This window comes from Pectinophora gossypiella, chromosome 21 (assembly GCF_024362695.1).
Source record: "Pectinophora gossypiella chromosome 21, ilPecGoss1.1, whole genome shotgun sequence".
In the NCBI taxonomy this organism is placed as follows: Eukaryota; Metazoa; Arthropoda; class Insecta; order Lepidoptera; family Gelechiidae; genus Pectinophora; species Pectinophora gossypiella.
The window spans coordinates 702393-774481 of NC_065424.1; the positions used below are offsets into that span (position 1 = coordinate 702393).

The following is a 72089-nucleotide window of genomic DNA, read 5'->3' on the forward strand; positions in this document are numbered from 1 at the left end:
CGTTAATGGGCTGATGATGATGATATAAGGCCATCGCATTAATTCGGTTTCAGTGGTTTCACACAACATGTGATTCATTAAAGATATTGATAAGTGCGTGAGTACTAAGCGCAGGAAACCAGAGATACGGTAAACCGGAACAACGCACGATAAACGTGGGAACATCCTTTATGGCCACCATTACGACACACCATACTAGGCACATTAACGCCTGTGAATCCTTATAGGGTAGGCAGAGCCGCGAAATAAAGGACTTGGTCAAAGATAGGGACTTTCCAAGATACGTTCAGCAAAGTACTTATAGATGGCTCTGTACAAAGTTGCCTTTTTTAACCTTCTAATTTCATGGAATAATGAAATAATTAAAAAAAAAAAAAATCATCTTCTAATTTTTTTATTTCTAATAATGTATCTTTGATTTAGGGTATAAATGATGACCCTTATTGTTACACCTCTGCAAACTCATCTTCCGGACATTATTATTCTGATCCGTTTCTGGCCTCCGTGGTCCAGTGGTTGAGCGCTAGGCTCACGGTCCCGAGGCCCCGGGTTCGAATCCCGGTGGGGACATATCACAAAAATCACTTTGTGATCCCTAGTTTGGATAGCACATTACAGGCTGATCACCTGATTGTCCGAAAGTAAATATCCGTGCTTCGGAAGGCACGTTAAGCCATTGGTATTCAGTTGGCATTTACTACGTAAGTAGGTATCTATTAGTCGTAAGACGAGACACGTCAGGGGCCTTTGGCGGCTCAATAATAACCCTGGGACTAAGGTTGATAAGCTCGGTCATCCACCTCACAACTTACGCGATATAAGAATATTGCGTAGTACCTATCTATTTTTGCTTTCCGTCAATTTAAATGCATTGCATTTTCCTTGATATTTATCAATGATTGATAATATAATTATTGTTTCCTGTTGCAAATTACACCGATGGGAAAATTGCCGATAAATGCAACGGTTAAACGTTTAGGTAATCTAACACTTTGAAACCATGTCACATTAACTTTTTGACAAATTAAACCGTAAGTCTTATTAAATATCAAATATGATAGTGCGACAAGGTATTAAAGTGAGTACATAATATTGCTCATGACTGTACATATGTATAGGTACTCATCGAGCCAGACTGATCACTCGAAAACCAAGTTGCAGCAACTGTTGTTGAGTTTTCCTCAATCAGCGCTTATCGCTATCATCGGTCGATTAATGCTTTCAAATATTTTTCCTCTCGGACGACGCCCTGAGCCGAGGTTCGCGCCCAACTGGTCACCCTCAGGCCTGTTGTCTTAAACGTTGTACCGGGTGAGAGCCTTCAGCGCTCCCCATTTGTCCGGCCAAGTAGTTAATGCCATCTGCGGCAGATCTACAATAAGTCACGTCAAAAAAAAAAGGTAGATCAGCATTTTATAATGAGGGACTCCAGGCTACGTTCCCCAATAATATTGACGTTGTTGTACAGCTGCGCGTGTACAACAACGTCAATATTGACGATAACATCATGGAACAGTCAACGTCGAACGTCAATCGTCTGTTATTATTGTAACGACTTATACGTACTTAGGTATATCAGTAAATATAGGTAAGTAGTAAACGGTACCGCCCCTTGCATACTATATTCCGTAAAGTTTCGTTCAATGCAAACTCCAGCTAATAATAAAGTAGGTACCTAGTCAAAGAAGTTGAACCATTTTTTTTTTTGGATTATATTAAGATATTTTTTAGGAATCGTTAAAAATTACACGTCTATAAATTGAAAAAGATTAATTTTAATAATTTAAAATATAGAACTGGTTGTTTCCAACAAAGATATTTAAACAAAATGCCTTTTATTTCAATTTTATTTAGATAAAGAATATAAAAAAGAAAAATGTAAATGGCATCTTAAATAATTTTTGAGTAATACAGCCAGTAAAACTTTAGAGGTAAATGATCTTTTTACTAAAATAATTTTTAGATAATATTGATCACTGCTGTTCATGTGGAATATTTATTGTTTAAACCTAAATTATTTGCTTATAGGAAACCTCATCCGTGGTAGATAGATTATATTTTTCAATTATGGTAGTAATTGAAACATCAATCCTTGCAACATTTACAGAGAAAACGTCAAATTGGCAGTTGCTCTGGCTTTTTGGCGGGAGGCGGGAACGGGACAGTTGCTTTCTTCATTGAATGATCTAAATAATTAATACGAAGTGGTGTTTTGTGGTTAATGATCGCATTAAGTTAGTCGGAAGACATTCGCGAGTGTTATTATATTGGAGTATTCAATAAACAAAGTGTATCTGCCTATTTTCGCTTCGTGTCAGGAAGCCGCTTCATAACTCAAAAGTTTATGCGGACTTTTGAGTTAATTCGTTTGGGGTTCGGAGTAGGAGTCTACTCCGAGGGTGGGGGCTTAGGTTTCATCATCATCACCTTTCATCATTTCATTAATCATCAAGAAAAAAAATACGTCAGACATGGCTGTATGGGCATAGTTCCCTTTGCCTTACCCTTCGGGGAAAACCAAACCAAAAAAAATGGCAGTTGCTCTTTTGGGAATAAAACAGGAGTTTGGGAATAAATAACACAGCCACTGTAAACCACAGTTAATACAAATAAATTTATTTCGGCAGCGGTGATATAAAATCAAATTATGTCGTTTGGAAACGCTGTCTATCACGTCACACGAAAACACTGAAACAACAAAATAAAAACTTTAATGAATCGTGTTCATCGTGTGTGTATTTTACCGATAATTACTTATTTTAGTGGATTAAACTCACCATGGAGGATGGAAATTCAATTATCTACGGCCTGGAACATCAGGTAATTATTGTAATGATAAATATTATCAAATTTCACGCTTTACATATGCCTTACCAGTTGGCATTTTTCTATTGTATTTTTAAGCATATTTCTTATTATATTAATTGCTAATGATTAGTTTAGATTATAGCTTGCATGTGAGCAATGAAATGATGTGAGGAGTAGAAAATTACCTTATATCACCAATTTTAGTCACTCACCTGTTTATGCTCCATCTATTATTGTGATATTTTTGGGAATTTGTTGTTGAAAAGTTTCATGCTCAACTTCCACTACTTCTGTAACACAATTTTGGATTGACGTAAATTACATCTTGATGTTTAATAAAGTGTTCTCTACTTGTGATGTGATTAAACTACTTTATACCAATATATAAATGTTATGTCACTCTACAGACAAGAGCTCTGTCACCCCAGTATGCCGAGAATGATGCCATCAGATTCCTGATAGGCACCCAGAGCTTGAAGCCGCAGTCCAACCAGATACATGTGGTGGAGTTGGAGGAAGATACCGGGGCTCTGCACACCAAGGTATGGACTATGTCAACTTATGGACTATTGACACTCAATGATACAACTGGCAATGAGCCTAATGTCAAAATCATTTTGATTTCATAATATCCTTTTGCAAGTAAAAGCAAGTTGTCAGAACACATGGTGTAGGTTAAGCAATTAGTTCGTCTAGTGATGGATGTACCTCCGACTACCCCAATTGGGATATGGTATGTATGTTTTACATACAACATATTAGCTTTCCTGATGACCTGTACAACACTAGTCATGAGACATTTTATAACCAAATCCATAATATTATGTCACCAGTGGGGAGGAGGGGTTTAAAAACCTTTTAAAAAGCTCAAGTGATTAATGTATGGTGTGTGTCTAATTTTAAGGATGAGCTGGTAACTTGATTGAAAAGTTATTGGTAAAAGTTAATACGGTTTACGTATATACGAGTACGCGTGCGTGCGTCTGTCGGTGCGTGCGTGCCTGCGTGCGTGCGTACGTGCGTGCCTGCGTGCGCGCGTGCGTCCGTCCGTGTGTGCGTGCGTGCGTGCGTGCGTGCGTCCGTCCGTCCGTCCGTCCGTGCGTGCGTGCGTGCGTGCATACGTCCGTGCATACGTCCGTGCATGCGTGCATGGGTGGGTGTGTATATGCGTGTGTGTATTCACGTGGGTTTCTATACTGCAGGTGTTCAAGCACGACGTGGGCGAGGTGTGGCACCTGCGCTGCTCCCCGCACGACCCCGCCGTGCTGATGACGACACACAACGCGTACGACGCCAACACCGCGCAGTGCTCCATGGGCGTCTCACTCTACAAACTGCCCACCACTGAGGTCTGCATATGTGGAGACATGCTTGTGAAGAATGCATACCATTTGTTTGCGGGGCGGAAAGTTACTTGTCTTCCTCTATTACTGTATAAAAATGGTCACTGACTGACTGACTCACTCATCACGAAAACTCAGAAACTACCGTCTTGGGAGTCTCAAATTTTGCGTGAAGCTTCCTTTTAAGACTGCTTTTAAGGATGCTCTTTTAAGATGGGATTTTGTGAAGAAACTCCTATAGTTGTAATTGTAGAGTTAACAGCTAGTTATATTGGCCCCGATTCCTGCAGACATATCCTTATTTTATTTTAAGTTATATCTGTCATTTTCTTATCCGCCGAAAAGGAAAGGGACTTTTTTTTTTGGTTTTTTTTTTTCAACGTGACTTATTGTAGATTTGCCGCAGATGGCATTAACTACTTGGCCCGACAAATGGGGAGCGCTGAAGGCTCTCACCCGGTACAACGTTTAAGACAACAGGCCTGAGGGTGCCCAGTTGGGGAAAGGGACGGATAGTTGACAACTGTTAAAATAGCAACCCGTTAGACGTGTGCAGTCAACATAATTCTGTTGCGTTATTGGCCGATATAAAAATACAACTACAGTTGTCTACAACAGGACTAAAGGCCCGAGGGTGCCCAGTTGGGCGCGAACCTCGGCTCAGAGCGTCTTCTGAATGGAAGAATATTTGAAAGTATTAATCGATACTAGTGGGTCAATAGCAAAAAAAAAAGCGCTGATTTAGGCATTATAGGCATCTTCCATCTTTCTATACACACTATTATTCCTTATTCTATGCCATTACAGGTAATACCAAAGGACCTGGATGATCTAAGCGCCATACAGGGAAGGCATCCTGAGGATATGGAACTGCTAACAACATTTACACCGGAGGTAAGAAATTATTAATAAAAACATGTCTGTGAAACTAAATGGTGTGAGCCAGTCTGTACAGTCTGTCTGTCTGTCAGTCAGTCTGTCAGTGTATTGAGTATGTACAGTCATGAGCAATATAATGTACCCATTTTAGGACTCTGTCGCACTAACATATTTGACATTTAGTAAAAAAGTTAATGTGACATGGTACCAAAGTGTATACCTACATATTAATGCTCGTGCGTGACCGTATGTTGACAACCAGTTTCTACAGTGGGTAGTTGGCAAAAACCGGTCTAAAAGATAGTGTAAAGATAAATTATAAAAAGCTAATGGTGCTAATTCCTGTAAATACCATCTAATTTTATTTTAAGTTATATCTGTCATTTTCTTATCCGCCGAAAAGGAAAGGGACGGGTAATCGACAAGCATAAAATTTATGGAACACACGTCAATTTTAAGCACAAATCTAAAACAACCGTCTAAAAATTTTACATCAGTCAATAACCCGACACAGTTAGTAGACAGCATGTCAAACGGATTGCATACCAGTGACGTACCTTTTTGATTCGCTCGGGTTATTCATTCATTTACTCCTCATTATTCCTAAAATTAAGAGCTGTGAATCATCCGTCTCTTTCCTTTTCGACGGATATGAAACTGACGGATATAACTTAAAATAAAATTAGGCGGTGTCTGCAGGAATCGGGGCCATTATAGAAATAAAACCTAGTCTAAGATGAAAAAAAATCGATTCTATTTTCATCTTGTTTTCGAATTTTAATTTTGAATTAAGTAAATTGTTACTTAAGGACGGGGGATGACTGCTTTTATTGATGACGTCACACAAGGATCTTTCCTCTCACGATGTATGTAAATTAGTCAAAAAGGGTTTTAATAATCTCCGTGCCTATTACTGACGTAAGCACCTTTTTAAAAAAAACATTCTAATGTGATTTTCTTTAGAAAACCTCAATTTCTCTCAAGTAAAAAATATAAAGTAAAATTAAATAAAAACAAAAAAAATATAAAATAAATAAAAATAATTAAACTATTATTTTTTTGTAAAAAATTAAAGAAAGTAGCTTGTTTATCGCGAGGTTTTGTTAACAAAAACACATCCAAATGTATTTTTTTTTTAAAAAGGTGCTTAAGTTATTTTTAATGTAAAGCCACGGAAGTAGTTTGCGGAAAAAAAAGTAATGCCGATGAAGTGTACAAGTAGAGTACTGAAGACTAGGCTGCATAGTCTTACGATCTTAGCTTCTCTATTAAATGGCTCAAATAAAAAAAGTAGACAAGCAAAGTACGTAACTGACATTTCTGTCCTCCCAGAAACCAGAGGAGGAAATCCGGTGCGCCGAGTGGCACCCGACGGACACGTCGCGCGTGTGCGTGGTGAGCGAGGCGGCGCTGGCCGTGCGCGACGTGCGGGCGGGGGCGGCGGGGGCGGCGCTGGCGCGGGCCGCGCCGCCCGCCCGCGCGCGGACCAAGCTGGCCGGCGGCAAGTGGAACCCGCACCAGGGGGGCGCGCAGGTGGGTTCATTTGCTTTTAGATACCCTGCTAGTGTAAACAATCTAAATATAGATTAACCCGAGCGAATCAAATAGGTATCCCGCTGGTATGCAACCCGTTTTTACGTGTGCTGTCAATTTAATTCCGTCGGGTTATTGGCCGATGTAATTTTTTTAGCGGGTTGTTTTAAATTCCTCATAAATGTCATGTTATGCCTGTCTTTTTCAACGAATAACAAAATGACAGGAATTAGATGGTGTATACTGGCAAAAGTAGCACGGAGAGGAATGCTACACCGACAAGAGCGTGGCTCTTAAATTAGTGATGATGTACAGGTATCAGTGTTATAATAACTATACAGGGTGTTAGTGACGTCGTAACGAATACTCAGGGGGATGAATCAGACCATGACTCTGAGTTGATATCAAGTGGAATATTCCATCGCAAAAGTCGATAACAATTAAAAAAACACCAAAATTTTCATGAATTTTCCGATAGGAATGTGTGTAAAGGGATTAGCACCATTGAATGAATATCTGGTTAATATTTCAGTTCGCAGTACTACAGGACATGCATATAAAGTGCTATGACACGCGGGCGGAGGGCAGCAAGCCTGCCTGGAGTATTGACAACGCGCACCGCCAGCTCGTCAGGGACCTCGACTTCAATCCTAACAGGTAAACATGGCTTCCATGATGGCGTTCATTCCTGTATATCACATCACTAATTTCGGTGTAGCATTATCCAATATCCATTCTTGTCTATGAAAGACCAATTCTTTCACTTCCTTATAAGACACAATGTTCGCCTTCTTCTTAATCCATGTAGCTCTTCTTGGTCTTCTCCTTCTTCACTACTTCCTCACCTTGTAGCACACCATCTAATTCTATCTATCTATTTTCTTGTTTGTGACTGCATCATTCAGAAACGATGATTCTGCCAACGTCAAGGTTCAAGAGAAAATACTTAATAGGTATATATATTTTGATCGGTTAAATTAAAATAACCGGTGGATAGCCCAATGGTAGAGATTGAACCTAGAAAATAACAACACAACACAATTTGTCAGTATAGGATTACAAAACACAGGGATTACACACAAAATCTAATTCAAAATATTCATTATTTTATACCTGTCATTTTCTTATTCGCCGAAAAGGAATGGAGCGGGCAATCGACAGGCATAAAATTTATGAAACACACGTCAATTTTAGGCACAAATCTAAAACAACCCTTTATCCCATCGGCCAATAACCCGACAGAATTAAGTTGACAGCACGCGTCAAACGGTTTGCATAGCGAGATACCTATTTGCTGCGCCCGGGTAATTCATTCATTCAGTCATTCTTTTTAAAATTAACAGCTGTCAATTATCCGTCCCTTTCCTTTTCGGTGGATAAGAAAATGACAGGTATAAAAGGAATCAGCCCCGTTATAAGATTATTATAATAACTAAACGGGGTGTTAGTGACACCTTAACGAAAACTTTGATTTAGACCAAGTGGAATTTTCCGTCGCAAAAGTATGGAACTGAAAATAATTAAAAAAAAAAACAGTAAAACTATTTATCGCTTTAAAGCTGCTGTAAAATAGCTATAAGAACTTGCAATAATAAATAAGTAAATACATTATCCGACGGGAAATTCCACTTGATATCAACTCGGAATCATTGTCTGAATCATCCCCCTCAGTATTCGTTACGATGTCACTAACACCCTGTATATTAATATGTGTTACAAATAGTTTCAACTGTTTCAATTCCACTTGATATCAACTCAGGATCATGGTCTAAATCATCCCCCTAAATCAAAATCTAAATCATATTAACTTGTGTTACAGACAGTTTCAACTGGCGAGCGTGGGTGACGACGCGGCGCTCAACATATGGGACTACAGGAACGGGAAGGAACCGATATTCACTAGAACAGATCATTCGCATTGGTGAGATTATTTCTTATTTCTGAACTATCTCCAATTAAAAAATCAAGTCAATTTGTCGCTCCGTTTTGCCACGAAAGACGGTAAACAAACAGACAGTCACACTCATACATTTGCTTTTTTTTGACGAGACTTTTTTTTATTTTATTTATTTGGGAAATTTACAGCGTCTTAATAGTATTACAAAAACTACCTAAAGTATATAAATTGGAAGGCCATTACAAACTTCCACATACAATTATAAATGTAAACAGTTTTAGCAAAGAACGGAAGATGCGCCGCATATCGATGCATCAGTATGCATAAATTATATGTTTATGTGTGTGTGGGTGCGTGCGTGCGCTCGTACGTGCGTGCGTGCGAACGTGTGTGTGTGTGTGCGTGCGTGCGTGCGAACGTGTGTGTGTGCGTGCGTGCGTGCGTGCGAACGTGTGCGTGTGTGAAAGCCCCAGCCTTCCGATTAGTTAAAAACTTATCGTAGATTTGCCGCAGATGGCATTAGGTACTTCGCCAGCAAATGGGGAGCGTTGAAAGCTCTCACCCGGTAACATACATTTTCTGATTTATAATATTACTATGGATATGTATTATTGCGTAGGGTATGGACGGTGCGCTACAACGCGTACCACGAGCAGCTGCTGCTGACAGGCAGCTCGGACGCACGCGCGCTGCTGACCGCCGCCGCCAGCGTGTGCGCAGACACAGACGACGCCGGGCCTCTGTGAGTAATCTGACTTCTTCAAAATTTCAATCTTTCAATATGAAAACGATTTGATCATGATAACCTTTAAATTTCACGATAGATTAGAAGATGGCGTGCTCCAATCGTACGAGCAGCACGAGGACTCCGTGTACTGCTGCGAGTGGAGCGCCGCCGAGCCGTGGACCTTCGCCAGCCTCAGCTACGACGCGCGCCTCGTTCTCTCGCGTGTGCCCAGACACTTCAAGTACAAGATACTCTTGTAGACCAAATAAGTTTGTTAAACAAATCTACCGTCGCTGGTTACCTGGAATCATCGTCAACATACAGTGAAAATATTTGGATGTGACTTTTGTTATCAAAACCATGGTATAAGAGGTATACAAAAGTGACAGCTAACATTTTAAGGTTAGCCCAGTTGATGAAGTTAATGTCAGCAGGGCATATATTCGCCTTTAGTGACCACGTGAGCACCCTTTCAATGAATCACTGACTGAAAACCTAAATTTCATTCATTCTATTAATTGACTAGGTACTTGAAAGCTTTCTTATAAGTATTTTAAAAAATACAGATGCTTGTTTTATACCTCTTAAAATATTTTATTTCCTGGAAAAAGCTTTGTATAGGAAAAAAAACATACTTTTCTTCAATTGTTTTAAGTTTCGCGCGGAAACGGTTGGTCACGTGACATTTCGCCGAGTGACGTCACTTTTCAATAAACAAAGAAACTGACAAACAGTATAGGCAACTTAAAACCTGACACATAGTTTTTATTTTGTGAAATGTGACGTCACACGAAGCTCAATCATGGCCGCCCGTGTTTTGGGTCTTGTAATACATAGATAAAAAACGAATTTTATTTTGTAAAAATAAAATATTTAAAAATGTTCTTAATAAAAAATAAATATTGGACAATTATCGTTAAATGATAAACTACAACTACATAATTTCTTATTTATTGTTACAACTGTCAAGTAGCCATCACTATTACTTGTCACAGAGTATGATAATGTGAAAGTGAACATATTTATCAGGAAAGTATTATTTATATGTATAATAATGTATATATCGAGAAAATAAAACCATTTTTATACATAAATACTTTTATTATACAACTAAAATCTCTCCGCTACCCTATTCGCAACATTTCTCAGATTTCCATAGACCTTCGAAGGTGGTGATCCCATAATGAGGTTACATATCGCTCGTCTTGCCAATGCTATGTTCTGATAACTCCCTAGAATATGTATCTTCGAGTCTGCGAGTACTATTCTTGTTTTAGTAACATTTTCTATTGTGAATTTCGTACGTCCAGCTTTGCCAGCCAACCGACCGATGGCTCGTCCCAAATGGTCACCCTGAAGTGTCTTGACATCTTTAATTTCGAATGACTCGACAAATAGATCGTCTAACCTGAGTAGAGCTAGTGCATCTTCAACTTCAAAACCGTAGATGAATGCCTGAGGACAAAGAAAATTATATTACAATATTGTGCGTAAGTATCCTTTCCTTTACTGAAAAGTTAGTTTTTTTTTAAATAATATAGGCTCATGATTGCCAACAATCCCACCTGATGGTAAGTGCCAATGTGGTCTAGGGTGGATCATGCTTACCTAGCAAATGCCTATTCACTCCAGCTTTGAAGGCTCTCCGATTATAACGAGATTTAACCATAAGAGACCCTAGTTCTAACTCTAGTTCTATTCTAATAGACCAGCAGAAATGGAGATGGACCGGACATATGCTAAGATCCAAAGTGGAGAAGTGGAGCCAGACAATTACCCAGTGGTATCCAAGAGACGGTGCCAGAAAAAGGGGTAGACCGAAAAGGAGATGGGACGATGAGATCAAGATGACTGCGGGCCCTTTCTGGACAAGAGCGGCGCGTGATCGCCATCATTGGAAAGGATTGGAGGAGGCCTTTGCCATGAGGCACTCCGAAATAAGAGATTTAATATAAAGTGAACTGTAAATAACCGGACAATGTTTCGGAAGCAAGGCATAAGAGATACTTTTAACCATTGAAAATTGGTTTGACCTGAAGACATACGTATCTACAGTAGATATTCTAACATGTGTATGACACCCATGGGCGAAATTTTCTTATAATATCATACAAAAAACTGAATTATTACCTTGACAAAATCAGCAGCTTTTTGCAAATTAGCAACATCTTTCGTTTCTGGACCGACTCTGATTTCTACATTCCTGGATTTAGTATTAAATCTCACTTGCAGCATTAAGTGCTCGACGATTGGTGTGAAAATCTTCAACCAGTTCTCTTTTAGAGGTGTATATCTGTAAATAAAATAATTAACTGTAATAGTTTTAAATAACAATATTAATTAACACATCTTAAAGGTGTCAAAACAGAAAAATAATTAAAAATAACATCCTACTGCGGGTCACAGGAATCCTTTGTCAATAACTTAAGTGATATTTTTGCCATGGTATTTTATGTTTGGAAGTTACATTTTAAAATTGATAATTCAATCAAGAGAAGATTTATCTATATTCTTCATTTCATACTGTTTGTAACAAGCCATAAATCCAGACAAAAAAAAATCAATGGTTAAATATAGGAACGCAATAAAATAATGTTTATTTTGAAACAAATAGGTTAAGTTTTGAGGTTATTTACCTGTGAGCTGGTACAGGCACTTTTCTCATATTCTCTTTGCTCTCATTAGGTTCCTTGCCTTTCTTCGATCTTTTCGCTTTAGGCCTAGTATGTTTTGCTGTTCCTTGTATGCCATTATGCTCTTCCACCTCCATCCCTTCACCAGACTCCGACACGGCTCTTCGTTTCACATTTTTCAGCTTTATGGTCTTCTTGGCGGGTAGAAAGTCATCAACACTGATATTTTCGGTCTCCATCTTTTAATTTCTTTCACCACTGTCCGCGAATAATAGTAAATTCTCGAAGAAATCTAAGATTTTTGTTGCAAAACAGTCCTCACATGGTTTACATGCGGACCACAGATTAAAAAGAAAAATAATTGTCACTTTGACAGTGGTAGTATTTTCATTTTCTCAAATGAGAAGGCAATGGAACACACAGCCATGCAACCTGAGTGGCAAAGTGTTCCTTGATTATTTAACTGTTAATGTCGATTGCGAATAAAGTAATAAATAAGTCCAGGCTCAAAATATTTTTCCGTCCCCTATATTTTATTTTAAAATTGATCGATTTGCATTTATTACTTAAAACAATTTTTTTTTTTAACTTTTTTATCCCTTTGGGGAAAGGCAAAGGCAAAGCCGTGCAGCCGTACTTAAAACAAACTTAAAATTAGAACGTCACTATATGGACGCGTTCATATAAAATACATTTGATTAAATCGTTTATTAAAATTATTTTTTATACAATAATAATAGTTTGAGATGTTTTATTTACTTGCATTATCTTCATTTATCATCGAAATTGTTGTTATTTTATATATGTAGGTACGATTTTAATATTCTAAATAATAATATAAAACATCGAATTCACGAACGCATCGATACCAGATGGTTATGTCACAATTTCTGAAGACGAATTTTTATTATTTTGATTTGATTTGAGGTAAGAAATCTTGTTTATCCTCATAATTCTGATCCCGTCTTCAATTTTGAATTTATCCTTGACTCTATTTTACAGGTACCGGGTATCAAAAGGTACCTCAGGTCAAAATGTCGACCCTTATTAGAACAGCTATTGTGAAGGCGATCAGCCCAGCTCAGGGAAGCAAAGTAGCAGCATGCGGCTTGGTCCAGAACCGTACCATCATGGGTCGCGCCCTGCGGGAGTCGCTGCCGCCGCCAAAAACCAAACCGAAGCCTTTCGACTATGTTAACCATGACTACATCTGGATCAAAAGTTTGTTTGACCGCACAACGCACAGGTTAGATGAAAACTCTAAAGTGGTCGTAGTAGAAGGTCCGGTAGCAAGTGACAAAACATGCTTCGCTAAAAGCCTGGCTGACGACCTGGGTATGAAGCACTTCCCTGAGGCTACCATGGACATACACTACTGCAGACCGAACGGTGTCGATCTGCGAGAATTTAACGACCAAGTGCCTGAAGACACGAGGACTTTCGACCACATTGACTTCAACATGTGCCCCACTCATCGTCTGGCCGCCAACTTTCAAATCATGATGTACATTGCCCGTTACAGTCAGTACATTGATGCTTTGACTCATCTGTTGAACACCGGACAGGGTGTTGTGCTGGAAAGGTCTCCTTATTCAGACTTCGTGTTCTTGGAAGCTATGTACCATCAGAAGTACATCTCGAAGGGAGCCCGCTCCGTGTACTATGAGCTCAGGAATAACTCCATTGAAGAACTCATGAGGCCTCATCTTGTTATTTACCTTGATGTCCCAGTTGAGAGGGTAAGTTCACTAATATATTCAGAAATTTATTGACTACAAAGTTTACTAATATAGTAACACTGGTCATTTTTGCACAAAATACTTTATATCAGCCTTTTATTCAGAGAATAATAAAATTAAAAATAAAAAGAAATGGCTTTCAAACAATTCTTTTATGACCAACCAGCCAGGAATGTAGTATGTGGAAGTTTTCTTATTTTCAATCTTTTTTCCAGGATTGTTTGTACACCATTTTTATAATCTTTTTATGAATATTTTTAATTGCAACTGATACAAGTAAAGCCATCCTTTGCCTGAAGGCTATGCAAAAGCACCTATGATGATTTTGAAATTGTTGTTAAAAAACTAGAATAAATTAAAAAAAAAAACAGATAAAACTTGTAGTACTCATATAATCCCTGAAAAAGAAATTGCCCATATTTAACCAATTTGTTCCAAGATTGACTTCATATTCATAGTAAGATTCAAAAAACTTGTAACCAAAATTCAGCCTCCTTTTGTCTATAGGCCATTCAAGCCATCCAATGCCGCAACTACCCACATGAGGTCCAAGGCAAGGCTCTCACTACGGAGTTTCTCTGCGAGATTGAGAAGCAGTACAAGGACAAGTATCTCCGTGATATCGCCACGCACGCCGAACTTCTCGTGTACGATTGGAGCGGCGGCGGTGAGGTCGAAGTGGTTAGTACCAAGTTCAACATAAGTATTCAAACCTCTATGAATCATACAGTTGATGGAGCTAAAAGGATCAGTAGCCAAACCATGACACACGCATATCGCGCGCGACTCGATAAACCAAGAACAAGTTTATTAATTCGCGCGATAAGCGTGCAGCATGCGACATTTACAGAAGACAACTTGCATCCACTTGTGGATTAAGTTCTTAGATAAATATGAACAGAACTACATCAGGTGATCAGTCCACTACCTACATACTGTACTGTACAACTGGTATCCATCAGTCCATCATGTTGGAGTGACAACATAATTTGTCAGTTGAACACATTATGAAACGATTCATCTATAAGCTATATTGCAATTTGAAAATTGTGCATATAAAAGTGCACATTCCCAACAAATGTGAAATACCAATATTGCTTTCTTTTTCAGATGTATTGCTTCAATGTTGCCTTTTTAACCCCCTGTGCATCTTCACTCCTAATCCTTTATAAAATTAGTGGTGTTTTTGTACCACTGCTGGTCCTGGTAGGACCGTCCTACCCATGCGAATGTTTTGATCTGTACCGTCACTAAGGCTATCAAAACTCACTTTCTTCCCATCCAGGTCGTAGAAGACATCGAGCGTCTGAACTTCGACCAGTACACGGAGCGTGAGGACCCGAAGATGAAGGACTGGCGTCTCCCGCGCGAAGTGGACTGGGCCGACCAGCGCATGAAGTACACAAACCATAAGCACTACCTCATGAACCTGTTCGGCATTCCGAGGTTGGACGTCCCCGAGCTCATCACCAGCGCTGATGACGCATATGAGAGACAAGAGGTAAGTTTTTTTTTGTAGGTACCTGTAATATGGAGAGTATCAGCGATATAATATTTGAACCAATATAAATTATTATTTTTTTAGCTTTGGTTCAAATGTTGCGGCTCGATGCTACGGCTACAGAGTACCTTCGTGATTGGACGCCACACTCTCTTGCGCTTCGTCTCTTTTGATTCTCCAGTGTTTAATTACTTATTTATTTACTTACTTATTTTATTTACAGGTCATCTACAACCATCCCAAGTTCTCGTACCTAGAGGGATACACAGAAGGCGGTACCTTGCTCAAGAATAAGGTGCCCAAATACACGGAATATGTTTAAATTATTGTCTAAATCCTGTAGCTGGGTCGTTGTAATAAAATTTATTTAATATCAACGTTATTTTTATTGTATACTGCATGATATCTATATCTATCTACGAGCTGTAACATGGAGCCCGCATTTATTATGATCGCGCCCGACGCTCTATGAACCAATTGAAATAGTGTATTTTTGATGATCGATATATCGCGTCGCGCGTAATAATTATCTGAGCAGCATGCTACGGGGACTGATCACGAAACCCATTGTGTTACACAGTTACAATAGAGGATTAAAACAAATATTTACGTAATATTCATTTATTGAAATAAAAACTTATAAAATTGCAATTACAGTCACTTTTTACCTAATTTAACTTATTGTACACAGCACCACAATCTTCGAATACAATTTCTAAAACTATATCAGAGCTGAAACTTAGGACTTTCTGCTTTTGAGGGTGTAAATGGGCCACATTGAAGCAATTCATCTAAAAAACAGCAATCTGACATTTGCATATATAAAAAACCAAAGTCAAGTTACAAAATCGATTTTTAGATGAATTGCTCCAAAGTTCCCTTTTTAGACACCTAGTGCCTCATAGGTGTATTGCCTTGTATTACGTATGGCACAGCTCAAGTTATTATTTTTTTAATTGATATTAATTTAAGAAATCATATTCTACAATAATCATTTTGTTTTATATTCAGTCATATACCTACATTGCTTGAAAGTTATATTTTTTGGAATTATTTTTACAAATTATTCATTTTTCTACGATTTATAATATGTGTTTTTAGGGTTCAGACCTCGCGTAATAGCAACCACACCGCGCGCGGCGCGTGTAATATCGAGTGCTTTGACCAATAGCCGTACGTCTATCCACGTAGATAGCATTCGCTCTATTGATTGGTCGAAACCCTCGATATAATTCACGTCCCGCCGCGGCACGGTAGCCATGCAGTCGCTGCTGAACCTCAAAAGGAAAGAAATACCCCAAGACATGAACTAAAAGTATTTAAATGATAATACTGACGTATTAAATGATAATAATGACGAACAGTCTCCGTGGTCTAGTGGTTAGAGCGTTAGGCTCACGATCTGGAGGTCCGGGTTCGATTCCCGATGGGGACATTGTCGAAATCACTTTGTGAGACTGTCCTTTGTTTGGTAAGGACTTTTCAGGCTTGAATCACCTGATTGTCCGAAAAAAGTAAGATGATTCCGTGCTTCGGAGGGCACGTTAAGCCGTTGGTCCCGGCTATTAGCCGTAAAAACACCTCCACCAATCCGCATTGGAGCAGCGTGGTGGAGTATGCTCCATACCCCCTCCGGTTGATTGAGGGGAGGCCTGTGCCCAGCAGTGGGACGTATATAGGCTGTTGATGATGATGACTGACGTATCCGGCGGGGCTAGTACTGCATTCCTGACGTTTTGGCCGCGTTTGACCGTGGTCAGGAGCAGTGATGTGCCGTACCCAGGAATGTTCCCAAAGAGGGAATGTTCCCATTGTAAAAACTAAAAAAAAAAAACAATGACACCTGCTTTCCTTTTTCAAATTGTTCTTGTACTCTGAGCTTATCTGCCTTAACCCTTGGGTAATAAATAAAGCTCTTTTTACATAACTTTCGTGCCTTTTTACAGACGGGAACCCCAAAGTGGGAACTACACATCCATGGTATAAGAAAACCAGGTATCAAGCCGTCATTGCTAGCCCATTTATAAGGTACGTGTTACCATTAAATTGGTATCTCCAACATTCCAAAGACGTAAATTTTACTATTGAAAATTAAGTGAATTAATGACTAATGTATTTAATTACTATTACTTGTCACATATACTGGGTGTTAGTGACGTCGTAACGAATACTGAGGGGGTTGATTCAGACCATGATTCTGAGTTAAAATCAAGTGGAATTTTCCGTCGCAAAATTCATGATTTTTTTTTAGTTTTTTTAAATTATTTTCAATTCTATACTTTTGCGATGGAAAATTCCACTTGATATTAACTCAGAATAATCAGATGAATCATCCCTCTCAGTATTCGTTACGATGACACTTACACCCCGTACAAGTACATACGGTAGCCATATAAGTAGGTATGGGTGTTAGTGACACCGTAATGAATACTGAGGGGGATGGTTCAGACCATGATTCTGAGTTGATATCAAGTGGAATTTCGTGTCAAAAAATTCATGAAAATTTTTCTTTTCTTTTTAATTATTTTCCAATCCATACTTTTGCGACGGAAATTTCTACTTGATATCAACTCAGAATCATAGCCTGAACCATCCCTTAAAGTTTTCGTTACGATGTCACTAACACCCTGTATATAATATATAAAAATCTATAAAACTGTAAATAAATATTTTACTAAAATATAAAAACATTGGTCGTGGGTAATTTATTTTTTACGAAATGACAACGTAGGGCCGGATGACGTCAGCTGGGCTAACCTTGAAATATTAGCTGTCAATTTTGAGCATACCTGGTATTCTTATACCACGGGCACATCAGTGGTCAGGAGTTGACTGGCGAGGCGAGTGAGGTAAGACAGAATATTACCTGCCACGGTTCAAAACAGAAGCTATGACGTCAAAAAAAGAAAATAATGAAGTGAGGGTAGTTACACCGAAAACATTTGAGCAATCGCGAGAGAAGTCCATTTTGACAACTGTCACACTCATAGTAAAGAGAAGCCAGTAAGGAAAATTAAACCCAAGTATTTAGTTAAGAATACCTTAAAACATTGAGGAGCTCGGTGGCGCAGCGGTAAACGCGCTCGGTCTGCGATAGTTGAAGTAAAGCAACTTTCGCAAAGGCCGGTCATAGGATGGGTGGCCACAAAAAAAAGTTTTCATCTCGAGCTCCTCCGTGCTTCGGAAGGCACTTTAAGCCTTTGGTCCCGGCTGCATTAGCAGTCGTTATTAACCATCAATCCGCACTGGGCCCGCGTGATGGTTTAAGGCCCGATCTCCCTATCCATCCATAGGGAAGGCCCGTGCCCCAGCAGTGGGGACGTTAATGGGCTGATGATGATGATGACTGCACTTCTCTCGCTTTTACATTAGTTTTAAAACTAGCTCTATCTCCTTCATGCACTGAGCGTAATAATTAGGTTATGTCTACATGACGTTTTTGAATCAATTTGCAATGGCCCCGATTCCTGCAGACACCTAGCTCCTAATTTTATTTTAAGTTATACCTGTCATTGTCTTATCCGCCGAAAAGGAAAGGGACGGAGTAAATTAATGAATAACCCGGCGAATCAAAAAGGTATATCGCTGGTATGCAAACCGTTTGACGTGTGCTGTCAACTAAATTCTATTGGATTATTGACTAATGTAACATTTTTAGAGGGTTATTTTAGATTTCTGCCTAAAATTGACGTGTGTTCCATAACATTTATGATTGTCGATTACCCGTCCCTTTCCTTTTCGGCGAGTGAGAAAATGACAGATATAACTTAAAATAAAATTAGGTGGTGTTTACAGGAATTAGCACCAATGTAATATTAAAAGCTTGCTGTATCTGTATGGATCTTTGTTACCTGATATAAATAAATAAAATAAAATTCGAGTTCTAAATGTACAATGGTTGGTGTGATCGGTCATCGACCCACAACTCACAACCCACACAAGAGAAGAATGTGCATTAAGGGACTTTCCAATCGACGTTCCCCAAACACACGATTCCCATTGACATTCAAAATTTGCCTTTCAACTGTTTTAAGACAGTAGTTAAACAAAAACTTTACAAAAAAGGTTATTATAAAGTTAGTGATTATTTAGAAGATATGAATGCATGGGATTAACTGTCTGAGAACTGATATTAGGCAGCTAAATTACTCAATTGTATACCAATATTTTATGTTTATTTTTTTAAAGAACGTCTAGGGCCCTGTGCCGAGGTTTTTCTAGCAGCTTCTTTTCCCCGGCTATACAGGTTGTGAGAAGCTGCAGTAGTTTTAGGCGGATGAGACGTTCGTTATGTAAAAATTGACGATTCAAAGTGTAACTATCTTACCTACTGAATAAAGATATTTTTGAATTTGAATTTGAATAGATGGCGTTGTTCACTTTTAACGTGATAATTACCTATTTTCTCATTGCTGGGGTACATAATTATAAAAAAAAAAAATGTAACGGCAGAAGCATATATAAAACTAATTGTTGCTTGATATTTTGATCACAGTATTTATAGAATGATGTTGCTACCTATATTGCTTCTCTTTTTGCTCAGAATAATAATGGGTGGAAGTTGTAATTCTACCTTGGTGTAATAAAAAGGGTCATCATTTATATCTAAAAACAAAGATAAAAGATGCATAATGGCCCCGATTCCTGGAGACACCGTCTAATTTTATTTTAAGTTATATCTGTCATTTTCATATCCGTCGAAAAGGAAAGGGACGGATGATTCACAGCTCTTAATTTTAGGAAGAATGATTAAATGAACGTGTCGGGTTATTGACTGATGTAAAATTTTTAGACGGTTGGTTTAGATTTGTGCTTAAAATTGACGTGTGTTCCATAAATTTTATGCTTGTCGATTACCCGTCCCTTTCCTTTTCGGCGGATAAGAAAATGACAGATATAACTTAAAATAAAATTAGATGGTATTTACAAGAATTAGCACCAATGTCTGTTATCCATGTAATTAGAAGTTTAAACGAAGAAAAAACTTAACAACGCCATCTATCGTGTTTTTGGGGAACACCGATTGGAAAATCCCTCATTGATAAATAGAAAAATAAAGTAATAAGGCTCATTGAATAATTACTAATTACCAACAATAATAATTAATATTATATAACAATAAAAGAAATCCCTGTGTAAGTAATATTGGAATGTTTAAAAAATAATAAATATAAGTAAAAATAAAAATCATAATATTTTCAAAGGAAATTAAAAGTTTTTAAGGGCCATTCACATTGACAACATAAAGCGGTTATACGTTTTGATTTGCTTCAGTCGTAACAATAATGTGAAAGGACCCGAACATAAAATATTAATTTTGACATAATTTAATTAATTAACTTAATAAATTACAAATTGTTACAAAAAGTAAGTGTTACAATATCATAATTCTGAGAAATGACAGTAAAATTAGGAAGGAAAAATAATTCGTACTTACGTATCATACAAAAAAAGAAGATCTTCTTTTTATGAATTTATTTTTTTCTCAAGAACTCGTTAGATGGCGTTTAACCAACTACGTTGTCATTGCCAAAGATAGAAAAAAAAACTTTTAATTTGAGAAATAAATAAATGAAACAAATAATTATTTTCTTATTCTCACTCTCTCGGGACATTCTGATAGACAAGAATGGAGAATGCTACACCGACAAGAGCGTGGCTTAAATTAGTGATGATGAGTCTACTGTCCATTGCTCTGGGTCCTCCAATTGACAGCCACCCTTACCTTGAATCACACCTAATAGCATTTACCTATGCTTCTATCCTTTTCTGTTACTCAAAACCGTCATTTGCTAGAGCGAGAAGGCGCGATCGCCTCGTTGAATCTGCCGCTTGCGGTCACTCTTTCTCGTTCTAGCAAATGACGCTTCTGAGTAACAGAGGATAGAAGTACAGGAAAGTGTGATGTGGTTTGACCCTAAGTGTACATGAAGGGAACACGACTCACACCTTAGGGCTACAAGTCGAGGAGGTACGGCGAGTCGAGCGCCCCGAGCCCGGCGGCGACTCCGCCCTCGTTGGCGTCGGCCAGCTTGGTCCGCAGCATGTGCCCCACCTGCTTGTTGTGCAGGATCTTCTCTTTTGACCTGTAAAGGATGGACATTACACGTATATAACACACCCTGTAGGGTTCTTAACATAACATAACATAAATAGCCTATATACGTCCCTCTGCTGGGCACAGGCCTCCTCTCAATCAACCGGAGAGGGTATGGAGCATACTCCACCACGCTGCTCCACTGCGGGTTGGTGGAGGTGTTTTTACGGCTAATAACCGGGACCAACGGCTTAACGTGCCCTCCGAAGCACGGAATCATCTTACTTTTTCGGACAATCAGGTGATTCAAGCCTGAAAAGTCCTTACCAAACAAAGGACAGTCTCACAAAGTGATTTCGACAATGTCCCCATCGGGAATCGAACCCGGACCTCCAGATCGTGAGCCTAACGCTCTTACCAGTAGACCACGGAGGCTGTTGTGGAGACTGATGAGATTGGAGCGGAGTAGGTAGAGTCGTAGTGAGTTTGGTGCGAGTTAAGATGGTTCCAAACATTCCGATATCAAATACATAAACAAGCGGCAAAGAAAGAGGGTAGACAGATATAACTGCCCGTAGAACATTATGGATCTACTTACTCCACTCCAATCTCATCAGTCATCCCGTGATCAACGCACTTGCAACAGTGTCGTAATATCGGGAGTCTCATATCCCTGCTTTAAACGCGGTAAGAACCCGTTATTACGTGTTTTAATTATGATAATAACCGCGTAAACTTAAAACAATGCATAACCTGTAGAGTGGTAGGGTGTTAGTAACAGCGTACCGAATACTGAGGGGGATGATTCAGGTCATGATTCCTTTTTTTTTTCTTCTGATGGGTTTGCTCTTGGCCCCAGACTTGCCCGAAGGCATTGACGAGGCCTAAGATGGAGTAAGCTCGCCTATAAGGAGCCTGTTCGCTCTGGCCTTGAAAGCACTCGGGTTATATGCATTCGGAAATACAGAAGACGGCAGGGAATTCCACTCCCTAGCAGTACGCATAATTCTGAGTTAATATCAAGTGGAATTTTCCGACATACACATTGAGGTCCGAAACGAAATATTTGGTAGAAGTTGCCAGAAACACCATTGTATGTTCAGTGGTCATGTATGGTGTCTAAAATATCACCTATTTCGTACTGTAAGGAGTCTAGTCCAGAAACGTGATGGAGTATGCTCCATATTCCCCTTCGGTAGAATGAGGGGAGGCCTGTGGGCAACAGTGCCCAGATATGACCAGGGGTCTAAAAATACCACATTGTTGCAATTCATCTAAGAAAGCAATATTGCTATTTGACATTTGGTCCGAAACGAAAAATTTGGTAGAGGCTACCAGTTTTTTCTCTCTCTTATGTTATTTCATTGCCTGTGTGAAATGTGTATATGCCGGCAAAGGCAAAATTTAGTGAGACGTATAATGTAGTGAGGCGTAATTTGTTACTATAACTGCAACTATTATTTATAACTGTACTTAAATTTATCATCATCATCATCATCAACAGCCTATATACGTCCCACTGCTGGGCACAGGCCTCCCCTCAATCAACCGGAGGGGGTATGGAGCACACTCCACCACGCTGCTCCAATGCGGATAGGTGGAGGTGTTTTTACGGCTAATAGCCGGGACCAACGGCTTAACGTACCCTCCGAAGCACGGAATCAAATTTATACACAACAAAAATCTTTATCTTTATCTGTGCTGCGCAAATGTCAATATTGTTCTCATTGGTGTCAAATGTTAATATTGTGTCAGTATTGCAATATTGTTTTTTGGACGAATGAACGATGTGGCCATTTTAACCCCCTAGCAGCGCCAGGACTCACCCGATGATGACACCGAAGATGCCCAGCTCCGAGACGAGGTCCGAGATGGGCGGCGGCACCGGCGCCCCTGGCCGCACCACGTAGCCCTGCACCTGCAACAACACGGCAAAGTTTTTATTCAATGTACCATGGTATAAACAACAAACATCATAAACAAACAACCACAAACCATAAACATCATAGAAGGAAAGAGAGGAAGGGAAACACCAAGAAGAGCTTACATGGAACAGATTAAAGAAAAGGTTAACGTCGTGTCTTATAGAAGTCAAGGAATTGGCCTTTGATAGACTGGAATGGAAAATGCTACACTGACAAGAGCGTGGCTATTAAATTGATGAGATTGATGACCATGGTATAAAAAGACCAGGTATGCTCAATCCTATGACAAGCCGCCATTGATGACGTAAATGTTACCATTCAATTGGAATCTCCAACATTCCAAGGAGGTAAACTCTATTATTGAACATTAATTGAAATACTGACTAATGTATATAATTACTATTACTTTTCACATATACAAAAAATATTAAAACTGTAAGTAAATCTTTTACTAAAAGTACAAAATTTCCTTGCAAAGTAAATTGAAAACATTGGAAGTGGGTAATTTACTTTTTACGAATTGGCAACGCAGGATCGGATGACGTCAGTTGGGCTAACCTTGAAATGCTAGCTGACACCTTTGAGCATACCTGGTCTTCTTATACCATGCAATGTATAATGTTTTCCACCAAACCCGCAGCTAAGGAATGCAATCCCGATCTCGCGGGATCCCAATCTTGCGATAACCGCTGATTGAGGGAAATCGTCGACCACGCCGGCGTGGTCGGTATCGGAGAGGCCGTTATTGTAACCCACAGAAAAGTAAGAATGATGTGTCATGTTACCAGCGGCGGTAGTATCCTCTCCATGAGTATGTAGGCGGCTCGCTCGCGGCTGTGGCGCATGCGCGTGAGCGCGTCCCGTATCTCCGGACCGTAGATGTTGTTCCCGCCGCCCTCGCGCTGGGGCTTCAACACGAATCTGGAATACAACATAGGGTATTAGACTCTTCTTCTTGTCGTTTTGATGGCATTCAGATTTTTTCAGTCCAGTATTTTGTCAGCCGGACAGCATTTTCGGTGGCACTCATCAGCTCCTCTCGCGTACAGGTGTCAGGCCACACGGGGCAAGATGTTACATGAGCCATGGTCTGTGGCGTAACACCACACACGCTGCTCAGGTCCGATCCGTTGAGAAAACCCCACCTGGACAGGTTATCTTTACTTTCTTTATATTAGACTGATTTGATCAGATTTATCTTTGACCCTTTTGAGGAGCTCGGTGGCGCAGCGGTTAACGCGCTCGGTCTGCGATTGTTGAAGTTAAGCGACTTTCGCAAAGGCCGGTCAATGGATGGGTGACCACAAAAAATAGTTTTCATTTCGAGCTCCTCCGTGCTTTGGAAGGCACGTTGGTCCCGGCTGCATTAACAGTCGTTAATAACCACCAATCCGCACTGGGCCCGCGTGGTGGTTTAAGGCCCGATCTCCCTATCCATCCATAGGGAAGGCCCGTGCCCCAGCAGTGGGGACGTTAATGGGCTGGTGATGATGATGATCTTTGACCCAGTCCGCGAAAACCAGCCCAACACAGGTTAGGTCACATTCCTCCGAAAACGCATTTCTCGGGAATGTGGGTTTCCTCACGATGTTTTCCTTCACCGCTGAGCACGTGATAATCATTTATGACCCAAACATGACTGGGTTGGGCTATTCTTTCTATTATTCTTTTGTATTTTTGAATTTCCGGTATGTGAAATGAAGTATTCGTTATGAAGTCCCTTACCTTTCGGCATCAGCGAGCGCCATCTCGACGGCGCGTTCGCCGTTCTCGTCGAAGTCGAGTGAGTAGAGCCCCGCAAAGATGTCCCGCACGCGGCTGGTGGCGCCGCCGGGGCCCATGAACTTCTCCAGCACGCCGGGTGCCGCCAACGCCTGCTGCACCTTCTTGGTGCCCGCTAGCTGGTAGTGGATCGACGGGCACTTTATCGCGCTGTACAAATATAAATCACAAGCTGTTACCCGTTCCACGTTCAAAAACTGGAATCGCTGATGTGGGACGTAAAACCACCAGACTAAGCCAATATTAATTAACGTATTAAAATACAGGGTGTTAGTGACATCGTAACAAATAATGAGCGGGATGATTCAGAGTTAATATCGAGCGGAATTTCCCCTCGCAAAACTCATGATTGTTTTTGTTTTTTTTTAATTATTTTCAATTCTATACTTATGCGATGGAAAATTCCACTTGATATTAACTCAGAATAATAAGCTGAATCATTCCCCTCAGTATTCGCTATGATGTCTTACACCCCATACAAGTACGTACAGATAGCCATACGAATACGTGCGGGTGTTAGTGACATAGTAACGAAAACTTTGAAGGATGATTCAGACCTTGATTCTGAGTTGATATCAAGTGGAATTTTCGGTTGCAAAAGTATGGAACTGAAAGGGTGTATTTTTTTATAACAAGCGACCCGCCCCGGCTTCGCTCGGGTACAATGCTGAGGAAAAAATGAAATTATTTACGACATCACATTAAAAACCTCAAAAATAACAGTAGTTCTCCGCTATTTAATGGATATTATTATACATAATAAACCTTCCTCTTGAATCACTTTCATCATCATCAATTTAAGAGCCACGCTCTTGTCGGTGTAGCATTTTCCATTCCAGTCTATCAAAGGCCAATTCCTTGACTTCCCTATAAGACACGACGTTAACCTTTTCTTTAATCTGTTCCATGTAAGCTCTTCTTGGTCTTCCCCTTCCTCTCTTTCCTTCTAGCTTTCCTTCTATGATGTTTTTAATGAATTCGTCGTGTCTTATTAGGTGTCCAATCATCTTGCCTCTTCTGTCCTCAATAATTCTCAGTATTTGTCTCTTTTCCCTTACTCTTACTAGCACTTCCTCATTTGTAACCCTTTCTGTCCAACTTATTCTTTCCATCCTCCTCCAACACCACATTTCAAAGGCCTCGAGTCTCTCTCTGTCCTTCTGTGTCAGTGTCCAAGTTTCACATCCATAGAGGGCTATACTCCATACGAAGGTTTTGACACATCTTTTTCTGATAGATTTGGCAATCCTAGCCTTGAATATGCACCCTTTGTTATGGAAAGCTTGTTTTGCCATTGCTATTCTGGTTTTAACGTCTAAAGTACATCTTGAGTCATTCGTTATTATGCTGCCTAGATACTTAAAGTTCTTTACATTTTCAATCGGGATATTATTTAACTTAATTATTTGGCTGTCTATTTTTGGAGTTTTGGAAATTGTTAGAATTTTGGTTTTACTTATATTAATTTTAAGGTCGTATTTTTCAAAAACTGTGTTCATTGTGCTTGAATCACTTTATCTATTAAAAAAAACCGCATCAAAATCCGTTACGTAGTTTTAAAGATTTAAGCGTACATTGGGATATAGGGACAGAAAAAGCGACTTTGTTTTATACTATGTAGTGATTAAAGGTATAAAATATTTATTGTATCAACTCACTTGGAGCGCTCGACCCTCAGGCGGGCGTCCCACTCGCGCTGGGAGGGGTACTGCGCCGGCTCGTAGCCGGACCTGTAGTACACCACGGCTACCGGGCGCCCGTCTCTGTAAAATTAAAAAATATATATACTACTTTTAACGTAACAGGATTAAAGGGACATATTAATATTATCTGCTGTCATTGGCCCCGATTCCTGCAGACACCGCCTAATTTTATTTTAAGTTATATCCGTCATTTTCATATCGGTCGAAAAGGAAAGGGACGGATGATTCACACCTCTCAATTTTAGGAAGAATGAGTAAATGAATGAATAACCCGGGCGAATCAAAAGGTACGTCGCTGGTATGAAATCCGTTTGACGTGCTGTCTACTTAACTGCGTCGGGTTATTGACGGATGTAAAATTTTTAGACGGTTGGTTTAGATTTGTGCTTAAAATTGACGTGTGTTCCATTAATTTTATCCTTGTCGATTACCCGTCCCTTTCCTTTTCGGCGGATAAGAAAATGACAGATATAACTTAAAATAAAATTAGATGGTATTTACAGGAATTAGCACCATTGTGAACATGTTACTTTAAAGGGGGTATAAAATAAAGCGTTTTTGACAGCTGTCAACTGTCAAATTAGTGTTGCCAATTGATAATCGACTATCGATTGTTAATTTTGATAGCTGGTGATACTATAGATATAGGCCTATCGTTAGGATACTCTTTTCTAGATGAAATAGTTCGGCAACACTAACTGTCCATCGTGCGTGTTATACGGAATTCGTGTTACGGCTACTGCCCTCGCGTCATGGCATGGCGCGAATTATATCGAGAGCATTTGTCCAATAACCGTATGAGGTCTATCCGCGTAGATAGCGTTCGCTACGTCCATAATTTGCCCTCGATATAATACGCGCCGCGCGCGGCATGGTTTCCGTGCAGACCCCGCACAAAAAGCTAAAATTAATAATAGTAATCAAATCACTTACAAAACAAGCTGCTTCTTATCGTTCAGGTCAGTTTCTTCATATATTTCGTTGAGTGTTTTTCTGAATATCTGTGAAGTTCGAAATAAAAAGAATTTGGTCGTGTATTAGGCTCAAGATAAATTATGAAATTCTGATTAATAATACGTCCGACATAATAGTTTTGTTCTGTGCAATAAAGTATATTTGATTTGATTTTGATTTTTGATTTGACATTATATAACGTTTTTCTATGACGTCACAGTGTGCTATTTCATACAAATGCCATAGTAATTTCGTGTTTTGACGTTTAGTAAAAAGTAACTGATTTGACTAGTTGGAAACTAGCCTATTAACACAGAATGTTACGAGTAAGTATTTGCAGTTTAGTCTTATGGATAGGTACAATAGTTTCGATTCTGACAGAACAAATTACGTCTCTTTCTTACGCGAATCGTAAGTGACGCACGGCTCTATTGCACCACCACACTATTATAATATTTTTATGTGTAATATTTTTTTGGAAGTTAGCTAAATTGGAAGATTATTTAGAAGATAAGAATGCATGGGGTTAACTGTCTGAGAACTGATATTAGGCAGCTAAATTACTCAATTGTATAATAATATTTTATGTTTATTTTTTTTTAAAGAAGAACGTCTAGGGTCTTGTGCCGAGGTTTTTCGTGCAGCTTCTTTTCCCCGGCTATACAGGTTGTGAGAAGCTGCAGTAGTTTTAGGCGGATGAGACGTTCATTATGTAAAAATTGACGGTTCAAAGTGTAGGTAACTATGTTTAGGTAACTATGTTACCTACTGAATAAATATATTTTTGAATTTGAATTAAAAAGCCGTGAAAAAATTAAAAACCTACTTGTATGTCGGGCCGTTTCTCGGAGATCTCAAACTCGTGGAAGCGCTGGTCGCAGATATTGTAGGACACCTCCTCGACGACGAACAGCACCACAGCAGACGGAACGCCATACATGTCATAAGCCTCGATTATACCACCACACAGACCGGACAGAGCGCGGTTTTCAGGCATCTATCGACATAAAACAAACAATTCCAGTCTCCGTTCCTCAAAAACAATACAAATAGCGCTGTAAAAATTTTCTTTCAAATACAAATGATGACTCTTTTTATTACACCCAGGCACAATGATTTTTCTATACTGCCATTAATCATTATGTTAGGCTGATATTAATAAACGAATCTCAGCTGAGACTGCCCTCAAGATCATGCCCAAGTCTCTGTTTTTATATGAGAACTGTCACATTGACATGATCTTGAGGGCAGTCTCGTAGCTGAGATTAGTTTATTAATACCACCCTAAGTACTCGAGTAATGAGAAAATAGGTAATTATCACGTTAAAGCTGTACAGTCATGAGCAATATAATGTACCCACTTTAGGACTCTGTCGCACTAACATATTTGACATTTAGTGAGACTTATAGTTCAATTTGTCAAAAAAGTTAATGTGAAATGGTACCAAAGTGTATACATATTAATGCTCGTAACCATACCAATACAGGGCGGGATGACGTCAGCTGGGCTAACCTTGAAATGTTAGCTGTCACTTGAGCATACCTGGTTTTCTTTAACCATGAGCAAAGATATGTGGGTACTTCTTCGAACACCGGAAATCGACGCAACGCAATTACTATGACGCAAAAATATCCCAGAATCTTTGGTCTTTTGACATATATGTCTCTACGTATATGTTTGCATAAGATACAACATTATAGAATAGTTTTGCGTTCATAGCAATGATATTGACTTTTGAGCCTAGTTGGTAGAACGCTTGCCTCTCACTTTGAGGTCGCATGTTCGAATCCAGCACAAGCCTAAACCAATGATTGTCGATTTATTTTCGAATTCATGTTTGGATCATAAATGATTATCACGTTCTCAGCGGCGAAGGAAAACATCGTGAGGACACCCACATTCCCGAGAATTGCAGTTTTGGAGGTATGTGACTTAACCTGTATTGGGCTGGTTTTCCTTTCGCGGATTGGAAGGTTAGACAGGCAGTCGCTTCTATAAAAAACCGGACCTGTCAATTCTTCAGGTTAGGTAAGTGGACCTAGTGAAAAACGGGATAATGGTCCCTAGCATCCCCCTGGATGATGATGGTAATGATATTGACTTCTGGTGTTCAAAGAACTACCCACAAAGACAAAATCATTCAACGACGCCAGCGCCCCGAGTCCGGGACTTGTCTCGTGGCGTGGGCTCTACTTACATGTTTGATCAAATCGCCATGTCCAAGTTGTCGCAGGATGTAGCTGAAACACAGACAAATCATGTTAATATTTCCCCCTATAATCAATGAGGAACTTTCCAATCGACGTTCCCCAAACACACGATAGATGGCGTTGTTCACTTTTAACGTGACAATTACCTATTTTCTCATTGCTGGGGTATATCATTACTTATAAATGTAATGTAATGGCAGAAGCATATATAAAACTAACTGTTGCTTGATATTTGGATCACATTATGTACAGAATGATGTTGCTACCTATATTGCTTCTCAATCAATCAATCAATAATACTTTATTGCACAACGACATATACAAAGGACATAAACATACGAATAAAAACATAAGTACAATAGCTTGGTGCTTCTCTTTATTTCGATAAGAATAATAATGGGTGGAAGTTATAATTGTACCTTGATGTAATAAAAAGGGTCTTCATAATATACCCAAAAATAAAGATAAAAGATGCATATGTCTGTTATCCATGAAATTAGAAGTTTAAACGAAGAAAAAACTTAACGCCATCTATCGTGTTTTTGGGTATCGATTGCAAAGTCCCTTATCGTAGCCCAAGTTTTACCAAAAAGTAAATGCGTTAATTCAAAGGCACACAGAAGCTGAAAACGGAAACGGTGTAAGATGTAGATTAGGGCGAAAAAAGTAGAATTCAAATAAAGAACAAGCCATTTTTGCGTAGCTGGCAACATTGGTACCCCGGCCAATCTTGGTGATCTATTACGACCTGACTGAAATAAATGTTGCCAGGATCAAAAAACTAACTGTTTTCTATTCTTTTTGACATAATTTAGCATGCGTATTTTTTGGTATAATACATCATAGGTCATGCCCTTATTCACATGGATTTAAAAGCGATCAACAACATTCCAACATGCCGTCATTCCTATGTCTAAATCAAACGAATAATCCCTTAAGGTAAATCTCAGTGCACCTGAAGATTATCATTAGCATCGTGAAACTGGAGGTTTACAAAGGCCATATTGAAGCAATGGGGGACTTTACAGGCTTCCCCAAAAAATATAGATGGCGATCTGCATGTTTTTTGGGGAACTTCGCCTGGAGAGTTCCTCATTCATCCAAAAAAGAAATATTGCTTTATCATTTGCTGACATTTCGCACTTGTTTTTTACGCGCAAATGTTGCTTTTTTAGATTAATTGCTTCGACGTGGCATTTTTAACCCCCCACCACTTATGTCACCAACTTACGTATGTTATAACTAAATGTTTGCAAAGTGACAAAATGGTGCTGATTCCTGTACACATCATCATCATCAGCCCATTAACGTCCCCACTGCTGGGGCACGGGCCTTCCCTATGGATGGATAGGGAGATCGGGCCTTAAACCATCACGCGGGCCCAGTGCGGATTGGTGGTTATTAACGACTGCTAATGCAGCCGGGACCAATGGCTTAACGTGCCTTCCGAAGCACGGAGGAGCTCGAGAGGAAACCTTTTTTTTTGGTCACCCATCCTATGACCGGCCTTTGCGAAAGTTGCTTAACTTCAACAATCTCAGACCGAGCGCGTTTACCGCTGCGCCACCGAGCTACTCATTCCTGTTCACACCGTCTTTAAATAATTTTATTTTAAGTTATACCTGTCATTTTCTTATCCACCGAAAAAGAAAAGGACGGGTAATCGACAGGCATAAAATTTATGGAACACACGTCAATTTTAGGCAAGAATTTTAAAAACCCTCCCAACATTTATATTGGCCAATAACCCGACAGAATTAAGTTAACAGCACATGTGAAACGGGTTGCATATCAGCGAGATGTCTATAAGTACTTATTATTCGCCCGGGTTATTCATTCGTTTTAAAATTAACAGTTGTCAATCACCCGTCCCTTTCCTTTTCGGCGGATAAGAAAATGACAGGTATAACTTAAAATAAAATTCGGACTGCAGGAATCGGAGCCAATGTTCTAGTATCATGACGACCTCAAGGTTTTTAATCAGAAGCACAGCCATCAGATGCACTGAGAATTACCTACTCTCTAATCTAAGCAATACACATACATAAAGAAAACTCAACAGTGCAACAAAACAGTGCAATCTAACCTCTATTTACTTACTTCTACTATTTGAATACAATTATTATCATCAACCTACACAACATATCTTGCAAATATAAAAACAAGGGAATGAATTAATGTTCATGATAGCGTTGATAACATACTAGTTCATTTAAATTCAACACATTAGGGTATCGAGAAAAAAAACATTGTTTTAAACTGGGCCCACAGAATACCAGCGTCGTGGATCGCGCCGTGGCTTGTGCTGAGCGAAGTCTATTTGTTGAGGACGTCCACCACAGCCACGTCACTGTTACGACCCGTGAAGTCACGTTCCCGGGAATGTCCCCACTGTAAAAACTCTTTCGTAAGATCACTAGCTGCTTTTCCTTTTCAAATTGTTCTTTCTTGTACTCTGGTCTTATCTGCCTGAAGGTTAGGTAATAAAGCTTCTTTTAACCTTCAAGCGGGCGCGCGTAGTCGAATCGACCGCGCTTAGTACATTTTCGTTCATATTATTATTATTACCTATTACATTTATTTGTCACTTTTAGTAGCCTGTCGCTATGTCATTGGGAGTAAACCAAAGAATAAACCGTGGCTCGGGGCGCTCTCACCACTCCACAGATCGCAATTGTTTTAGTCCCGGTGCAGACAGATGCGGTGGAAATCCAAGCACTTTTCGGATTATTATACATAGCAGGATCCTTGAAGACATCACACGCCAATTTGAATTAGGTTACTAATTGTATTTTTTTCATAATTTTAATTACTTTTTTTGACAAATTCTACTTAAGGACAATGATAATATATGTAAGTACAAATAAATAAATAATTATTGAATAATTAGTGCTTTATACATCCCAAACGTCTTTTCGGTTACGCGCGCCCGCTCCCGTTGCAAAAGATCACGCGCCCGCTTGAAGGTTAAATAAGTTTTGCGCCTTTTTATTGACGGGAACCTTCCCAAAGTGGACACATTACCGGATACGGCACATCACTGGTTACGACCAACATTTTGTATTTTATCATTATTTTTCTGTTCTTTTTACGTTTCTGTCAATATGTAATTTCGTGTAAGTATATTTTTTGTCCTACTCTTCTTGTATTGTTACTGTGGCGTCCCCTATAATAAATATTTTCTTTCTTTTCTTTGTAACCTATCTGGTTTTCTAAAGTCAAAGTAATTATAAGTTCATTTGTATTTTCTAAAGTAGCGACAGTTTTTTATAATCTATCTCCTCTCCGCTCTGATTTCATTGAAAAAGTTTTACAGAGGAGAATTTCGAGAATTATTAGGTATATATTTTTTAAACTTTTATTTTAATTGATAATAATTTAAAAAAACTAAAAAAAAATCGTGAATGCGATAGAAAATTCCTCTTGATATTAACTCAGAATCATGGTCTGAATCATCCCCCTCAGTATTCGTTACGATGTCACTAACACCCGGTATGGCGGTATGACAACAGTATACTGTTGAAGCGGAGATAAGAGATTTTGTACTGTATGCAGTGGTGTGTGGCTAAATCTATTGTTATTCAAGAACGTATTCATCACATTTCAACTTAAATTTAATGAGTTGCACAGTGCGAAATAATAAGATAAAATGTTAATCTCACAAACGCGCATTTTGAAATATCTTCACCAGCTGTAGAAGGCGTAAGGCTTCAATTACGGGTTTTCAATTTAACGGCTTTTCTTAAGTGATAGTTTTCATTTGTCTCACCATGGAGCTTTTTCTATCTCTGGGTTGTGAGGTGAATTACCAATCTCATCAACCCTGGTGTCAGGGTTATTAATGAGCCGTGGCGCTGAGCTAATATCTTGTAAAAAATATTGACCCTATTTTGTTTGGGCATATATTTTTTTCATTACTTATGACATTTCGGTTTTGATTGTCGTCTTGAGTGCATCATTTTCGTGGTATCTCTTTAGTTTCAAGTTCGGCTTTGCTAGTCACTTTCAAGAGATGAGTTTGATTTGAGGTCGCTGTTGTCGGATAGGACAAGGAGGGCTACATACCATACAAGTATGTAGTATTTCTTTCGCGATTTTGAGTCATCATTTACTTTGCATTGACATAACACTCTCAACGAGGTCACTGACTTCATAGTTGCAAGCTCACCCTCTATCACATGGGACTTAAACATAGGTTGCGAAGACTCGATCACTGTACACCTCTGCGTAGGTACCCCTTCGGAGATAAAGGGGTGATGCTACGCAATGTTATAGTTGTAGGCATTTTATCGTGTTCCTGAAAACCTCTTCATGTGTTATTGGATTAAATCGTTGAATAATTCCCGGAATTTCCGTCGCGAGCTTATCTTCTGATACGAATCGTCTATTAATCGAAGGCCGCGTTTTTATGTCCACATAGAAGTTTCGCTGTCCATGCTGCTCATTTTCAGTTTACTGTTATTATTGTCAGTCACCTGGGACCTGTTTAATAAAACTTACAATTGTAAATTACAACGACAAATTGGTGTTCATTACGTAGCTAATATGAAACTGCAAAATATTCGTGATCATACACTCCGCAATGTACATCAAATTGTCATTGTAATTTACAATTGTAAGTTTTATTAAACAGGCCCCTGGTGTTACAGTCTGCCCCAATGGGAGCACCGTCACCTCAGATAAATTATAGAGTTGCCAAGCGCACACGTTTTCCTACGCCAAAGTATATAAACGATCGGTGGTTTATTATTATTCGGTGGTTCATTGATTCGGTGGTTTATTTATTAGCTGTACGCCCCCCCCCCCCCCCCCCCCTCCCGAAACGTGGTAGAAAAAATGTCGTGTAAAGGCTCCCGTCCCGTCCATAATTTATCTGACCGAGCACCTTAGGAACCGTACCATCAGCCAGCTAGCATCTTCAGTCTTCATGGTACACTCACTGTCTCAGATCAAGTGTTTATTTATGGTCGCCCCAATAATACAATTTTCATTCAGTTAGACAAGACCTTGCCTTAACTTAGGGTGTAGCATGTGGATCCAAAAGTACAGGAAAATACGTAATGACATTTGTTAACCTTTCATATCCCAGTGATAAAAATAAAGAAATACCCCCAAATGTCCAAGATATGAAATGATGACCTTTAAAGCTTAACTTTCTTCTTGAAAGATGTGTACCTACGCCATACCCAGCAATGATTGGACAGACACACAAAACTTTCACGGACATTAAGCACAATTTCATGTCAATTTTGGACCGACAATGCAGGTGTGGACAGGTAACATCTCTCAAGTGATACTACCAAAAAGCGCTTCGTCGTGCACGCAAAATAATATCTATAATAATCTATCAAAAAAACTAAAACTAAACTTAAAATACCCAAAAAGCATACATTTTTGTTCAAACAGCCAATGAAAGCGTTCTCGTGCATACGGGCATAAGTGCAAGCGAGAAAGATAGAGTGCAGGAAACAACGGCGGCATACACAACAAGCAGTGGTGTGAACGAGACGGGTGTAAAGCGTGCAAAGAGATAGCAGTCACATGAGAGATGTTGACTGAACACAACTGCTTTGGTGAGAAAAGAGGAACTGGATACTTGGATATGAAATGTGTCTTGTGTAACTCTGCTGGATGTGCAGTTGAAAACAGATCAAAATATCATCGCCAAAGATTTGTATTTGTGTTTTTATTTTTTAATATATATAAGTACTTTTGATCTGCTTTTTTTCCAAATTGCCTTGTAGATTCATCATCCCATGGTTTCATTAATCCCATCTCAAACCCTGTAAAGTCACTCAACACAAACACAGTACATAATAATATAGTATCATAGATTTTCATGTACATATTAATTCTTAACCTCTATACCCGCGTCTTAGGAATAATAACACCATAAGTATTATTTTGGATATAATACTACGTTTAGAATCATCAATATGGGTATTCAGGCCGTACATTCTAACCTTCGTAACTAGAAAACCGACAGACATCAGAATGATGAATCTACCCACAATATCTTAACACATCAAGCGTAACTTTATGTAGTTTCTAAAAGGTCAAAAGACAAAAAATAGCCTTGAATATAGCAGTCTCGCTTTCATGGAACTATCCATCCATTTCTAAAAGTTTTTAGAAATTCAATGAACACGTCAAACATTCCGTCTACACTTGCAGTTCTTTTAAATTTTACAAACGTTACACTTGATATGCTGTTGGAATCAATTACCGATCAACTTTAGAACCTTGTCAGCTTTAACAATATAACCGTGATCTTCTTCTATCAAGAGGGACCTCGTATAAAATGTTGTCACGGCAAAACTTGCAAGTTGATTGCGACAAGGTTCTTAAGTACCCTAGGATCCAAGTATCCAAAACCCCTGAACGTTGGAACACGTCGGTACCGAGACATGCAGGGCAGGTATGTGGTGATGGCGCCGAAACTGGACGCGATCGTATTAAACTCCACTTGTTTAATCCGGTTCTGTTGCGGCTGTTGTAGAAGGTAGTCCGAACGGAATAACCCGAGGCTGGTCGACTGCAACAGGTAATCACGTCAAATTCTGTCCAGTCAATGCTTTACAATCATGAAGCGGGGGTCAACTGAAGGGAACACTCTTAACAGCAGGGTAGTTTCCAACTAGTCAAATCAGTTACTTTTTATTAAACGTCAAAACACGAAATTACTACTTAGTATGGAATTTGTATGAAAAAGCAACCTGTGACGTGACAAAATGCTGCACTTTTCATTATTAAGATTCATAAATAAGTTGTGAAAAGTGTTTGTCACCTTTAGATCTGTCTTTGTTTAGTAATCATAATTTCATAACTTATCTTTAACCTACGAAACTACCCAATTATGTATTGGTGTATTACCATCTATAGCCATATATAGCCATAATCTCTTAATTTTATTTTAATTTGAATTTAGAAATCTCATTCCGACTTTCAAAAAGCTTTTTTTCTTCTTTTTGGCATGATGAGGTTTACGTATTTACCACAGACATTCAAAAAGCGTAAGTCTGAAATACACCTCCCAGTTTCAAATAATCCTTCGAATTTTAAAAACATGAGTATAAAACTCTGCAAAAACTTAATTTAGAGGAGGAGAAAGTAGCTAAGTTTAGATACTTGAAGTGTTGCCTTCAGTTTTGTGTATTAGGCACATTATTTACACATACTTATACACATTGTAGAAAGGCTTCGATACTGGCACTTTCGTCTTTGAAGTTTTGAAAATAGAATAAAGAAAATTGGCTATAGGTAAGTTACTTTATTTTTATTGAAGACCGTGATATTTAAAAACAAATACTACACGAAACAGTAATAGTGACGTAAGCGCCAAATACGAAGTTTCCTTTTCCAGTACTTCTACACAAATATTTATAACAATTTTACAGCCATCACCAAAGTGTCACAATAACCAGCACCAAATGCGTCTGTATTTATAAACTATGCCTTACATGTGGCTTTTATTTAACCACTCATAACATAAAACAATATGAGACTAATAAAACATTATACAAATTAACATATAAAGTACAGTCATGGGCAATATCATACCCACATTAAAACCCTATCGTATCAACATATTTGACATTTAGTGAGAGTGTAGTAACCAGAGCCGCTATAAATTGAAAAAAAAAACATTTAATGAGACTAACACCCGTAGTCTGAGATGTATACTAGAAACTTATTCCACACGACTCGATTTTGGTATTTTAAGTTGACATTTACGACCTCGACTTTACCCACTGGAGTCGAGCATAACGTACTGCCAACAAACAACATCATCTCCTTAGCATTATGCCGTTTTTCATAGGATCCGCTTACCTAACGTAAAGATTTGACAGGTCCGTTTTTCTATAGAAGCGAATACAAGAGTTGCTATTTCGCTAACAAATCTTTGACTAACAATACAAAAAAAAATTGCCGCAACATTGCTTATTACGAAACTCGTACATTACTTAATGATTTAAAAGAAATCTTGGTCGAAACAATCGCAAAAACTATAGCAAGATTTTACACAACAATATCTATTTCTGATATTTAAAAAAAGGGAAAATATTTACTTTTTTGTTTATCTTGTGACCACAACAGTTTACTCAATTGAATCTACTCTATTTGTTTGATTTTAGAGGCGTATTACATCACCAACCAGAATTAAGACTGCAGACGATATTTTTCAACTTGGATACTATTCCTTGTCACATATATAAAAATCATTAAAACTGTAACCCTTTTACTAAACGTTCAAAAGGAGAATGGGCGAATCTGGCCCTAAAACCTCCACTGACGAGACTTATATGTAATGAAAGCAAGTTGACTATAATTCGCTTACGTAAACCTTTTTTTGGTTTTTTTTTTATGTTTCGGATCCTGGAAAGATCCTCTTTAAAATGATATACATTATGAGACATAATTATATGTAGACTTAGTTAATCAGCAATAAATCTTGAGTCGATTTTAGTCCCCCATTGCATTTTATCACATTTTTACCCAGGACAAACATGGCCGTAAAAAAAGAACCCCGGGACGGAATCTGATAGAACTTTGCCAGAATCATAGGGAAAGGATAAGCTTTCATTACATATAAGTCTCATCAGTGGAGGTTCTTGGACCAAGTTTCATACAAATGTGTCCATTGTCATTTCCTTGCAAAGTAAAATTATAAAAACATTGGTCGTGGTTAATTTATTTTTTACAAAATGGCAACGCAGTGTGGGATGATGTCAGCTGGCTAACCTTAAAATGTTAGCTGTCACTTTTGAGCATACCTGGTTTTCTTATACCATGACAGAAGCAATGCCTTTGGCGGCTCGATAATATCCCTGACACCAGGTTTGATGAGCCAGTCACCTCAGGACAAAAGAAGATTATAGACAATTGATGGAGTCCTACCATAATAGAGCTACTAAGGTATTTGACTGGCTCTGCTTACTACTAGTTCTCGCTTACTCGTTAGTTATTCATAGTATAACAATTCGGCCAACACGGTCCGTTATTCAATGTTATGGTGATTGAAGGATATTATTGTTATCTATTCATTGTTGGTAACTTATGAACGAGTCATTACACTAGAATACATAATAAAATGTATAGTAAGTCAATCGAAGCGACCATATACTGCGGCACGGCAAACACACTGCGCGTGGCGCGAATTATATCGAGGGCTTTGCCATAAGTTTATCCACGTTAGATAGGATTCGCTGCGCCTCGAAGTATATCGAGGGCTGCGACCAATAGACGCAGCAAATGTTATATACCTACTGTACTATATTTAATAAAGAGATAAAGATATCATCCCCCTAGCATTATCCAGTTTTTTCACAAGGTCCGCTTTCCTAACCTGAAGATTCGTCAGGTCCGGTTTTTACAGAAGCGATTGCGTGTCTGACCTTCCAACCCGCGAAGGGAAACCCAGTCCAATACAGGTTAGGTCACATACCTCAGAAAACGCATTTCTCGCGAATGTGAGTTTCCTCACGATGTTTTCCTTTACAGCTGAATACTGGGCGGTTAAAAAAGCCACATCAAGGCAATTCATCTAAAAAAAGCCATATTGACATTTGCGCATATAAAAGTAACCTATGTTTGTTAAAATATTTAGTTCTCATGTTAAGTGACTATGTATGGTTTTTTTTATGAGAATAAAGCTCTTAAAACTGAAAGTAAGTGCGCAATGCAAACAAACACAAATAGTAATATTGCCTTTTAGATTTATTGTTTAGATGTGGCCATTTTAACCCCCCAGCACTCAGAATGCAGCGTTACACCTACACCACCACCAACTACCGTGTGCATCAGGACGGTCGCACTTTAGACACATTTTCACAATAATTCCTCTCTTGTACGTAATAAATACGAATACGCACGAACAATACTACAATGAAGAATACTCATCGCGAAAGAAGTCCCGTAGCTTTTAAAGGAATTGACAAGTTATAATGACGAGGGACTTTCCAGGCTACGTTCCTCAAAAATAATGTATGCTCAAAAATGACAGCTAACATTTCAAGGTTAACCCAGCTGACGTCATCCCGTTCTGCGTTGCCATTTCGTAAAAAATAAATTACCCACGACCAATGTTTTTATATTTACTTTACAAGGAAATTTTGATCTTTTAGTAAAAGATTTACTTAAAGTTTTAATGATTTTTATATATATGACAAGTAATAGTTATGACAAACCGCCATTGCTAGCCCTTTGATGACGTAAGTTTTACCACTGTGTTACCATTAAATTGGTATCTCAAAAATTCCAAGGACGTAAATTTTATTATTGAAAATTATTATTAAAAACATTGGTCGTGGGTAATTTATTTTTTACGAAATGGCAACACAGACGGATGAGGTCAGCTGGGCTAACCTTGAAATGTTAGCTGTCACATTTGAGCATACCTGGTTTTCTTATACCATGAGCACAGAATAAATAATAGTACTAAAAGAGCCATGACTTACGCATCAATAGAGTATTTGACAAGTAGCTATCTACGGTTTTCACTATAGTTTCAAAATAGATATAAAAGTCAACTACCCTATTCATCATAGGCCAACATCCGTACTTACGGTCGATGCAAGTTCGTATCCAAAGTGCGACCAGTGTAAAGCAGAAATTACTGCCCAATATTATTTCTGGACAAACCCATACTACTTTTAAATACAATGTTTTTATTCGAATCATCTGTGTACGTACATTTATTGTTTGTCGAATGCACGACTAGCATAAACTTTATTATGTTGTTATACTTAACCCTTGTTTTTGTTCTATGAAATGCAGACCGTATTTCAGATAAATCAGTTACTTATGGAAAATATGGATTTTAATGTGAAATACATATTTTATATATTCGATTTAATATTCGTAATTTTATACATTTTCGGCGTAAATAGGCGTAAAATGTAAGTAATGTACACATTTTAAAATGAGATGACAACCCGTGTACTACTTATATAGCGACTAACATTAGTAGGTACTTAATCGTTACGATGACGATGTAGTTTACGCAGATTTACTCATAAAACACTTTTGTATACCTTATGTTTCTTGCCAAAATAGTTTTTTTTTTACATTATTCTAATAAATACTCATAAGATTTTCCGAAATACGGTCAGCAGTTACAATCTACAACTGTGTCGTTTAAGTTAACCCACGCCTAAAAAGCGTTAGGCGACGCCTCAGTTAAACGAACCACTATGTTTACTAAGGCCTCGTTCAAACATGGCGGAAACCGCGCGTTTTCATACGACTGATTTTATTACTATAAAGATTCGTAAGCGCGCAGAAATGCGTGCCCGAAACAGTATTAAATTAAAATACCTACGTATTCTATGGTATGTAAACGCGCGGTTCCCGTCGTCTATGAACGAGCCCTTACTTCACGACGATGCTACAAACTTGCTGACGTACCTCGAATTATATCGAGGGCTTCGACCAATAGCCGTACGACGTTTATCCACGTAGATAGCATTCGCTGGGCCTATTGGTTAAAGCCGTCAATATAATTCGCACCGCGCGCGATTTTCGCAAACTTTAAAAATGTGAGTACGTAAGCGAGACTGTAACTTTAACGCGAAGTGACATAGCACAGTTTTTCTACAGTGGTTAGGCCCATTGATGTCTACCTCTGTATTTCTCTAGAGACTGGGCCGAGGTGTCCAAATCCTGAGGCAATGCTGTTAATTTCCACTTGCTTCCAGGAACAGTAGGGCGTGTGCTTAGCGCACTGATTCTCGGTGTGCGGACAGCGCGACTCCAGCATGATGTCGGAACGCAGCATGCCTAGCGATACCGGCTAGACAGAGAGGCGTAAATGACGCGAAGATTCGGTGACGCGATTTTGACGCGAATCGAAAAATCCGCGACCGAATGATCGTTAGTATGCTAAACAACAGTGGCTAAAATAGACCTTTTTTTGACGTGACTTATTGTAGATTTGCCGCAGATGGCATTAACTACTTGGCCGGACAAATGGGGAGCGCTGAAGGCTCTCACCCGGTACAACGTTTAAGACAACAGGCCTGAGGGTGCCCAGTTGGGCGCGAACCACGGCTCAGGCGTCGTCTGAGAGGAAAAATATTTGAAAGAATTAATCAACCCTAGCGAGGGTCGATAGCGATAAGCGCTGAATGAGGGAAATCGTCGACCACGCCGGCGGGGTCGTGAAGTGTTTGGTTTCGCGAGCTGATTGGCCGCCTCTATGGCTAGAGTAATCGGGTCGTCGGGATCGTATATTATTACGTCCCTAAAATAGACCCCTCATGACACACAAGTACCATTTATACATTGGCAACAATACCAGCAGGCAACCACGCGAATTATATCGAGGGTTTCGACCAATAAATGCAGCGAATACTGTCTACGTAGATAGACATCGCACGACTATTGGTCAAAGCCCTCGATATCGGTTGCTGTACACCGAGGGCAGTTACTCGATACAAATAATAATACGTAGGTACTTTATAGACATAAAGTATCTATTAGAAAGCTACCTCTTATCTACAATTGCCAAAGAAACAAAATAAATGCCTGAAAATGAGTTTTTATCTAATTAATAACAAATTCTTAGATTTGAGTAAGTAGGTATTATTTTATTATCGACTTCAAAAAAGGCGGAGGTTCTCAAGTCGACCGTTTTTTTTTTTTAACATTTACAGTCAACCATGCCACATCAAATTACGAATCGGTCGCGTTTTTTTCAGTTTTATATAAACACCTATGTAGTTTGTGAACTGGGTGCGACCAGAGTTAAATTCAAAATTGGAATTGGTAATTTATTTCAAATAAAAAACATACATTTTCTGTCTCGACTCTCGAAAGAATATAAGTAGGTACTTGGCTTGTAATTACAAATCAAAGCGATCTCGCACCCAGTACACTTAATAATGATAAAAGCTAACAAATTTGAATGTAACCACATTCTAATTAGATGTTGATTAAAACAGCTGCAACAAAATGTTGTTGTATTGTTTCCATAAATTAAAGTAAAATAGAACTAGGTACCCGACTATGTTTAACACTTTCAAGGACAGAATGTCTATGGATGTTCCAATTCCAAAGTGTCATACTACCTATTATGAACCATCAATGACCCATGATCTCTGTCCATGAAAGAGATAATTAGAAGTTTTAATAATCTGAATGTAGTCTATAAATGGTCATTGTGAACCGTAACATCCATAACTGTCAAATAATTGAAGGCCTTATTAAGGTGAACATAGCCATCAATTTAGAAAGTACCAAATCTTCTTTATTTGCTTTAATCCAAGGATATCTACCTATAATAACTTGCATATTTACCTGAGAAATCCCTTCATCACGGACTTTTACCCATATGTCGTAAAGGTTGGCCGTAAACTCGTCCACTTGCAAAGCATTCTGTAGTGTGTGCTGAAGAAACTCATCATCGTGAGCAACCTGGATCGAATAAGCAAGTTCTGTTTATCTGCTGTTCAACCAAGAGCCTATTTGAGGTCTGACTTTTCAAGTCTGATATGGTTGTTTTTTATTTAGAACGGCAGTCAGCAATACCACCTCCATTATGTGTTGTCAAATCTTTAGTAGATTATGGACACACAATTTGTTTAAGTAATTTCATATTCTTTTCTATATTTAATCCTTTTATTTTCATTGTTAAAAAATATCATTAACATTCCTAAAGTCAACATTGCATTGTTAATGTAATTTGAATTTTTCAATGAGCCAATTATGTATAATAAAAAAATAAAGTTAAAAAAGTATAAAAAAAATATCCTTTATTCACCGACTAAAGAATAAAGGATATTTTTATTTTATTTTTATTTGCCTTGAAAGGTCCCTCTCTCAAAATTCAGTGAGAGGCAACCTGAAATTGTTATTGTACCATTTTGTTTGCCAGTCTTCTTATTGTATAGGTTGTTAAGTGGTTAAACCAACCACATCAACCAAGAATTATTATTGAACTGCCTAAGGCACCATTATTTATTAAATTTATTAATTCATTGTTTATTTTTTGTTATTGGCCAGAATTATTGCACCATTATACCTAAATTTATGAATAATAAATATTTTTATCTTTATGGTTCTAAACAGTATTCTTTGCATGGTCGCTTAGATACATGCACATATATTAATGCCTATTTAGTATTTACTATTTCTTATACAATCATAGCATGTTCTGAATAAGCGCATGTTCAGTAAAATAGATAGAATATCAATAATAACAAGTTCATACCTTGTGCATCAATTCATTTAAAATTGGTTGAAGTTCAACGGCCTTGTTGAATTCAGTGCGAGGGAATGGTGATGGCAGTAAGACAAATGGTGCAATCTGAAAAAAGCAATTGAGTGAATATTATTAACTGGGTAATTAAAAAGCATAAAATTACAACTAAGTACATAACTAGGAACCTAAATAAAATGTTGCATGACAATTTTACTTCTATTAAAACTTCACAGAGAATTATTAGTTACAAAACATTACAAATTTCGTAAAAAAAAACCCTAACCCTAACCCTGCTCTGAGAAATAATCTCGGCACATTAAAGACAAATCGACACTATCAGTATCAGTGAACAAATAAGTATTTAGATAAAATCAAGGAGTTACTTACCTGGATCGCATCTTTGCTGAATTGTTTCCTGTCTCTCATTCCCACGCCGTGCATCAACGCCCAATCCTTAGCCTTTTCAATAACATTTACTAAAGTTTTATGATCCACTGGCAAGGGAACACAGGAAGCAAGTCTAGCCTGAGCCATTCTAACAACTCCAATTTTAAAAAAATACGACGAGACCCTCACAGTGTAATGATCTACTGATACTGGATCAGAAAATACGAAGCGGTCTTTATATTGTTTTGATATTGTAATGAACGTGAGCGAAAATGTTGTGAAGTGTCAGAATGACAAAAATATGACAATAGCTCTGACGGCTCTGACATTGACAAATGATGACAAACGACAGCTGATTACCACAGACAAAATTACTTGTGTCGCTTGTTTACCAATGTTTACACAAGCAAGAGCCATGTCCGTTTTCTATGGCTGTGCCGTACGATACGGTCTGTCCGTACGACAGACCGACTGAGCGACAACGAGCAATCGAAAAATCGGGCCCTTTATTCTGGAAACAAGTTCTTTCGCGGCTTAAGTGACCTTCAGACGTTATTCAGAAAATAAAAAATAAATTCAAGACAAATCCATTCCAATCAATTCCAATCCAATTTGCAATCCAAAAAGTGAAGTGGCTAAAAATACTTGTTTCCAAGGCTGGATGGCCAAGCGTGGGCCAAGGGCCAACCTCGGGTCCTTGTCAATTGTCAAGCTGACGAACACTTTAAAACAAAGACCTTCTTTAAAAGAACTCTTTTCCGTCCATAGAATCATTGAATTACGTTTTTCTCTATCGGTCGAAGCGAATTATTGGCTTAATACGTTATGTTGATTTTCGTACTTGGATATTAATTCGTTTTTGTCAGTATTTATCAGTTGCGCAAAGAAGGAAAGTAAGAATAAGGTGTCACAGGAGAGACACCCACCAAACACCTTATTTTTGAGCCATAGTTATTGGTAGGAATTGTCGTTTGTGTCTTTATTTTTGTAAGTATTATTTCTCTGTTGTTCTGTCTTCTTGTTCTTTATTCATCGTTTTGTTAAATGATGTGAATTATACCAGTGATTCATTCTCAAGTAAACCTATGCAGTAAACCTAACCTCCAAAAAATGCTAAAACATGATGTAGATTTTGAGAAATGTGTTATGAATATTAAAGATACAATTTTGCTATTAAGGAGGCAAGACTTCAAACTTTCATAGAGCCTCTGGCTCTGAGCATGTGGATTAAATCAACAATGAAAAGGTCACTAACTGACCGTAAATATTTGTTTGGTGATTTGTCTGTCAAAGTAGGATGAATATATAAAGGCTGTCTTGTAATTGTCTTCACCGTGATAATAAATAAGCGGTTATTACAGCTTATCATAAGCCCAATGAGTTGTGTATCATTGATGAGTCATGAGACATTCTTCTGTCAGTCTTTTTAAAAAGTAAAGGCTAAAGTAAATATGGAAGAGCTGACTATTCTTTTAGATGATCCTGGTGTTCATTGGAGGGTTTGTGGATTTAGAGTGTATCCGTTATTGGTACTTTGGATGGTCCAGTAATGAGTGGTTTTGATCAAAGAATTTTGTATTGATAATGTCAACAAAGATCATTCTGTGGGCCTACAACAAACTGTCCCATATATAATAAATTAGAGCCACACATTTTTTGGAAAATTAATGAAATATGCAATATTTCTATTCACCCGGTGATTGGGGTCAATAGAACTGAATACAGGGGTGAATCGAAAAACTGTCAGGGCTACCAAAAACATTTTTTATTAACCCTTGACCACCTACCACCTATTTCTGTAACTTAACCACCTGCGTGCGGTCCTGGAGACCGCTCATGAATAACCTCCCTGAATTCGGGGTATATAGCATTAACAAAGGATTTAAATGAGTGAAATACTTTTTGTCAGCAACCCTTTTAGTTCAAATTGCAGTTAGTTAGAACAACTGTTAAGTATGTACTTTCAGAAATAAATGACTTTTTATTTAACCCTTAAATGCATGATGAAGATTTCTTTTTTGAAAAAAATATATGTTATAGGTGAGGGGCAATGCTAACACAGAAAAATAATAAAAAAAATCCTTATAACTTTTTAGCTTTTATTTTTAAATAATATTTGTTTGTATCGTTTTCGATACAATATGCATTAATTAATCACTAATATAGATACTTATCTATACGTACTACAGCGCCTAGGACTGTGATTATTTTATATGTTAGCAGAGTTATGAAAAACAGTAAAACAGTCTTTTGACTTCTTGCAACACAAGTGAATGTTGCATTTTGAGCATTTTACAATACTCAGTAATTTACATGAGGCTAGCATACATCTACCACGTGTTTCAGTCCTGATTATATTGTGGTCTACTTTGTCTAGTCTGATCTCTCGGGGAGGCAGAATCTGGCAAGGTTTTCCTTTGCGCATTTTTGGTGGTGATTGATCTTCTATTGTGGAATTACTTGGACGACCTCTAGTATTAGCAGGAGCATATTTGCATAGTGTGTCAGCTAATTCCGACCGGAAATCAGCAAGACTCAACATTTTTTTGTTCGCCTTTTTGTTCTGCAACTTTTTTATATAATACCCACGAATTTATAACAGATAAATCAACAAGGTGGTAAAAGATCCTCATGTACCACTTCCGACTCTTCATCCGGATTTTGTACCTCCCTAAGAATGAGTCCATAAGGTCCACACCACCCATGTGGGCATTGTATTCTTTAACCAACTTAGGACACGTAATTTGTATTTTCTTCTTTTCTTTTTTATCAAACCTTTCTATACTTTCCACTGGATTTGCACCTACATATGTTGATGCTAAGACCACCTGCTTATTGTCCTTCCAACTGACAGTTGTTATGTCTATACCTTCAAAATTTGTCATGTATTCTTCATAGGAACCTCTTAATACGGAATTCATCATTACTTCTTGTTTGGTTGGTAGTTTGCATGATTTCCCAAGCCTATTTCTTTGTACAGTACCCAAAGAATGAATCCCTTCCTTTGCTAATGTGTACATTAGAGGCAGAGACGTATAGAAGTTATCATAATATACAATATGATTCTGTTGTCTGGGGACAACTCTCAACAATTTCAGAACCGTTTGTCCCACTACCCCAATGTCAGGTTCGTTTGGTAGCCTATCATTGGACTCCTTTCCTGCGTATATAATAAACCGATAAGCAAACCCACCCAAACTACACAGCACAAATAATTTAAACCCCCATTTGTGAGGTTTATTTGGCAAATACTGTTTCAGGTAGTGCCCCATTTTGGTGGCACACATCTGTTCATCAATCGACAAACGTTGTTCTATTGTGACACTGGAAAATCTTTCATTTAAATCATCTATTATTGGACGCAATTTATGAAGTTTGTCGTGTTGAGGGTGACCTACCGGTAAATGATTATCGTTATTGTTAAAATGAAGCAACTTACGCATTTTTTCGAATTTGTTGACTGACATAGCTTCTTTTATAGGGTTAAAACCAAATTTATTAGACCAATACGAACGAGTACTGGGGTAGTGGTATACTGACATAAATATGAGAATCCCCAAATATTTGCGAATGTCGCCTACAGTAAATGTCTCTGGTCTTTCAGGCTGTTTTTGAACTGCATATCGAGTTGATTCAGTTAATATTTTTTCTAACAAACTGTTTGTAAAAAAGTAATTGAAAAACTGATAGGGACTCTGCAATTCCATTACACTTGACGGTAGTTCTTCAGAACCCTTGAATTTAATATTATTTTGATCAAAAACAAAAGATTGCTTTTTCCAGAGTAAATTTCTAATATTCATTGCGACATCTGGCGAATGTGAACTAGAATCTGGTAAAATGTCATCTTGTACCAAAGGAGGGTCTTTATTATTATCCTGAATGTTATTGGGTTCTTCATAACATTCAGTATTATCCAGTTCAGCTTCTAACTCCTCTCTAGATGGGTAGTAGGGAATTTCTTCTCCGTCAGACTCTGCATCGTCTTCAGAAACCTCGCCATTCTCCAAGCGAAGAAGCAAATCTTCTATTTGCGAATCTGTAAAGCATTCATACATTGTGTACAATCAAAACTTCAAGCAGAAAACATAAAAAGCCATTCAAAACCGTTACAAATAAAATAAACTGGCTGGGAACCAAAATGGACGATAATGCATGATGTATCGTTTTCGATACAAGCATAAAATATTATATTTAGGTAGGTAAATGCAAATAAAACGCGCAGATAAAGCTATTTCCATGCCATTGAGAGACTTACCATTCATTTCTATATTTTTATTCTTCAAATGTAAGAAAGATTACTCGATTATTTACAGATTGAAAAATCCAATTTGAGTCACTGACGCACTTAGCCGTTGCTCAATACGAAAAGTGAAATGACGTTAAATGTCATTATTGACAGCTGTCTTTTTTTACTTCTTAGTTTTGTTAGTGAGACACAGGTATTAAAAATATTCAGCCAGAGGCCACAGTTCCTGCATGAGCCGAATAAAATCGATACAAACTCGTTGTATCTATGTTTTCGATACACGATGCATTTAAGGGTTAAAGTAACCTAAAGTTTTACTTACTTGCTTTCTTTCCTTCTCCGCCTCTTGAGATCTTGATGCTACATAACAAACACTGGGCCAGTTTATTATTTTCACTACAAATCTCATAATATTCCCATATGGGCGATTTTTTATTAACCGGTGTCATTTTATAAGCCTTTTGACGAAAAAACAATTGAAAATGTACTAAGGGACAAACTTCTTAGCAAAATAGTAATTATATTTCAATTTACGTATTATTTATATTTATTTTGTACACTAGCAAAGCAAGCGCTCCGTGACGCGATTTACTCGCAATTGAATCAAATACAAACAATGTTTGCCTGCACCCAACAACGCGCGCAAACAGGTTGTGACTTGTCTTATTCCAGCTAACGCGCCCCCACCAAGCATGTACTTCGCGCCGAATATTCGGCGGCCGAATATTCGACGCTTCGGCCGGCCGACAGCGTTGCCGAATATTCGGTATTCGTTATTCGGCCAATTCACTATTCGTGGCATCTCTAGTTAGCATCACTGTTTGGAAGCCTAAATTCTACATTTTGTGACCGTGGTACCTGTACAGTTATTAAAATAAAATAAATGGATATATCGGTTATTGACTAAGCCAACTGGATATATCGGTTTTTGATAAAACATTGTAGGATATATCGTTTTTTGATAAAATACTGTAGGATATACCGGTATTTGATAGAAGGCTGGTAGAATTATAAGAGCTTGATGAAATGCGGCTGGACATGTATTAGTGTTTCTTAAATGAGATTAGGTCGTTTCCAATCAAACAACGTTATTCAAAATCACATCATACTTTAATTAACTCTCACTTTTATTGCTATTTAAGTTAAATGAAAAACTTACACTATCATGGCTATTTCTGGTTCCAGGCAATCGCAAGTAGAATCATGATCATGTTGTTCATTGTTGTCAGCAACATCTGCGTCTGTATCAACAGCTTCAGTGGAATTTTCACACAATATTTTTTTGTACCAAGAAAAAGTTTCATCTTTCTCCCAGTCGTCACCAAATTGTTTTGCCAAGAGAGACTTTACGTCTGCTTTCTTCACAGCATGGGTTATGTCTTTAAATTTTAACAATTTTCAGGTAAAATCAGAATTGGCACTCACCTTTAACGAATTTTTACTTGGATGTATAGTCAAGGTATCAAACACAATGAACAACTGAAAAACAATAGCAATTTACTGCACTTTATAAGGAAAATAGCGAGAGCTAGATATTTGATGTTCACGTTACCGCTCAATTCAAATCAAATTTCAACAGACATTGACGTCTTTGGCAGTTTTCAAGTGTTGCCATGCGAAAGAAAAAGTGTTGCTCTTTTTAAAATTCGAAAAATGATCAACTTTGCTCAATAATGTCAGACAATATTCTACACTGAAAACATTCCTGATTTTATTTCTATTCACCCCGTGAATTCTAAACACCCCGTTTTACGGTACATAATTATTTGTGGAAATAATTTAAAGCAATTTCTTTTATAAGTAAGACATAGATAAACATCTAGTCTTGTGATATTGTATGATTTATTAATTGGTTGATTGATATAATTGTCTAGGTACAATGGGGTTGGCTTTTTTTTTTCTATTTTGTTATCTGCCAGAAGTTGTTTTGAAGTGACAACTAATAACAAGCCAGTGTTCTGACCTTCACAGTAGGTACATCAGTACAAACACAAAACAAATAAAAAATATATTTATGAAAAATACATTTTTTAAGAAAAATATTCCGGCATGGAAAACCCATTAGTTTCAAGCTTGTTTAGAGATACATAAGTGTGTAGAATACATAGGTGTAAAAATAAAACAATGCTCTGAGCAATACATTATTAATTATTTATAAAAATAGAACAATTAATTTTGAGACGTTGATGGCCTTTCACCGGGGTCATGGTAGTCGATCTCTTCAATACCAGACATCTCACTGTCGCTTTCTTCAGCCGAAGTATTAGTTTCCCTTGATGAATCATTGCTGCTATCCATACCTACTTGTATGATAAAATTATCTATTTCCGTTTCATTCGTAACGTGACGTTACATTTCTTCAACTCTTTTAATATGGTTGATTTGTTTTTTCCAGTCTTCAGCTGTTATTGACGAGACGGCATCTTTTGTTAGTTGCTCACTTTTTTTTCATGCTGTCCTACATTTTTGTCAGCAACCCTTTTAGTTCAAATAGCAGTTATATGGGGGCAATATTAGGACTTCGTGTCCGTGTGATTTAAATAACTCATCCACTACATACTTTTTCTCCGGCATCTATTTCTTTTACTCTGTTAGGAGCTCTGCTTTTGTCCATTCCTCTCTGTAGGTTATGTTATGTTCCTTCATAAATTTCTTTCAGCATCTTTTCGAGTAGCCGTTGTTGGTCCTTTGTCCCGTTGCATCGAGTGATACGAAGCATTGTCAAGTACTAGTATGCATGATGAAGGCAGATTCGGATTTTTTTTTTTTTAATATTTTAGAAAATTTTGGTCATCCATTTCGTCGTGGTTTGACATTTCGCTTTAAAAACTAGGCCAGCACCACTCACGAAACCATTTTCACTTCCTGCGTGAACTATTAGCCACCTTTGGCCAGAGCTGTCATTTTTTTCGAATACCCTTATCCCTCGAACTTTGCCAGCATTTGCTTACTGTACGTATAGTGGGCGTGAATCCATGTTTCATCCATATACATAGGTATATCACAGGTTTTTTTTTTAAATGGCAATCGTCCAGAAATGACATTTTTGCCAGCGTCACGTCGATTATTATGTGACAAAATAACGGATTAATTATACATTACGAAATTGTCAAGAATCACTGTGGAGTTAGTAAACTATCAACCCAACACATTATAGGTGGTTAATTGGAACAAACAATCGTTATAAAATATAAAGATATAAGTATTGAGAAAATATTATATACAACGAATTATTATAGTTTAATATTATTAATAGTACAATAGTTGTCAATGGCCTTGTATTTTTCTCTTGAAAATTAGAGGCACAACATGCTGGTGGGGAATTCAATGGGGATAGATTGCAGATTCCGGTAAAAAGAATTTCGGTTACATTATAAAATAAAGGGCATTGGAAAAATATATGGTCCAATGAGCCTTCGTCATACCCACATTCGCAGAGTAATGAGTCTCTAATCCGGATTTTAGCCAGATGTAATGGAGAGCAACAAAGGCATCATTTTCTCTACCTAATGCGTCTCAAATAGCGGGCTCGTCAAGCTTTAATATTGTCACACAGTTACAGTGTTGCCGTTGAGGAAAATAAAAAGTCCCTAGACCTACAGTCAATCGGGGTAACTTTGACAGATCTACACTTTATTTTTTAAATTATCTCAGAAATTTGAGGTCATAGACAAAAAGAGTTTACTTAATCTGTGCTCTTGGACTTGTATTCATACTTTGAAATTATTGAATTTTTAATAAAATAATCACATGTACCGAAAAATGGCAATATTGTTGTGTGTCAAAGTTACCACCCCCACTTGTGTATAACTTTGATACATATGAAACCAGCCATAGAAATCTGTACATTTTAAAAAAGCTTAACACTAGCTTAACAATTTAAAAATACTGTCAAGCAAATAAAACCATATAGTTGCCATGTTGTCATTTACCTTATGTTTAAATTTAACACTATACAGTGAAACTTAATACTTTTATAAAGTTTTTTTAATCATCATTATAAAAGTTTTGGCACATAGCTTAAGAAAGAGGTTTAATGCTTACTAAACAAAATACAAAATAAATGCTTAGAAATAAGACACTAACAAATAAGAGACAAAACTTTCGCCTATGGATTCTTTGTCACTTTCTTCATCCACTTGAGTTCGCGCATATTCAGCAAGTCGCTGTATCGCTTGGCGGTTCAGTGGGCAAATACCAGAAGCCTTGAAACCTGCCGCCATATTGGCTGCAGATTGCTGAGCTCTAGTTGTTTGTCTCCAATTAAGAAGAACAGTTCTCCAATTAGCTTTTAAGGAGCTGAAATAGCCAACACCGAGAGGCTGGAGTATGTGGGTGGAGTTTGGTACAAGGCATATAAATTTTATGTTGTTGTCCTGGCAGATTTTTAATGTGTTTACGGAGATATGAGAGCTCAAGTTATCACACATCAGTACTTTCTTTCCTTCTTTTTTTATCGCTACAGGGAGAAACTGGCTTTTGAACCAGTCGTCAAAGCTTTCTAAGTCTATCCAACCACTTTCGGTCACGGTCATTCGTGAGCTAGGTGGAGCTCCGATAAGCCAGTCCGACCATGTGTGTTTGTCTTTGAATATGAAGTAGGGGGGAATCATTTCCCCGGTAGCATTCCCACAAAAGACGGTTGTGTAACAAGATTTTGTTGAGTTACGAATAACTTCAGGATTACGACATTTGCGTTTGAAAAGCAGTTTTTTCTTTTTTGGATCATCATAGAATCCAGTTTCATCAAAATTATATATGTTATCTGGTGGCACATCCTGCAATTCCATCTCAAGGTTATCAAAGAATTTGTTTATTTTTTCCTCATCAACCTGGGCTCGGCTTCGACTAATATTGTGACCTAATATTAACTTTAAATCTTGATGCCTGCTGAGAAACAGCTGACCTCATTCCCATCCAGGACGATTATTTGTAAAAACCTTAACTTTTCTCTTAATTGAGTTTAAGTATCGTTGGATAATAAGGCTAACATCATCCATACTTACAGGAATTCCAGAGTCTGCCAACGCCTTGACATGGTCTTTAATTATATTTTCTTCTTCCTCAGACAAAGCTGTGGGCCTCCCCACTTTTCCTGTGTGTTTACTCTTTATTTTGTTTTTAATTGTATTTATTGGGATGTTGTATAATTTACTAGCAGCATACGCACTTAGTTCTGCAGACCTAACCTTTTCAAGACATTCTTGTAAAACTGCTGGTGTGTAATTGGATTTTGATCCATACTTGCGGGTACCAGGCACCGGAACATTATTTTTTCTGGGCATCGTGACTTGTGCCAACTAAAAAATAACTATAAAGCAATTCAAGAGTCAAGAGTCCAGAATCTCTTCAAAATACGATATTCCCACATTTGGAGTAAATATTAGAAAAATGGGATAAAAAACAATAGCTATTGTTTGTGTATTCGAAATTAGACATATTAATGACTCTATTAAGCATTTTACATACCTTGTGATCAGCAAATTCGTCGAGAAAGTTAAAATTGTATTCACTGTATTGAACCACAACCACGGGCGGTAATTTCAAAATGGCTAAATGACATTATTTTGGTTTGACAACTCACTTTTTTTAAGAGGATCGTTTACGAACTTAGTTACGAACACTAACTTCAAATATCCTGAGGACATAAAATTAATGTTGTCCATAAAAAAATATAAAACTACCATAAGATCCTACTGTCAAAGTTACCCAACGTAATCAAAGTTACCCCGATTAACTGTATACGAAGAAGTCGCTAGATTTCGAAAAATATATAATTGAAAAATCCGCTAGAAGTCGCTAAATATTTGAAAATGTTCCATATCAAAAATAGAGTATAAATGAAAGCGAATTTGTATCATCAAACGTTTATTAAATCAACATAGACATCAAACCCTTAACATAACAAAAAGAATACTGAAGTATTTGCACAACCACTTCTACAGTACCTACTTTTCATGTCTATAATTGAAATGAACAAGTTAAATATGTATAATTATGTGTTACTTATTTATAAATTTTATTAAAGAAAAATGTTTAAGTTAAATATGTAGAAAAATTTCGTCATCTACTGCGTCACTTTCGACTTCGACAACTTCTAAAGGCGTTGCATTAGAAGTCGATTGTTTCATTGTTGAAGTGGATGTGGAAGGTGCTGAGGAACTGGATGTCCTGAAGTACCTATTTATTTTTTTAATCGTTTTTGAAATTTTATTCAGAACATCATCGGGCAAGACATAGTTAACACAATTTCGTTTTAAAATCTTCAACTGATTCCTGATAAGAAGTACGGAGTTTAAAGTGGTTGTAGTTAGTCTATTTCTCAATTTGTTCTTCACAATATTCATTTGACTAAACATCCGTTCCACTTCCGCATTGGAATAAGGCAACGAAAGGACTGTTACGGCTAAATCAGCTAGGTCTCTGAAGCCTGCAGCATCTTTATAATTCAATACAAGAGCCCAAAACTTTGCAGTGTCTGTAGTTATGTCCCATTTCACAAAATTAATACTGTGCCATTGTTTTAAAATATTTTCTACTTTGTCCTCTTTAAAACCCAATTCCACAGGGAAAAAATTCTAGCCAACAACAAATGCAGTGGCTCCATTGTCCGAATCAAAAATTTACTACAAATAAAACAACAAGCAACAATAACGTCTCCACCACTCCTGGCGAAATACCAAAATTCCTTTTGGCGGCCTTGGTCACTTTCTATGTGTATAGATAATTTATCAAAAGGCGCTAGCACTTTAACCCTAGACTACTAAACTATATTCACGGTTACGTAATAACTAAACATTCGTCGAGCAGACTACGAAATAAAAAGCATTTTTTTTTATTATTATTTATTAAACCTCTTAAGTTTTGAATATCACAATAATTATGTGTTACTTATCTACTAAATAGGAACAAAATTACTTAGTGAAACTATTCAATACAGCGACTACATATGTCAACATTATGGGGCCCGCAAATAGCCTGTTTGCATTTAATGCATCGGTGTTTTGTCATTCTTCGGGCTTTGGAAGGACATAGGTAGCAGATTTTACGCACATTAGACACAGAAGGAACAGGGGCTTCTAGATCAGAAGACTCCCCTAAGATATCTTGTATCATGACCTTGATATCACGTCTCAAAGTCACCGTCTGCAACCGCTGCCGTAGCCAGGGCTCCATAAGTTGGTCTCCTAGTTTTATAACGAAGTCACGCCGAGACATAGGTTTTTTATTATTTCTAACATTATTAGAAACGTATACAACGTACGCATTGATAATCGATAGATTCAACATGTTATAAAACACGCACAAAGGCCATCTTTGGGTTTTTCTGTTGGTGGAAATGCTGGAGCACATTTGGTCCACGGTATCTACTGCACCCTTTGTACTGTTGTAGAAATGAATCATTTCTGGTTTTCCTGTTTCTTGATTGATGTCAGGTTGATCATGAATTGTAGACAAGATGAAAACAACTTTATTAGATTTGGCTTTGTATGAAACTAATGTCTTATCACCATCGTAACAAAACATCGAAGTACCAATTGCGCGTGACTTAGAATTTTTGAGTTTTTCAGGAATTTCTCGTTTATTACTTCTTAGAGTTCCCACTAATGTCAAATTATAAGGTGCCATCAACAGCTCGTTAGCTAAGGGAACAGACGTGAACCAGTTGTCCATGGTTATGTTTCGATTCGTGCCATGTAATGTAGACGTTATTTCTTTTATAAAAAACGCAGCCAACGGTTGTTTTTGAGGATCAGTTCCTTTTCCCAAGTACGGAATGGCATTCACTATATATTTGCTGTTTACATCTGCAGCCATAACAAGTTTTATTCCGTATTTATTAGGCTTGTTTGGAATATACATCCTAAATGAACATCTTCCTCGAAATCCGACCAGCTGTTCGTCTACGGTAATATAGGACCCTGGAGTGTACCATTTCTGAAAGTTAGATATCAATGCTTGCCACAAGTCACGTATAGGTGCAAACCTATCATCTCGCTGTCTTACATTTCTTGTAAGCTTGTCATCAAATCGGAGGCATTTGATAAGAAAATTTAATCGTTCTGCGCTCATACAAGCTTTGAAAATCGTTCCTGATCGATGAGTATTGAAAAGCATGCCAGTTGGTAAATGATTACTTTTCATAGCTGCTGCATTGAACAATAAACCAAGCAAAGCTCTTATTTCTTCCAAATTGGTAGGAGATACAGTAAACGTCTCGGTTTTATACTTATTTTTTCTAATAAGCATCTCTGCATTAGTAAATGTCACGACTTGTTGCAACATATCTTCGCTTATAAACAGGGAAAATATATCAATTGGTTCAGAAACTTCCCTTGCTCTTTCTTTTGGTCCTGGTATAAAATGTATGATGTTTCTTCTAGAAGTTCGCACAGAAGATGGTTTGGCTGCTGACGACCATTTGTGTTTATTTTTACCATAAAGGAATCTGGAACTTGGCTGAATAACATTCGGATTACGAGGGATATTCTGAGGAGTGGAGCTCATTACATCCTCATCAGTTTCGTCCGAATCAATAACCCGACTTGTCTGTCTTCTGCTTGGGCGAATACTTTCGGAGTTATCAGATTCCTCTGATTCAATAATTTGCGTTCTCTGTCTCTTACTTGGGCAAACGGGTTCGTAATCGGACTCGCTGGAAACTTCAGATTCGCTGCTCGTATTTTTGTGAACTTCCATCTCCACAATATCTTCCGTTTCCGAACTTGAATTGTCTGACTCTCCCTTACTGTCCTCCTCAATATCTTGCTCAAGCCATTGACGTATTTTCTCATCTTGTTTTCTCAAATCCATCTAAAAAACATCGAAAAGTTAATAAATTTTGACTAAAACAGGCAAATTTTTCAGCAATAACAAGGAATTTATAACAATTGGCTAAATAACTATAAAAGTAATAAATTTAAATAAACCTTACGTTATCACTATAAAGAATTAAAAAATAATTATAAAAAAATACTTCATTCACTTACCTTTGCCAAACTTACGTAATTACTAAACTTTCGTCGAGCGGACGACGAAATTCCTGTAACTTTCGACCTAATTGTCGTGTGACCTCGGGCGTGTCACGCGATGCACTATTTTGCAAATCAGGAAGCTAGAAAAAGCGGCGGGGGCGGGGGACGCGGAATAATAGGTAAACTTCAATTTCGCGGCATAGCGCGTCGTCGAGCGGACGAATGTTTAGTTATCTAGGGTTAAAGGTGCCATCACCGAGAAATCTAATGTTTTTTTTTTAATCTTTTACATTTTTCACTAATAAATATTTTTTTTTTCTCCGTCACCGTGTATTGCAGCCAAAAAGTTTTCCTTAAAAAAGTTATGGATAGCAATGTCACTTGTTTTTTTGAATTTCAGATGGTTTGCACCTAATGTACGTTTTCTTGCTCCGTGCAAGAAATCCTTTTTTGATGAAAAGCTAAATAATTAAATGGACTTATGAACTTCCTTTAATCCCTGTATTGCATCTTCAAATATTGATTGAATAGAATCAAAAGATTGGCACACTTTTTGTTTGCAAGAATGTGTGGGGTCTTTTTTTGATTTAGTGCTTTATAAAGTTCTACTAGGAAGGCGCTATGACCCGCACTTCAATATATCATCTGACTATAAATAATTATCAGGAGGATCACCAAAGTAAAATAACTATTTATAGTTGCTGAAATTATATTATTCACTTTAAAGGACTAACAATTACAATTTTGAAGAAACATTAGTTACACCGAAAATATTACACGGTAATTAAGGTCGGGCACAGTAGCTAGCCCGGTGACGGAACGGGAGAGACTGGCTAGCCGCGGGGCAACGCAAGCGCTGCTACCAAAAATGCTGACATAACAAAATTGTATTAAATGTGTCGCTACAAATGCATTTCCAATTCAATTTTGTTTCTGTCATAATCTGGTAAACAGGCGTGAGTGCTGGTCCGGTTTATTTTTTTACGTTTTCATCAGTTGTGATTGATGCAGAACAAAGGTTTCTGTTAAGGCACCGGAAATTTAAAGATTTATTTTACCTATGAAAACAATATTTCATACCCTCCCAAGCTTCAGTAAGACCTAAGAGTATTTTTTCAAGATATCCAAAAATGTTTTCTTTTCGAGGAGACTAAAGTTTGTTTTTTAATTGATGCCATCGCTCGTGTTGCTACGATGCAAGCCACACACGGTTTTTCATCTATGTACTTATACCTCAAATTTGATTATACCTTGACATTTCCGAAACCGAAGTGACTTGGATGACCTAACCAACTGCCAGAGTCCATATTCCGACACACAGAAAGCGTCACTAATAGTTAAGTTATAGTTCGGTTTAAAGGAATATCTACGTACAGTGCAGTCTAACGTGTACAGTCCAGATTAGTGGCATGAAGGCTTTGTTGTATTCTCTAGTGACAATGTCCCAAGCTTCAGTTTTTGCACGTAATGAAGCACAATCGATATCTTCGGTATCTTAATTTTTCGCCTAAGAATATCTTTTCAAGATATCCAAAAATGTTTTCTTTTCGAGGAGAGTAAAAATGTGCTTCTTAATTGCTGCCATCGTTAGTTTAGCTACGTTGCAAGCCACACACTGTTCTTCATCTACTTATTACCTTATAATTACCTTAAAACTTGTTTGCATCTAGTTTTATCCAACAGGGAATGGGTGGACCTAGTTGTAGCCGGCATGATGAAGGCTAGACCTAGCCTTACCCGAAAACAATCGGCTCGTACTAGGTTTAACCAAGAGTAAGTGGCTACACCTAGTTCTAACCGGCTAAAACTAGGTGTAGCCGTACTTCGAGTATTAACCGTAACATATATACAACCAGATTTCGGTACATTTGTTTTATTTACTGTGGAACACCACTACACTCTGACCGATTCGATACATAAGAAAAGTACTTACTGGAATTTTCATTACCGTATTATTCCAGACGGGAAAAATACAATTAAGTTATTGGGAAACGGGAATTTAATAATTTAACCAAAAATATCACTAACAGACGCTGAATGATGACTAATGACAATGGCATCCCCACAGACTATATCAAACAGCTATTATTTTAAATACGCATGCAAAGGTACTATACTGCCTTCATTATATCAATGGCAAAATCCAAAAATCTAGGTTCAAAAAATATTTATTGTAACTTCTGGTGGATAAATCTTGATAAGCAAAATTATGTGTCTCCTATTTAAATAAGTACTTTCGAAATAGCTTAAAAACCACGGGTTAAACATTTTAAATGTATCAATTGACGCCGTTCAGGTGTTGATCCAGAAAGTGTGGCCCCATAAGCACATCTCCAACAATACCAGCCCAAACATTGATCCTCCATTGATGTTGGAACTACGACTCGGAGGACTGGTGGGGGTTGGTGTGCGTCCAGTAATGTTCATTATGAATATAATCCCCCCTCTTACAAATGACGCTTTATCTGTTCACAACACTTTCGAAGTAAAGTCTAGTGATCTTTCCACTTGAGCTTGGTACCATTCGCAGAATGCCTCACGAGGTAAATAATCAGCAGGAATTAGCTCCTGCGTACGTTGTATGTGGTAAGGATACTGGCGATCTAGGTTCATCACTCGCCACACTTGCATGTGGTTCGCAGCCCCTAATGCCAGGGCAGCGTGACGCGTGCTAGTCCTTAGATTGGCTGCAAAATGGTCCAGTATGAAAAATCCGTTCCTCTTACATTTCAGTCAATCTATCTTGCTCTATGAAATCGTTTTAAATTTTCATGACATGTTGACAACATCTTCGCCATTCTTCTATTCCGATTTGTGAAAAAGCTTCCTCCGTTAATGATTTAGTATCACCTGCAGGCCTATTTACTTTTTCTCGACAACTTGCTTCATAATACCATAAGTCATTTCAATGGGATTAATCGTGCAATGATAAGGTGGAAGCCTTAAAACTTCGTGACCGTGCCATTTGAAGATTTCATCTATCTCATATAGGCTTATTCCACTTTTCCCCGTTGGATGATCCCCATTGATGGGGATTAGTGAACTTTTTGTTCACTATTCCCCGTTGACCCAAAATTTTTATTTAATGGGGATAAGTGAACTAAAAAGTTCAATAATCCCCATTAGGTAGGTACGTTAAAAAAATAAAATATATGAATCATGTTACATTTATTAATTAAAAATATAACTTTCTTATATCTAATAAAATCACAGATTGTACAATTATTAATTTAAAATAAAAAAATATAACTTTCTTATACCTAGTAAAATCACAGATTGTACAATTATTAATTTAAAATAAAAAATATAACTTTCTTAAACCTAGTAAAATCACAGATTGTACAATTATTAATTTAAAATAAAAAATATAACTTTCTTATACCTAGTAAAATCACAGATTGTACAATTATTAATTTAAAATAAAAAATATAACTTTCTTATACCTAATAAAGTCACAGATTGTTACAATCATTAATTTAAAATTGTAGCATGAAAATATTTCTTTCTTATACCTTGTAAAATCAAAGATTACACTCACTTAAGTTTTTCTAAATAGTGCCCAATCGTAATTTCACCATTAATGAGTTCCATTTGGACCTCCTGTATATAATTATCGCGATTGATGCTTTTTTTTGTTTTTTCCGCTATACCTTTATTTTCAGAAACCCCCAATGCAAGAACTTCGTAATACGATGCATCTTCAGCCAACGCTGTGAGGAGCTTCATAATGTTGGATTTCTTTATTTTCACACGCTTTTTTATTTTATTATTCCATGCTTCGACTAAATTCGTAGTGCGATGAGTCTGTCCAAATACACACCACGTTTTAATAAAATCATCTTGTAGCCATTGTCTGAGCATGTAATTTCTAAACTCCTTGCTATTATCATCGTCATCAGGGCTTTGGGAGGCAACATAAAACCAACCCGCAATGATTTTATCTGATGGTAACAAAGCCAAAGCAGTGCTAAGTGCAACTTGTCTTCTGGTTAATTTATCTTTTGTTAGTTTGAGTTGTTTTCCTTTCTTCCATATTGCCTGGGTGAAATGGAAATAACAGCCGCTAATAGATATATTTACAAAAACATTTCGCATTGCGTTCATCGGAGCCACTTCATAGTCACATTTAAATATTTCTGGATTCCAATCAGGTAATGCAGATTTTAGCATACTAAATAAAATTTCATATGTTTGTTGATTTTTATGGCTCATGAGGGCATAAACAAGTGGCACAATGTTTATGTGTTTTTCTGTACTGCCCAAATCCCCATGAATGGTGTAGAGTTGGTAAAAGGGAGATGGACAGATCCAAAACGTTCCATCACCCAAGAACATCTTCAAATTTTTCATTTGATGTCGGGCAAATTCAGAGCAAAAAGCTATTACACGGATACCACTGTCATTGTAGTCTGCTAAAATAAATTCCTGATGAGCTGGAGGTACTTTAACTTCTTCAACATTTTTGAACTCAATTTTACTTACTTCAAATGCTGCATTTCTGTGTTTATATAATGTTGTTTTGATAGACTTCAGGGCAGGGAATTCTTTTATTTTGTCAATTCCGGTATCTTTTAGTGAGCTCACAGCCGCGTTGTAAGCAGTGGGAATAGCAGGTGCTTCTGGATCCGTAAGTGTAGTTTTTAGTTTGAATAACCTCAAGGTAACTTCATTCCGCGCAAAATCAGGTTCACAAACATTGTGTCGTTTCTCAGCTACAACTTGATTGTCCTGTAAAATTAAGTAATAATAATTAATTACTTTACATTATTTTTTAAGTAAACAATATTGCACTTACATAGAATACAAAATTAAATAGGCTATTTAACAACCTTTAAAACTTATAACAAATTGTTGTTATCCTATCAGAATAGTTCAACAAAACATATTTCACTTTATGCTTAACTAAAATATGTAATAATAATTAAATATATACAATTCACTTCAGCTACACTCTTTTACACTAGGTGTAATAGACTTGTTTGACAAAAGAATGACGTCACACGTGCCGCCATGACAGAAACAGTGTTTAAACTTTAACGTTGATTTTTAAATTTTGATATTGATAAACGTGATATTGATAACACACATAACCTGAGTTATTATTGTCATTATTAATCACAAAATATAATAAGTAACTTACCATGACAGTGATGGATCCGGCACATTTACTTTGTTTTCTTGTGGTACACTCCCACAAAACTCCACCATTTTTATATTTGCATTTTTTACTGTATTGATGTCCGGCCCGGAGAAGTATGGTAGCTTTACCTTTTTTAACGTACTCTAAACAAACGTCAGTTGAACTACCAGCCATTTCCTTTATTTATTCCTATATTAAACTAATAACTGCGAACTGATAAGAACTGTTGAACAGGTGATGACTTGTTTAGTTATACTGCTTCAAGTAATTGACACTTACACCACTGATCATCAAAATGTATATCATTGGTACGGAGCTATTCTTTAATATCAACCACACGGTTGTTGGCTTAAGTAGGCGGTTTATTCACCTGTATTGAATAATAACTTGCATTATACATGACAATCAGTGGTTTTGCAAGATTTGGAATCAGGTTCTCCTTGACCCATTTCGTGAAATTGTCCTTATTCGTGTCATGAGTAGTCGGCAGATGTACATTTTGACCTATTCACTAGGCAACAGTTTGGTACAAATCCATTTTCTCCACTAGCATGTACAATGATCCATCTCGCCCCTGTAGAAATACTCTTAGATGGACCTGGAACATCTTTGTTCACTGAACATGAACCATGTATGTAGGTTTCATCTAAATAAACTACATCTAGTTTATTAGGCTCCACAGTGTGATATCGAGCCTGTTTTAGTGACATCGTCTTTTTATTCGTGATTTGCATAGCATGTGGATATGTGTTACCAGATGTCAGATGTGAATGTCAAAGTTTATTAAAAAATAATTGGCTCTGAAGGCAGCGGCGTATTAGGGCACAATTCTTTAAATAGGCGTATTCTACGCGGGGCTTTTAAAATTATTTTCTTAACATTTAATATTAAGGAATCTTTGTTCTTGATAATATGACTATATTTATAAAGAAAAACACAAGAGAAGTGCATAACACAGTCAACATTATATTTATTCATGATAAAATAATTGAAACTTAAAGAAAAATATTGACAAATTAAAATTAAAGTCACTTCAAATAGTAATAAAATTGTGTGCGTCAAGCTAGCGGCCTCAAAAAAAAAATGGGCACGAAAAAATAATTTGACCATACCAAAAAATAGTACTCTTATTGAAAAAAATAGTACCTGTTGTAAAAAAATTAGTACCATCACGGTTCTGGATTTATAGCCATGTTTTATTGCACTTGCTAGCTTGACGGTGAGCGAAATTTGGCGAGAGTTAACGACAAGGTCTTTCGCTTTGATTTAAACGCCAAAAAATAGTACCGAAATAGTACTCACCCCCTGCAAAATACCGAAATGAGTACTTCAACGGTTCCAAAGTTATAAAGGCAGTTCTTTGATCCCGCTGGCTTGACGTTTTGAAAATACCTATTATCTGGGGAACGCTTGCATACTTCAGTATGTAACTAATGTCAATAAACTCGTATGAAATAGTACTTCCTACCATCATAATTTTGATCCGATTCTCTTTGTAGAAATATGTTAAAAAATCATCATAACCTATGCCATACATTTGTTGTTGATACAGTCACGTAGACAATTACATAACCTCACAATTTATTCGTAAGTATTGCCATCGCCAGTATTGCCATTTTGGAGGTCTACCCTACCATTTCTTTGCACTTCAGAGTGTTGCTATTACAAAAAATTGCTATTGCATACACCCATATGCAATAATTTTAATAAAAAATGACTGCATGGGTCTAGTTCTTATTGAAAACAATCTGTGATTTTAATACATCATAATACATTTTTAATCTGCTGTTTTATTTTATAATTTATACCTTCATGTTCAATTTGTTACGGATCGAAGTGTTTGTTAATAAACAATTTGCAGTATTTGTAGAATAACTCAAAGAGTTTCAACAATGATATTACTTTCATCTGACAACCCTGGCACTTCACCAATTTTTACCCAAAAATGGGGAAAAAATACTAAAATCTGACAACATTCTTCTTGAGCATGTGTAATAATTTTGTTCGCGACTGTACCTGTCTTGATAAATGTATGACATAGGTTATAATGACTTTTTGACATATTTCTACAAAGAGAATCAGGTCCAAATTATGATGGTAGGGAGTACTATTTCATACGAGTTTATTGACATTAGTTACAAACTGAAGTATGCAAGCGTTCCCTAGATAATAGGTATTTTCAAAACGTCAAGCTAGCGGGATCAAAGAACTGCCTTTATAACTTTGGAACCGTTGAAGTACTCATTTCGGTATTTTGCAGGGGGTGAGTACTATTTCGGTACTATTTTTTGGCGTTTAAATCAAAGCGAAAGACCTTGTCGTTAACTCTCGCCAAATTTCGCTCACCGTCAAGCTAGCAAGTGCAATAAAACATGGCTATAAATCCAGAACCGTGATGGTACTAATTTTTTTACAACAGGTACTATTTTTTTCAATAAGAGTACTATTTTTTGGTATGGTCAAATTATTTTTTCGTGCCCATTTTTTTTTTGAGGCCGCTAGCTTGACGCACACATAAAATTTTTGTATCTCTAAGGTGGCGGGTAGCCCCTGCCATCTACATATTAAGTGATTAAATCGTTTTTTGGCGACACACACATCGCAATAATTATAGTACAAATCGGATGGATTTATGTAAACACATGGCTCATGAGCCCAGTCTTGACATGTTTGGCATTGAATCCAATCTTCATCGAAAGTTTCACCGTACATTATGCATTCCGTATCCGGTTCGGTATATCAGTTAAGGCGGAACCTAAAATGTCTAGGTCTGAAAACACATCTCGATTAAAGGGTTGGATACCAGTGCAACGAAACCACTTTGGGCAATCTCTAATCTAGCAGCTTTGGTAGACGCTATGTTTGTCAGTCCAGCGATGTTATGACATCGATCAGTCAGTCGAGAACCAGGATTCTGAACCATCCATGATGCACAGGCTGACCCATAAGCTTGTTTGAAAGGCTTGAAAAACACAGCACGTGAATATGATTGTCTCTAGCATATTCAACAACATTCAGGTCTTTGTGGCTATTATGTACATCTTATATTAACAGAACAGGGTGACCTTCAGACGGATGGACATGTTTCTTGAAATGTTGTAGCCACTTAATATAATAATCCTATTGCATTTTGGATAACTTTCCCTGAGAACTCTATGATAAAAATGTTTTAGAACTTCTCATACAAAACTGCTCCTCCAATGTAATTTGTCATATTTCGACCTTTTCCTTTGAAAGGAAAGTTGTTCAGAATGTGTAATAGAATAATTATGTAAAAATTAATATGTACAATTAAAAACATTGTAGCTGAGCTACATACATAACAATCATGATCGTTCAGTAATGATAATTGCTTGTTAATACTTACAAGCAATTAAGAAATAAAATTATGTTCAAATTATATCATTTGGTGGTGTGTGATTTAACAGGTCTTTTTCGTTGATAACTTTTCATTTTTGCAACCCTTATAATCTCTGTATTTCCAGACTCTGATCCGTTTCATATAACTTGTTGTCTCATTTTCGGTGCAATGCTTAAGCCTTAAAGCAAACAGCGCAACTATAAAGTTTATAGTATCAAGGTGTGTCCTTGATACTTTAAAGCAAATTGATGCTTCATTATTTTTATTCATAGTAATAAGTTTCACTACTGATTCTACTACCATGTTTAAGATTTGATTCGAATTGAGCAATGATGTTAAGAGGTCAGTTGGGTGTTGTTTTAAGGAGGGAATGACTTTTGGTTCATTACGAAGACATATGATCTGGGGGGTTAAAATGGCCACATCGAAGCAATTCGTCTATGAAAGCAAGCAAAAACATATTTACATATTTATTTTATTTATTATTACATCACTTTACAGTTGCCCAAAGCAATAAAAGTGATTACATAATGAGTCAAATACAAACAATAACATGTCACACTGATATTTATTTTAAGACCAACTAAATACTATTGTCATTCCATTTCCATAATTATTGTACAATATGTCAAGAGTTCCGTCAACGAACAATGCCAAATGTTAACATGCTGTGCAATCGAGTTCAGACTTTTTATAGCGCGTAATAATGGCGTATATTTGAGTATGTTGGTACGCGAGACTGGGATCACTAGTGTCATCTCTCTCGGCCCTCATCTTAGCCGCTGTTATGGTATAGCAAGCCCGAGGGCCCCCAATAACTACGCATTACACAATTCCCCCGAAGCACCTTCCACACATAGGCAACCAAAGCCACGCCTCTTCTCACCGCCAGTCTACTGTAAGCCACCATACCACAACCTCCAATACAAATTCTAAGGAACTTTCTGAATTTCCTCCAGCCTGTGGCTGTATTTGTCCTCATGCGGATTCCAGATCAAAATTCCAATCTACTCCGAACCAGAGCATTGTACAACGCCTTTACTGCTCCCATGCCCAATAAGTTTTGCTTAAAAATGAATCCGAGATTACGGAATGCACTACGAATGCCATCAACATGCTCCCTGAATTCCAGTCTCCTGTCAAAGTTTAAAATTATGACTACTAATGGTTCATAATTTCACCACTGTTTACAAATTCGCTGGGCTCGGTGACTGCACTTTTGCTCTTTGATTGTACACACCGGCCGTATACGCATCTGTATTGGAGTACAAAACAGATTCACAATTTTTAAATTGTACAAAACACATTATAAATTATTGTTCAAATCGTCTTGACCTGTTACCTCGATTGTACATTTTTATTCGGTTATATGTTTAAAGCTTCAATGGGGTTTTTGCTGGAACAGGTCAAAATTATTAACTTGCTCCAGGAGAATACAAATCCCAATGCCATCATCTCGGATCTCAGCTCTCAGCTCTTACTAACAACTTTTTGTAAGTTTCCCGAAATTGAATGGCATTGGGATTGTCCTTAAAACCGCCTCTTGGTCTCACAGCTGAGAAGAAAAGCTCTATATGATCTTTGCTGATCTTAAAGAGGATATATTTCAGCATTTTGTTTTCTAGAACTAAATATTGGTATAGTTCCAGAGCGCTGCGCATATCTACCAAAAGTTCAACAGCCTGTCTTTCGACGTGAGTTAATTAGGAGTTCACAAGAAGGCATTTTTAATTAAAACTCAAACAAAACAGTTAAAATGCCGATTTTGGACGAACACATTGCTTTTTTTAGTCCTGGTGGACGGTTCGAATGACTATCAAGAACGTCAAAAACATTAATTATGTTCATGAAGTTCACTGTCCCCTCACGATCTTCAAATTCTTCTAATTTTACCAAAGAAGCATTGCAACCAGTCCATTTGAACTATTAATACTAGAACTATTAGTACTCATTTTTAATGAAGTATGTATGTTTGTTTCAAAGTAAGTTGTTTCAAGCTGTATCAACTAAGTAACTAAGCGAACTTTAAATATTGGTTCACATAGATCACATTCTCAAAGCGCAATTTAATAACTAAAAATAGTCTTCTTATTTGATTGTCTTGCCCTGAAGGTCTATAATTTTGTTTTTCTACGAATGAATTCCTTACCAGTTTCATGTGGCACGAATCTGGCCAATTACATTCATTTGCGGTGAATGTTATTAAAATAGTATATTTGAGACGTTACACCTCAGTCCAAAACTTTGCAAATTGTCAAAAGTTGACACGAGATGTACTCCCGTATTGGCCAGTTCTTCTCGTATAAAGTTGTAAGCTTTCTGTGATAAATAATGCAATGTCACAAAAAACTTTTTTATTTCTAAATCATAAGCACAACAACCTATTTCAATATTTAACAAATAACTGGCAGTGGAGCAGCGTGGTTGAGTATGGTCCATACCCCCTCCGGTTGATTGAGAGGAGACCTGTGCCCAGCAGTGGGGCGTGTATAGGCTTTTAATGTTAATTGTCATTAACTTTTTTAACCAACAAGCTTCAGTCACTGGTATGCTTATAGCTACATATTCTGCTTATGTGGACAATATTGCTTCAGATTATTGTTTATTTGAACCACACAGAACTTGGCAACCAATACTTTGAATTATTTCTGTCTGCTATAATCCGTCCCCAATTAGCATCACCAAATGCCTCTATACAATGTATAGTAACATCCAACTTGTACATATACAAGACAATAATCAAGTGTTCTTTCAACATATCTTAACATATTATAAAGTAACATAGATGGACAAAGTTGGTAAGGCAGATTGCAGATTGTTAAGGGGCTAGGAAGGAAATGAAACTTCAGATATGAATGTGTATGAGGCCTTCAAATGACCTCTTTTCTTTTCTTTCCTCTTCAATAAGCAGTCTTGGGGTCAATTTATTCAACTGCGACAAACTGCCATGCAGAGTAAGTGACTTATTATCCTTTGGGAATGTCAAATGTCTGTACCTTACAAAATTTTATGACTGTAAAAGGGTAGGTAACTTAGCCACTATTAGGTGGAGACTTGTAATTAGCCTTTAGTAAATGTCTGCTAATTATTTTAGGATATGCTTATGGCCGTAAGTTTTCCTCAAAATAAATAAATAATATCATATAGCTTGGTGATTTTCAACGGCCTTTCGCCTGTTGGGTGGTCCAGCGGTTATAATAATAAATTTTGTGCTGATCTAACGTTTTCGGCTGTTCGTTCGGCGAGTATGGGATGCCTTTTTAAAAATGATGTACACCATTTTTTTTCCAGGTCTGTTACCTGTGAAAGGCATCGGTCTATTTTGCTCCGTTACAATTCTTTGGACACTGTCCAAGAGCTGGAGTTTAGAAATCGGGACTCTTCTTTCACCCATAGCGAAGAATCATTTCACCAAAACCTCATTTTCGTTTAGTGACAAAATAGAGCTAGGTCCTATATTACACACTAAAGGGCTCTTGGGCCGTTTCTTTGAACCGTCTGTACAAAGATTATTCCTTGATATGCTTAATGTTCTTTGGCTTCAACTATAAATACCACAGTCGTGGAAATCAATGTGTTGTGCCAGTACTTAGAACAGATAACAAACAATGCAAATGCCTCTAGACCAATTTCGTTATCATCTTGTTTAGGATATTTTTTCAGAATTGTAACTTCTTTAATAGTTGTTGCTGTTAATTGTAGCGGTGTATGTATATTGTAATACTCCCACAGGCACTGTGGCACCAGTGGTAGTGAGAAGTTAGTTTCCCAGGGCGGGGTATTGGGCACCGAACTCAGAGAATAGAAAGGGAAAGTAGAAAATAATGTTGGGCGCCATGAAGAGGATCCCCTCCTATTGCAAAAAAAGACAAGGTGGTGGAAAATAATAAGGATTTCACTTTTAACAATTGTATATTAATTTAACATTTTAATATATATGAAAATAACAAGAAGCCAGTCCGTTATTATATATTAATTTAAACTAAGATGTAAATCTATTATTATTACACATAACCTAAGCTTAGTCATATTCACGGAGGGATATAGTATAAAGTGTCAGGACGGTAGGTCCTTGACAAAAGGCATAGAGTAATTACTCTACGCTGTACCTATAAGTAGAATATATAATTTGGAGAAAACTTTACACTACATGATAAGTTAAGTTAGCTCTGGAAGAGGGCATCCAGGTTGAATCTGCAAGTATACTGGACTGGTATACTTAATAAGAGCATACATACATTATACACATACATAATGACGTATTACCAAGGTCACGGGCTTGCCGGTTGCCGGTTTTTTTGAATCATTATAGAACTGTAACTATACCATATCTCTAGCTCGATTTTCAAGTTCCAAGTTCATTGTTCTACACAACAACATTATTTTTTTGTCAATAATATAATATGTAGAAAAATCATCTGACCAAGAGAAATCCTCCAAGTCTGCAATGTCTCTGACCCCACTACCACCTACATCCAAATTCGTGTCAACTTCCCCTCCATCCCTATTCCCCCCACCACCAAATTCCCATTCCCCATAGTGAAGGTATATTCACTTATTCCTAATCCTTCGAGGAGTCCTACCTCCTGACGTCCTTCTACGTAAAGTTCACCCATTTCAGCCGCCTGTATCTCGCCTAACTCCTCCGTATCAATTATCATACTCCGTAGCCGCCTCGCCATGGCAAGAAGTTGTGAATCCGTGGGCTCCCTTCCACTATCCACTTCATCGTCTTCTTCTTCCGCTCCACTATCTACTTCACCGAACTCGTCGTCGCTGCCGGAGTCGTGACCAGCCAGCATTTCTGCTATCTGCTGGTCACGCAAAGGCAGCGCACGACGAGAACGACGAGGTCCTGCCCGCGGGGTGGATGGTCTCGCACGCGGGGTGCTACCAGGTTAATTAATCTCTGGTGTCTAAGACATCCACACCCCCATCGTCTGATTGTATAGTTCTATAACTTTTGGAGCCGAAATTTTGACGTAGGTAGGCACCGGCGCCGTTGGCTCCTCCGCCACGAACCTCATGCTCGATCTCCTCAATACCTCTGCTATATGGCGGAGGGTATTGCATTTGCAAATGCATTTGTCTGCAGTCATAGCCTTCTGGCACATAAGTATAGCTACCCATCGTTGTGCCCTGTGTCGGCTGACCCAAAGACATCGTCGGACCAGCTACCAGATTTGGAGGAGAAACTACTGGATACTCCATGTAGACGTTCCTATTAAAATTCCTATTAAGTTCCTATTGATTAATAATCGGCATAGTGTTCAGATCCGCTGGGGAATCAGTTGTGTTTGAAACTTCTTCTTCATGCATCTCAGCCTTGTCTTTCTTCTTCATGCGATGGCATTTGCTGGGTGCTGAAAGCTGTACTGACGCGTTTAGGTTTCCGAACGATATTTGCAGTCTTCGCACCTTGAACGGTATATGGGGTCTATCCAGATCGTGTCATTAGGCGATTTGGGTTTTGATTTGGCATGCAGCTGTTTGGGTTGTTAACAAAAGTCCCATTCGGCATCAAAGGACCAAGACTGGGTCCGTTCGGCAATCCATTTACCACCCCAGTTTCATTTGGATTACAGAAACTGGTAGTAGGTTGGCTCACAAACGAAATATCCATGTAGGTTGGAGGATTGTAAGTGTTGACGGTGTCGATGCCGCTCGGAAAGTCGAACTTCTGTTGGTTGTAAGGTGACTTTCTTGAAGCCATTGGGTTTCGTTAGTCTCTTCAAACAGCGACGGCGGCGCGGGATATCTCCCGATACGTCCATGGAATCAGTTGAAGACATGACGACCAGGATGTCCAAGGGCGGTACGTACTATCGCAATAAAAACTCAGTTGCAATTAATGTTCATACCAGACGGGTTTCCGTTTTATGCATTATCTTTCCAATATCTTAATTAGGAAGCTTCTTCTTCAAGCATCTCAGCCTTGTCTTTGTTCTCCTTCATGCGATGGTACGTCCGTTCAACTTGAGTATCTCGGTAAGTTCGATGCGGAGAGTGCGGTCCAAGTACCGCGTCCTGACGTATTCCTGCTCAAGTTCCATCATTTGCTGGGTGCTGAAAGCTGTACGGACGCGTTTAGGTTTCCGAACGATA

The 72089-nt window shown here is 37.7% G+C and overlaps 5 protein-coding genes across 8 annotated transcripts; 2 read left to right on the top strand and 3 right to left on the bottom strand.

Annotated features, from left to right (window-relative positions):
• Window positions 1-2261: 2261 nt before the first annotated feature.
• Window positions 2262-10238, top strand: LOC126376451 (EARP and GARP complex-interacting protein 1). The gene is made up of 9 exons (XM_050023760.1): window positions 2262-2820; window positions 3216-3350; window positions 4011-4157; window positions 4959-5045; window positions 6363-6563; window positions 7096-7220; window positions 8383-8484; window positions 9080-9202; window positions 9285-10238. The coding sequence occupies exons 1-9, from the start codon at window positions 2779-2781 to the stop codon at window positions 9445-9447; spliced, it is 1125 nt and encodes a 374-aa protein (XP_049879717.1). The 5' UTR covers window positions 2262-2778; the 3' UTR covers window positions 9448-10238.
• A 29-nt stretch (window positions 10239-10267) lies between these two features.
• Window positions 10268-12182, bottom strand: LOC126376452 (RNA-binding protein pno1). Its single transcript, XM_050023761.1, has 3 exons — window positions 11824-12182; window positions 11318-11480; window positions 10268-10642 (listed from the first exon to the last, which is right to left on the bottom strand). The coding sequence occupies exons 1-3, from the start codon at window positions 12057-12059 to the stop codon at window positions 10298-10300; spliced, it is 744 nt and encodes a 247-aa protein (XP_049879718.1). The 5' UTR covers window positions 12060-12182; the 3' UTR covers window positions 10268-10297.
• A 430-nt stretch (window positions 12183-12612) lies between these two features.
• LOC126376449 (NADH dehydrogenase [ubiquinone] 1 alpha subcomplex subunit 10, mitochondrial) lies at window positions 12613-15437 on the top strand. Its single transcript, XM_050023759.1, has 5 exons — window positions 12613-12747; window positions 12823-13559; window positions 14067-14240; window positions 14845-15060; window positions 15284-15437. Exons 2-5 carry the CDS (start codon window positions 12855-12857, stop codon window positions 15380-15382), a joined length of 1194 nt encoding a protein of 397 aa, XP_049879716.1. The 5' UTR covers window positions 12613-12747; window positions 12823-12854; the 3' UTR covers window positions 15383-15437.
• A 228-nt stretch (window positions 15438-15665) lies between these two features.
• Window positions 15666-44586, bottom strand: LOC126376447 (glutathione synthetase-like). Of its 4 annotated transcripts, none has more exons than XM_050023752.1 (13): window positions 44260-44586; window positions 43882-43977; window positions 42969-43085; window positions 41314-41463; window positions 36074-36207; window positions 29660-29702; window positions 28288-28458; window positions 27441-27508; window positions 26463-26567; window positions 24748-24954; window positions 23808-23943; window positions 22924-23015; window positions 15666-21146 (listed from the first exon to the last, which is right to left on the bottom strand). In XM_050023752.1, the coding sequence occupies exons 1-13, from the start codon at window positions 44404-44406 to the stop codon at window positions 21017-21019; spliced, it is 1596 nt and encodes a 531-aa protein (XP_049879709.1). In that variant the 5' UTR covers window positions 44407-44586; the 3' UTR covers window positions 15666-21016. The 4 variants fall into 4 exon arrangements, with proteins under 4 accessions (XP_049879709.1, XP_049879707.1, XP_049879705.1 ...); XM_050023750.1 differs by lacking the exon at window positions 36074-36207 and having other exon boundaries at window positions 15666-20785; window positions 21010-21146; window positions 41294-41463; window positions 44260-44585; XM_050023748.1 differs by lacking the exon at window positions 36074-36207 and having other exon boundaries at window positions 41294-41463; window positions 44260-44585.
• Window positions 44587-54619: 10033 nt separating this feature from the next.
• On the bottom strand, window positions 54620-57576 carry LOC126376804 (uncharacterized). Its single transcript, XM_050024350.1, has 3 exons — window positions 57499-57576; window positions 55562-57322; window positions 54620-54688 (listed from the first exon to the last, which is right to left on the bottom strand). Exons 2-3 carry the CDS (start codon window positions 57320-57322, stop codon window positions 54620-54622), a joined length of 1830 nt encoding a protein of 609 aa, XP_049880307.1. The 5' UTR covers window positions 57499-57576.
• Window positions 57577-72089: the final 14513 nt, after the last annotated feature.

Bases quoted from the DNA above. Each gene is read 5' to 3' on its own strand.
- LOC126376451 (XM_050023760.1), top strand. From the start codon at position 2,779: ATGGAGGATGGAAATTCAATTATCTACGGCCTGGAACATCAG. The intron at 2,821-3,215 runs GTAATTATTGTA...GTCACTCTACAG, and splicing joins TCTACGGCCTGGAACATCAG to ACAAGAGCTCTGTCACCCCA. The intron at 4,158-4,958 runs GTCTGCATATGT...ATGCCATTACAG, and splicing joins ACAAACTGCCCACCACTGAG to GTAATACCAAAGGACCTGGA.
- LOC126376452 (XM_050023761.1), bottom strand. From the start codon at position 12,059: ATGGAGACCGAAAATATCAGTGTTGATGACTTTCTACCCGCCAAGAAG. The intron at 11,481-11,823 runs GTAAATAACCTC...TTTTATTTACAG, and splicing joins GTGCCTGTACCAGCTCACAG to ATATACACCTCTAAAAGAGA. The intron at 10,643-11,317 runs GTAATAATTCAG...CTTTGTCCTCAG, and splicing joins AAGCTGCTGATTTTGTCAAG to GCATTCATCTACGGTTTTGA.
- LOC126376449 (XM_050023759.1), top strand. From the start codon at position 12,855: ATGTCGACCCTTATTAGAACAGCTATTGTGAAGGCGATCAGCCCAGCT. The intron at 13,560-14,066 runs GTAAGTTCACTA...TTTTGTCTATAG, and splicing joins TTGATGTCCCAGTTGAGAGG to GCCATTCAAGCCATCCAATG. The intron at 14,241-14,844 runs GTTAGTACCAAG...CTTCCCATCCAG, and splicing joins GCGGCGGTGAGGTCGAAGTG to GTCGTAGAAGACATCGAGCG.
- LOC126376447 (XM_050023752.1), bottom strand. From the start codon at position 44,406: ATGGCTCAGGCTAGACTTGCTTCCTGTGTTCCCTTGCCAGTGGATCAT. The intron at 36,208-41,313 runs GTCTCTAGAGAA...TACCTGTTGCAG, and splicing joins GATTTGGACACCTCGGCCCA to TCGACCAGCCTCGGGTTATT. The intron at 27,509-28,287 runs GTAGGTTTTTAA...CGAACTTCACAG, and splicing joins AGAAACGGCCCGACATACAA to ATATTCAGAAAAACACTCAA.
- LOC126376804 (XM_050024350.1), bottom strand. From the start codon at position 57,322: ATGGATTTGAGAAAACAAGATGAGAAAATACGTCAATGGCTTGAGCAA. The intron at 54,689-55,561 runs GTGCGTAAAATC...AAAAATAAATAG, and splicing joins CTGTTCCTTCTGTGTCTAAT to GTACTTCAGGACATCCAGTT.